Source organism: Archocentrus centrarchus, unplaced genomic scaffold (genome assembly GCF_007364275.1).
Source record: "Archocentrus centrarchus isolate MPI-CPG fArcCen1 unplaced genomic scaffold, fArcCen1 scaffold_44_ctg1, whole genome shotgun sequence".
Lineage (NCBI taxonomy): Eukaryota > Metazoa > Chordata > Actinopteri > Cichliformes > Cichlidae > Archocentrus > Archocentrus centrarchus.
This window is the reverse complement of record NW_022060270.1, coordinates 279014-351102: the sequence shown is the minus strand read 5'-3', so window position 1 is coordinate 351102 and position 72089 is coordinate 279014. Positions and strand designations below refer to the sequence as shown.

Here is a 72089-nt window from a genome sequence, read left to right as displayed (position 1 = left end):
AGCGTGCTGTTCCTGCCTGATCAGGAGCAGCTTTCTGCTGGAGGCTGCTGAAGGAAATACTACATCATCACCGGAGGTGGAAACATGGCTCTGGCTCTAAGACATGCCTAGGCTCGTCTCACTGCACACTAGGAAAAGTAAATGTTGCCATAGCAACAATATGCCACTTTTATATAGTATGCATTTTTTTACTGGTATTATCACAGACAACATGATATGGCACAGCCTTAACATAACAAAAGATTCATCCTGTCTTCATGAAGAATAAAGTTAAGTTAAAGTTAATTTAGCTCAGGTATGAGACTGGTGCTCAGTATGAGCAGATCTCAGATCAGAACAGCTCCTTTATGTTTAAGTGATGATAAACTCAATAAATATGCATTAATCTTTTCTCTAATGATGGGCACACTGAAACTCACATACTGTCTGACAACAGCACATCAATAATAAACTCAGAGTTAGTACTCACACCACACTCTCCCTCGACTGAGCCGTTGACCATCATCCTGCCACAGTACAGGCCTGGACACGTTGAACTCATGGCCACCGCTGCAAGGACACACAACCACTGTGACGTGTGTAACATCTATTCTACAATACAACATTCTCAAACAGTCAAGATGACTGAAGCTGAAAGAGTCAACCAGGGCTTTCAAATTGTTTTGGAGTAGCAGGGGGGCATGCCAAAGTAGCAGGCACCTTATGACCGAGACCGAAGCCATGACGGCAGCAGACGATATGAATAGTCACATGGCAGTCGTGAACCAATCAAATGGCTCAGATTGAAAGAACGTAAATACTGTTACGTGCGTCCACATGGCGCTTGGAAATAGAGACGGCGGATGGCGCAAGGAAATTTTTTTTAGGAAAATTAAAAAGTAGACGGCGCAGAGTGGTGGAAAATGCGCCTGCCGCCGGCATAAGTTGAAAGCCCTGGTCAACTCTCAGCTTTAGTTCAAGGGTTTTTTACATTAAATATAAATTTTACTATGGCGGTGTACAAAAGCATATATATTCTATATATACACACTCCTCAAAACCCCCAAAGGAACACTTTTAATTGGAGTATAGCATGAAGTCAGTCAAACTTCTGGGATCTGATCTGGTCAGTTAAGTAGTGGGTCTGTTAAGTCCCTGAGTAACTAAATAATAAAAATCCTTGATGCAAACTTTTTGCTTCAGTCCATTTAATCCTGAGATCTGTAGCACTCAGGTGTCAGCGCGAGCATTTCATCCACAGCTGGAACTAAAAACAGACCTGCAATAGAAACGGATCTAACAGAGTTCTCTTTGCTCCCATTAACCCTCCCTGAAAGTCTTCTTCTTATTATCATTCAGCAGGGCCTTCAGGCTGCTGGTAACCCTGCTCTCGTCTTCAAGAAAACTGCAAATTTCTCTGGAGGACATGATGTCATCATAACAGAAATTAATGCAATGGGTATTCTGTGAATTCATCAATATCATCCACATGCTCCTCACAGAAAACATCCCAGAGGTGTGCCATGTTGAGATCTGAGCAATGATTTCTTGTTCCAGGGTGGAATGATTACTTTCATGAACACCGAGGCAGCTGAAACTGATGAACGTCTGATACTCACCTGATCATATCCCAGAAGACTTGTTTCACTTGATGCCATACTGATTAAAAAGTGTTCCCTTCGTTCTTTTAACACTGTAAAGTACTAGTCAAACGTTTGTTGATTGTAAATTGTTACAAGTAACTGTTACTTTACTTTATATTTATTCTTCTTTAATATACTTGGAAAACAGTCCTAAGTATTCTATGGGCATCAGTGGGACTGAATTTCAAATGTAATGCAGAGGTCAGTAAAGAGTCCTTGCTTCGCCTGCTGCATTTAAAATTGGTTTTAAATGTTCAGAAATCTGTGATCTTCTTAAAAGCTTGACCACAGGGTACATGTGTACAAGTATCTGGGTATGTGACAGATGATAATCTTCTCTTTAATGTACACACTGCAAATCTTATTAAGAAGCTCAAAGTGAAGATTGGTTTTTACTTAAGACTAGGGGTGGGACTCGATTAAAAAAATTAATCTAATTAATTAGGAGCTTTGTAATTAATTAATTGCATTTTAATCTCATTTAAATATTTAACATGATAAATATTAATTTAGGTTTGGGTGATGAATGAATCAATATACATAAGCTTAAACTTCTAAATCTTGTTTATTTTCCCACCAGTCTGCTACACAGACCAACGAAGGGTGGAAGTGCTCCTGTGATAAGCAAACTCCTGAAATTAAAGTTAAGCATCATAACTGGATAGTTTTATTTAACATTAATGTCTCACTTAATATAGTTAGAAATTAATCATTCTCTCAGCTGTATTCCTTGATGTTGTTATGCTTGTTTTAACAGCTTATTTTGAATAAAATAATTAAAATTAAACCACAAAAAGGAGAAAAAGTTTGTTCTCCGTTTAACCAGAGCTGTGCTTCGCACTCGCGGTTGCTAGGCGACATGAGCTAGGCAGAGGTGAGGGCAGGTGAGGCTGATATGAAGGCGAGCCGCTCACTTCCGGTCTTTGCGGTCTACGTGGGCTGCGAAGGACGTGGACCGGGTCCTTCGAACGATGCGGCCCCTGAATTTTTGACATCGTGCGTTGATATAATCTGTATGCCGGGAACTCGTGCACTGAGAAACGTTCCAAGGTGCAAACTGCGATTAAAATGCGTTAAAATGTTTAATTAGTTAATTTCCCCCTAATTAATTAATCAAAATTAACGCGTTAAAGTCCCAGCCCTACTTTAGACATAAATCTTGCTTTTTTGCTAATGCTAAGGAAAAAAAACTGTGGAAGCAACATTTTTGTCTGTAGTTGATTATGGGATGCACTCTCCAGTCGTCCTTCACTATATCATAGTTCACTTATTGCAGCTTCTCTGTTTCATGGAGTTTTCACGATATTGCAGGATTTTGCAGTATTTCTGTAACATAACTATGTTCATCACTCCGACATACGCCTTTCATGGAAATGAAAGTTACGGCCGAGGGCAAAGATGCTGCAGCACCTTCATCACCATCGGTACTGCACAGCTACATTATTCATCATTCAAGTTGTAGTAAGAGCGTGGGAAAAGTTTACAGGAGTGTGGGAACAGTTTATAAAGCCTTACAATATATATAAATAATAAAATAAATATATAATAAATATGATGCCCCTACTTTGCGGGGTCTCTGGAACGCAACCCCTGCAATATGCGAGGGATGGCTGATATACAAGCTACCTCTTCAGTGCTAGAATCTTGATGCAGTATACCATGCTAGTGATCTCAAGCTTCAATACGAACCCTGGGCTTACAACTCCAGAGAACCACTGCTTCCAAGCTTGCTTCAGGATGAAAAACATCACGTGACATATGACATCCGAAGCAGCAACCACTTCATTCTCGAAATGAATCACCTGACTGGATCAGGTGAGTCGCTGACACCGCTTCAACTCGTTATGAGCAAAAACAAAATTCAATCCAAAAAACGACAGACCCGCAAAACTTTTCCGATACTACACACGCAGGAGCGCAGCTATATACTTTCTGAGGTGTATGAGACATTTTTTAGCGCCCCCCCCCCCCCCCCCCCCGACAACACACACACACACACACACACACACACACACACACACACACACACACACACACACACCCTCTCAAGGTTTACTGTCTTCATGTGTGCAGATCTCACTTATTCGTGGACTTATAAGATACAAGATGTCTATTCCAGGCTTTTATTTTCCACTGCTGTGTTTTCCCATTTTAAAGCCATGTTATTTAAACTTCCAGTTTACCTCTGTACCCTTCCGTGTCCTCGTACCCAAAGGTTTGAAAACAGCATTTTCTCTGAACCTTGGAAATGGAATAATTTACAGAAAATCTTAATTTAAATATGTCTCTGTTAGTGAATTTAAATGCATAATAATGAATGCAGTTAAGGAGACTTATGGATGTCTCCTTTAAGAAGTGTTATGTGTAGTACTGAAATGTTTGTGTTTATATGGCTGCCATCTCTCTTGTAAAACAGATTGTGATCTCAGTGGGACTCCCTGGTAAAAAACAAATAAACAAACAAACAAACAAACAAACAAAAAAGGTAATCATCATCATCATCATCATCATCATCATTATCATCATCATCATGAAGGATAAGTGGAAGAGAATAGATGGATGGAAGACAAGGTAGCGTTAGCCTGAGAGAAACAACAATCCACTCCAGTTCTGAGGAAACCTGCACGCACTGCAATGCCTGCAACTGACACACAATATTACTCTCCCTGATTTAAACGTAAAGTGCCACTACTCAAAAATTTTACTTGTTACCGTATCAACGTGAAGTTGTCAGCTAATCTGCCTAGCTCACAGCTAGCGCTGACTAGCATAATGTATAAAATACATAATGTGAGCACCGCGGCAAAGTCTCTTAAAAAGCGAAGTGTCATAAGATGAAAAGTGAGAGTAAAACGCAATTTCTACTTACACATTTAAAGCACCGAAATTGCTCAGGATTTGGTTTTATAACGCCAGTTCAACCGGTATTTGCTTGGTACTGATAATACCGGACGCAAACAAAACAATGTAGCCGAAGAAGACTTCTTCTTTTGTTGAGTTGAGCACTACTACGCTACAGTGGTGTGTGGCTGCCCTCTGCTGGTGTGGTTTGTATTGTTTGTTTGCTCCTCGCCATCTGCAGGTTTTAGATCGCACAGGAGCAATAAAAAAAAAAAAAAACACCTAAATCTTTTTCGTGTCACCTTTTTCTATTTTTTGATAAACACTTACCAAAATCAAATGGAATATGTACGTTCACTAGCAACTTTGTTAGGCACACATTGCTGGTACAGCGTTGGACCTCTTAATTTCAAAACTGCCTTAAAATACAAAGGTGCCAAAAGTACAGACATTCTTCACTCAAGCAGAAATACAGATTCTTGCATTAAAAATATTCTTGCAAATGCTAAAGTACTGCTTTAACTTCTTTAATCAAGTAAAAGTACAAGGTCTGAAAGGTAGGCAAAAAGTAACTATTTTTAGTAGTTGGTATTTCTGCTAAGGAAATTGGACCTCATGTCATATTAATATAATAATAAAATAATATTAATAAATGGGAATACAAAATTTTATTTAATCTTCTGCTATGTAGAACATAAACAGAAAAAAAATTGTTCTGTTGTTTTGTTTTGCATGGACATGGAGAAAAAAAACATGGGAAGAAAAAAAGATGTACTTTTGTGAGATCTCACAAAAGTACATCTTTTTTTTTTGTTTTGTTTTAATGATTTTTGTATAATGTCTCCAGCATGTCCTTGGTCTGCCTCAGGGTCTCCTCTCAACAGGACATACCCAGAACACCTCACCTTAGAGGTACCCAGGAGGCACGCTGAAAGGAGCCTAACTGGCTCCTTTCAATGTGGAGGAGCAGCAGTCTGAGTCCCACCCGAATGGCTGCACTCCTTATTCTATCTCTATAGGAGAGGCCAGCCATCTTTTGGAGGAAGCGCATTGCTGCCGCTTGTATTCGCGATCTTGTTCTATTGGTCATTACCCAAAGCTCATGACCATAGTTGAGGGGAAGGACATAGATTGATAGGTAAATTACCATACCATACCATTTTATTTAAAAAGCACTTTTAAAAACAACGGGGCTGACCAAAGTGCTGTACAATAACATCACACATAAAGACCAAAACAGGCCAAATGGAAACGCGCCATTAGAGGTGTTAATTCTCATGCCAGCTGCTTCACACTCAGCTATGAACCGTTCCACTGTGAGCTGGAGGCCACCACCTGATGAAGCCAACAGGACCGGATCATCCACAAAAAGCAGAGATGAGATCCTGAGGCCACCAAGAAGGAAGCCTTCCTCCCTCTCACCGAGGAGTTGTTAAACCACTTTAGTGACCTCACCCCCAGTGATGCGTGAGTCATCCCCCTCGTCCCCAGACTCTGCTTCTACAACAGAAGGCATGACAGTGGGATTAAGGAAGTTCTCAAAGTATTTCTTCCACTGTCCAACTATAGCCTTAGTTGAAGTCAGCAGCGCCCCACCTGTCCTATAAACCATGTGGGTAGAGCACCGCTTTCCCTTCCTGAGTTGCCTGATGGTTTGCCACAATCGCTTCGAGGCTATCTGAAAGTCTTTTTCCATGGCCTCACCAAACTCCTCCCACACCCGAGTTTTTGCGTCAGCCACCATCTGAGCTGCGTTCCGCTTGGCCTGCTGGTACCCGTCAGCTGCTGCCAGAGTCCCAGGTGAGATAGGTCTCCTTCAGCTACAAATACAAAACCAATCATCAACCTGCAACCTAGGGTGTCATGGTACCACGTGCACTCATGGACATCCTTGTGTTCGAACATGGTGTTCATTACGGACACACTGATTTGCACAGAAGTCCAATAACAAAACACCATTCGGGCTCAGATTAGGCAGGCTGTTCCTCCTAATCACTCCCCTCCAGGCCTCACTGTCATTGCCCCCATGAGGGTTAAAGTCTCCCAGTAGGACAAAGGAGTCATCAGATGGAGCACCCTGGAGCACCCCACCCAGCGACGCCAAGAAGGGTCATTTGGTGCATAAGTGCAAACAACAGTCAGGACCCGTTGCCCGGCTCAAAGGCACAGGGAAGTAACCCTTGCTTCTAATTGATTTCTGCTATGTTTGATTTAACATCAAGCATGAATACTACAGTCTCTCTGCACTGGTCCAGGGGCAACCCAGGGTTCAGTATTTTGCTGAAAGATATTTTGACATGCAAACTAGAGTAGTGGCATCAGAATGTTAGAGACTACAAGTGACTCCCTCGTACCTCTGCAGTGTTGCCAGCAGGCTCTGGATTGACCCAAATCACAGGGGGAGGTTGACAGGAGGTTGGTGTCCCACCAACTGGAACAAGTCTCCAGGTGGCATACAGGGGTTGGACAATGAAATTGAAACACCTGTCATTTTAGTGTGGGAGGTTTCATGGCTAAATTGGACCAGCCTGGTGGCCAATCTTCATTAATTGCACATTGCACCAGTAAGAGCAGAATGTGAAGGTTCAATTAGCAGGGTAAGAGCACAGTTTTGCTCAAAATATTGCAATGCACACAACATTATGTGTGACATACCAGAGTTCAAAAAAGGACAAATTGTTGGTGCACATCTTGCTGGTGCATCTGTGACCAAGATAGCAAGTCTTTGTGATGTATCAAGAGCCACGGTATCCAGGGTAATGTCAGCATACCACCAAGAAGGACGAACCACATCCAACAGGATTAACTGTGGACGCAAGAGGAAGCTGTCTGAAAGGGATGTTCGGGTGCTAACCCGGATTGTATCCAAAAAACATAAAACCACGGCTGCCCAAATCACAGCAGAATTAAATGTGCACCTCAACTCTCCTGTTTCCACCAAAACTGTCAATCGGGAGCTCCACAGGGTCAATATATACAGCCGGGCTGCCATAGCCAAAACTTTGGTCACTCGTGCCAATGCCAAACGTCGGTTTCAATGGTGCAAGGAGCGCAAATGTTAGGACGTGGACAATGTGAAACATGTATTGTTCTATGATGAGTCCACCTTTACTGTTTTCCCCACATCCGGGAGAGTTACGGTGTGAGAAGCTCCAAAGAAGCGTACCACCCAGACTGTTGCATGCCCAGAGTGAAGCATGGGGGTGGATCAGTGATGTTTGGGCAGCCATATCATGGGATTCCCTTGGCCCAATACTTGTGCTAGATGGGAGCATCACTGCCAAGGACTACCGAACCATTCTGGAGGACCATGTGCATCCAATTCAATACAATTCAATTTTATTTATATAGCGCCAAATCACAACAGTCGCCTCAAGGTGCTTTGTATTGCGGGTAAAGACCCTACAATCATACAGAGAAAACCCAACAGTAAAAACGACCCCCTATGAGCAGCACTTGGCGACAGTGGGAAGGAAAAACTCCCTTTTAACAGGAAGAAACCTCCAGCAGAACCAGGCTCAGGGAGGGGCAGTCATCTGCCGCGACCGGTTGGGCTGAGGGGAGAGAAAAGACATGCTGTGGAAGAGAGCTAGAGATTAATAACAATTAATGATTAAATGCAGAGTGGAGTATAAACAAAGTAAATAAGGTGAATGAAAAGTAACAGTCTATTGTGGGAACCCCCCCAGCAACATAACTAAAGGAGGGTTCAGGGTCACCTGAGCCAGCCCTAACTATAAGCTTGATCAAAAAGGAAAGTTTTAAGCCTAATCTTAAAAATAGAGAGGGTGTCTGTCTCCCGAATCCAAGCTGGGAGCTGGTTCCACAGAAGAGGGGCCTGAAAGCTGAAGGCTCTGCCTCCCATTCTACTCTTAAGTATCCTAGGAACCACAAGTAAGCCAGCAGTCTGAGAGCGAAGTGCTCTGTTGGGGTGATATGGGACTATGAGGTCTTTGAGATAAGATGGGGCTTGATTATTCAAGACCTTGTAGGTGAGGAGAAGGATTTTAAATTCTATTCTAGATTTAACAGGAAGCCAATGAAGAGAAGCCAATATGGGAGAAATCTGCTCTCTCTTTCTAGTCCCTGTCAGTACTCTAGCTGCAGCATTTTGGGATCAGCTGAAGGGTTTTCAGGGAGCTTTTAGGACAGCCTGATAATAACGAATTACAATAGTCCACCCTAGAAGTAATAAATGCATGAATGAGCTTTTCAGCATCACTCTGAGAAAGGATGTTTCTAATTTTAGAAATATTGCGCAAATGCAAAAAAGCGGTTCTACATATTTGTTTAATATGTGCATTGAAGGACATATCCTGGTCAAAAATGACTCCAAGATTTCTCACAGTGTCACTGGAGGCCAAAGTAATGCCATCCAGAGTAAGTATCTGGTTAGACACCATGTTTCTAAGATTTGTGGGGCCAAGTACAAGAATTTCAGTTTTATCTGAATTTAGAAGAAGGAAATTAGAGGTCATCCAGGCCTTTATGTCTTTAAGACATTCTTGCAGTTTAATTAATTGATGTGTGTCATCTGGCTTCATTGATAGGTAAAGCTGATTATCATCTGCATAACAATGAAAATTGATGCAGTGCTTTCTAATAATACTGCCTAAGGGAAGCATGTATAATGTAAATAAAATTGGTCCTAGCACAGAACCCTGTGGAACTCCATAATTAACCTTAGTGTGTGAAGAAGACTCCCCATTTACATGAACAAATTGGAGTCTATTAGATAAATATGATTCAAACCACTGCAGTGCAGTACCTTTAATACCTATAGTATGCTCTAATCTCTGTAATTAAATGTTGTGGTCAACAATATCAAAAGCTGCACTGAGGTCCAACAGGACAAGAACAGAGATGAGTCCACTGTCAGAGGCTCTAAGAAGATCATTGGTAACCTTCACTAATGCTGTTTCTGTACTGTGATGAATTCTGAAACCTGACTGAAACTCTTCAAATAAACCGTTCCTCTGCAGATGATCAGTTAGCTGTTTTACAACTACTCTTTCAAGAATCTTTGAGAGAAAAGGAAGGTTGGAGATTGGCCTATAATTAGCTAAGACAGCTGGGTCAGTGATGGCTTTTTAAGTAGAGGTTTAATTACAGCCACCTTGAAGGTCTGTGGTACATAGCCAACTAATAAAGACTGATTGATCATTTTTAAGATAGATGCATCAATAATTGGAAAGACTTCTTTGAACAGTCTAGTAGGAATGGGATCTAATAAACATGTTGCTGGTTTGGAGGAAGTAACTATTGAAGTTAACTCTGAAAGATCAACTGGAGCCAAAGAGTCTAAACAAATACCAGCAGTGCTGAAAGCAGCCGAACATGAAGATAAATCTTTGAGATGGTTATGAATAATTTTTTCTCTAATGTCTAAAATTTTATTTGTAAAGAAATCCATGAAGTCACTACTAGTTAACGTGAAAGGAACACTTGGCTCTACAGAGCTCTGACTCTTTGTCAGCCTGGCTACAGTGCTGAAAGCAAACCTGGGGTTGTTCTTATTTTCTTCAATTAATGATGAGTAGTAAGATGTCCTAGATTTACGGAGGGCTTTTTTATAGAGCAACAAACTCTTTTTCCAGGCTAAATGAGCATCTTCTAATTTAGTGAGACGCCATTCCCTCTCCAGCTTTCGGGTTATCTGCTTTAAGCTCTGCGTTTGTGAATTATACCACGGAGTCAGGCACTTCTGATTTCAAGCTTTCCTTTTCAGAGGAGCCACAGTATCCAAAGTCGTACGCAGTGAGGATGTAAAACTATTGACGAGATAATCGACCTCACTGGGAGCAGAGTTTAGGTAGCTGCTCTGCACTGTGTTGGCACTGAAGAGCATAACAATGAAGGAATTAGATCCTTAAACTTAGTACCAGCACTTTCAGAAAGACTTCTACTGTAATAAAACTTATTCCCCACTGCTGTGTAATCCATTAAAGTAAATGTAAATGTTACTAAGAAATGATCAGACAGGAGGGGGCTTTCAGGGAATACTGTTAAGTCTTCAGTTTCTATGCCATATGTTAGTACAAGATCCAGAGTATGATTAAAGTGGTGGGTGGGCTCCTTTACATTTTGAGAGAAGCCAATTGAATCTAACAATAGATTAAATGCAGTGTTGAGGCTGTCATTCTCAGCATCTACATGGATGTTAAAATCACCCACTATAATTATTTTATCTGAACTGAGCACTAAATCAGATAAAAAGTCTGAGAAATCAGACAGAAACTCTGAGTAAGGACCAGGTGGACGATAGATAATAACAAATAAAACAGGTTTTTGATTTTCCCAATTAGGATGGACAAGACTAAGAATCAGGCTTTCAAAAGAATGAAAACTTTGTCTGGGTCTGTGATTAATTAATAAGCTGGAATTGAAGATTGCAGCTAATCCTCCTCCTCGACCTGTGCTTCGAGCATTCTGACAGTTACTGTGACTCGGGGGTGTTGATTCATTTAAACTAATTAGAGACCTAATGTTTAACAATCCACATTTAATTGTTTTATTCTTTGGTGCAGTTGATGAAGCTGTATTATTTATTGTTTTTGAATTTTTATGCTTAAATGGCTTTTTGCTGATTTTAGCTTTGTTTTTTGGTGGTCTGGGAGCAGGCACCGACTCTATGGGGATGGGGTTTTGGGGGGATGGCAGGAGGAGAGAAGCTGCAGAGAGGCGTGTAAGACTGCAACTCTGCTTCCTGGTCTCAACCCTGGGTAGTCAGTTTTTAGGAGGGTTAATACATTTGGCCAGATTTCTAGAAATGAGAGCTGCTCCATCCAAAGTGGGATGGATGCCGTCTCTCCTAACAAGACCAGGTTTTCCCCAGAAACTTTGCCAATTATCTATGAAGCCCACGTCGTTTTTTGGACACCACTCAGACAGACAGCGATTCAAGGAGAACATGCGGCTAAACATGTGGCTCCTGGTCTGATTGGGGAGGGGCCCAGAGAAAACTACAGAGTCCGACATCGTTTTTGCAAAGTTACACACCGAGTCAATATTAATTTTAGTGACCTCCGATTGGCGTAACCGGGTGTCATTACTGCCGACGTGAATAACGATCTTACCAAATCTACGATTAGCCTTAGCCAGCAGTTTCAAATTTCCATGAATGTCGCCTGCTCTGGCCCCTGGAAGACATTTGACTATGGTCGCCGGTGTCTCTAGCTTCACGTTTCTCAAAACAGAGTCACCAATAACCAGAGTTTGTTCCTCGGCGGGTGTGTCGCCGAGAGGAGAAAAACGGTTAGAGACGTGAACAGGTTGGTGGTGTACCCGGGGCTTCTGCTTAGGACTACGCTTCCTCCTCACCGTCACCCAGCCGGCCTGTTTTCCCTGCTGCTCGGGATCTGCTGGGGGGGAGCTAACGGCGGCTAAGCTACCATGGTCCGCACCCGCTACAGGGGCCTGGCTAGATGCAGGATTTTCCAGGGTGCGGAGCCGAGTCTCCAATTCAGAAAGCCTGGCCTCCAGAGCTACAAACAGACTACATTTATTACAAGTACCGTTACTGCTAAAGGAGGCCGAGGAGTAACTAAACATGTGACACCCAGAGCAGGAAAGTGCAGGAGAGACAGGAGAAGAAGCCATGCTGGTAGTGAGTCGGCTAAGGGCTAAGCTACTAGCTGAGCTAAGCTAGCGAATTTCTAAAAACAAATAAAGTCAATAGTGTGAATACAGGGGATTCAGTAAAGAGTGTGCTCTAGATAAAGTAGGTGAAGATTACACTTAAATATGTTGTTATCCAGATAAATCGAGTTATACAGATATAACAGCTAACAGACAGCAAAACACGACTGCGCTCGGAAACAGGAACAGGAAGTGATACAATACCGCAGTGAGAGCCAACACCAAGTGACCAATGGTTCAAACATTGTATCCTGAAGGCGGTGCCGTGTATCAGGATGACAATGCACCAATACACACAGCAAGACTGGTGAAAGATTGGTTTGATGAACATGAAAGTGAAGTTGAACATCTCCCATGGCCTGCACAGTCACCAGATCTAAATATTATTGAGCCACTTTGGGGTGTTTTGGAGGAGCGAGTCAGGAAACGTTTTCCTCCACCAGCATCACGTCGTGACCTGGCCACTATCCTACAAGAGGAATGGCTTAAAATCCCTCTGACCACTGTGCAGGACTTGTATGTGTCATTCCCAAAACGAATTGACGCTGTATTGGCCGCAAAAGGAGGCCCTACACCATACTAATAAATTATTGTGGTCTAAAACCAGGTGTTTCAATTTCATTGTCCAACCCCTGTAGCTCCCTGTACAGCCCCTCCTCTTCCTCCTATTCTGGCCCCTCTGAGTCTAGTTGCTGGTGTGTCTCCCATAATTGTTTCACCTCTGGCCAAATGCTGCTCCACCCCCCAGCTGTCTGAACGACATGCTCCTTCCCTCTATCCCCCACTCCACCCGGTCCTCCATCAGACTCTCAGTCCCATTGGGAAGTGACTCTGCCCCGTAGCTGAAATAACTAAAAGGATCCCCAAGTTCCTCTCTCACCCAGCCACGCAAAGTTGCAACACTCCACCCTCAGCCCACAGCTGTCCATGGACAGTGAATTCAAAGTGTAAGAGGAGGAGGATGACTCCATCATTCTGGGATACAAGCTGCAGGACTCACTGATGTCCAGGTTATGGCTTGGCTACAACTGGAGAATCCAGGGCAGTACCTCACCAGCATGTTGTCCATCCTGGCCAACTGCTGCAACTAGAGCTTCACTTTCCAGCTCAGCCAGCTCAGCGCTGGTCCCAAACTGGTGAAGGGAGACAAGGAGGGCAACAAAGACTGTGATCTCTTGTTGCCAATGCAGCCGCGCCTCACCTCACCTCACCTCACCTCTCAGGCCTTTTCAAGCATCCAAGACTGGCAAAGAAGCAGCTGTTCACTGTGCACCCTTCCTTCCCCTCCATCTATACCCTCTATACTAGGGGTGGGCAATTCCAGGCCTAAAGGGCCGGTGTCCTGCAGGTTTTACATGTGTCCCTGATCCAACACACCTGAATCAAATGGCTGAATTACCTCATCAGTATGCAGTCAAGTTCTACAGAGTCCTGCTAATGACTTCTATATTTGACTCAGGTGTGTTGAAACAGAGACACGTCTAAAACCTGCAGGACACCAGCCCTTGAGGCCTGGAGTTGCCCACCCCTGCTCTATACCCTTCTGTTGGGTTTGTCTTTCAGCCAACACTTGACACACTGACTGGAGTGGCACCTGTGCAGCTGAGCAGCAGGGCTTCAGCCCCCAATGCATCCATGAGTCCATGAGTGCTGCATGAGTATAAAAGAATCTGCCTGGAGAATTTCAGAGTTCTCTTCCCAGCTCTCTGAGGAAAAAGAAGACATCTGAAGAAGGAGTCCACAGAGGGAAGGTAGTCAGAACTAAGGGATTTGCACTACCAGAAGGCACCATTGCAGACAATGAGGATAGCAACAAGTACACTGGAATTCCACAGGTAAATGGGAACCATGAAGAGGCAACTAGGAAAGCTGCAACCGCCAAATACCTGCAGAGTGTAAGGCAAGTCTTGAAGAGTCAGCTGAATGGGAATAACAAGATCCAGACAGTCAGCACCTACCTAACTGGTATGTTGCATTAGTGAATGACTCAGGCAGCAGAAACCCGAGAAAGAAGAGGAAAAAGAACAGGAACCATCATGGAATACAGGCCTCTGCACAGCATGTACCACCAGCACATAGAAGAAGTGGCAGTTATCGAAAAATCCTACCAATGGCTGGACAAAGCTGGGCTGAAAGAGGCACTAATCACAGCAGCACAGGAACAAGCTCTGAGCACAAGATCAATGGAGGCGGGGGTCTATCACTGTTACATCCCACAGCACGCAGCTGTAACACCACAGCAGGCAAGACCCCAGGTGCAGGCTGTGGAGAAATGCCCCTGAGACAATCCAGCACATAATAGCAGAGTGCAAGACGCTAGCAGACAAGGTATACATCAGTGGTCCCCAACCTTTTTTGAGCCACGGACCGGTTTAGTGTTAGAAAATATTTCCACGGACCGGCCTTTAAGGTGTGGCGGATAAATACGCCACAACGATCTCTGGTCGCCATGGCAACGTTTAAACACGCCTTCAAAATAAGATACACCTTAATAACATGCATACAGTAGAAATCTCCTCAGCCCCATGGAATTTCATCCAACGTAAAAATAAATAAATAAATAAAAATAAATCCGTCATAAGTGTAAGTCAGTTTCTTCAAAATATCCGACAGTTTGGGGTCTAGTATCGAATTTCGCTGCAGCTGCTCCTGCTTCATCTCTGGATTTGCTTCTGCAAATTTTATAATCACCTATTTTTGCTTGTAAGTGCGAGTTTGTAGCTTACGCTTGCCATGATTGTCTCCGGTGAAATGCACTGATAGAGCCACTAAAGCGATCTCCAGGCATTGTGCAAGAACGAGCCGATACATGGAAGTGGGGGGACGGGAGCTGAGGAGGACGTTAGCGCTAAACTCATCCGACTTATGGATCACATTTAATTGGAAATGCATTACAATGGGAGCAGATTTTTTTAATCTGAGGTAGGTAAATATCTGACTGATTCAGGTGATGATTTTATTGTAATTAATGTCAGGAAAAATAAGGACCTGCAGAAGCCACCCGACTAGAGCGAAAATCCGATTTCTGTGACTTCAACTGAGGCAATTTTTACTGTATAATTCGCATAAAAAATACAACTCACCATAACGCTGGATCATTGTGAGCCCTGAGCTTCTCTGCTTTTCATTTTTGCTAGCCTGTGGGTTGGCTGGGTTTGGCCGGCACACACCAATACAAGCTTTGATTTCACAGGAGAGGCTGCAGAGCCGCTGTTCTGTGCGCCGGACAGTCAGCTTGATGGCTGAGTCCGCCTCACTGCTGTCCCCGTGCTGCTAAATAAAAATGTAAATGGACTAGTTCTTGTATGGTTTTTTCTACTCTTGTTGAGCACTCAAATATTAAAATGAGCGTAACGTAGGTCAACTGACCTATTTCATTACGCAGGTAAGGGAACCAGCGAAGCTTGTGGGTTTAATTTTAGCGGTGACAATCACGTGACCGAGACAAGCCTCTCGACACACGTCAAGAGAGTCATAGATGGATGTAGCGGAGAGGATCCGCCAATTTTTCAAAATAAAACATCGTTCAGCCTCAGATAAGTAAAATGGAAATAATGTAAGTTATTTAGTCTTGCGCGGCCCAGTACCAAATGACCCACGGCCCGGTAACGGTCCGGGGCCCGGGGGTTGGGGACCTCTGGTATACATGGAACACCACAACCAACCGGCTGAGTATGACCTGGAAGTCCTGGAAGTCAAAATGGGATACGCCCCAAGGGTGATTGAGAATAACAGATGCCACAGCACACGTTCTACCTTCATCTCACATACCTACATTTCTGGCATCTTCTTCTGTCACCACCAACTCTTCTGTCCTCCTTCGCTGCATCCATGAATCTGGACTTCCTCTTTTCCTCCTGCCTGGCAGCTACACATTCAACATCCTTTGTCCAGTATATCCACTATCAATCCAAATCTGTTCAATTTTATTTATATAGCACCAAATCATCACAAACAGGTGCCTCAGGGCACATTATATTGTATGGTAAAGACCCTACAATCATTACACAATCCCTCCTCTGCATCTCTGTGCCAAGTATGCAGTAGTGGTAAAGAGGTAATAGCGTTCCATTTTGTGTTTTTCAATCCAGGCATGCTTTTACTGCACTGGCAGTGCAATCTGATTGTACTTTTCTGCATTCACTGAAGCAACAGTTGTTATGATTAGTGCTGTATAAATAAAATTGAACTGAATAATTCCCAACACCACTGAAATGCAGCATCAAGCCATATCACAGTCTCCACTGTGTTTTACAGAATTCTACAGACCTCTCTCCTGACCTTCTCTGTATCATGATTGGAACCAAAAAATAAAATATTGGATTAATCACTGATTTTTAGTCCAGTTGTCTTTTAACCTGGGATACTTCAGCCTCTTCTCCCTGTTTCCCTTGTAGTGAAACCATGATGAGGCTTCAGCTTCTGATAAGGGCATGAACTTCAGATGCCCTTCATCTGCTACAGTACAGCTAGTTTTTTTTAGGCCTGCCACTTTTTCTTTGGTTCTCTACTTGTCCAGTGTCCTCAGATTTTTTTTAAGGACACACTATACACCATGCTGATTTATGGAAAAGTTTTCACTCAGAGGTCTTAGGGAATCACTTTGTGCAAAAATGCTATTTTATGTCTGTCACACTGTGTTCTGTTTAGCATTTCAACTAAAAAATGGGAACCAATTGTAAGTTTGTGTGCCAGGCTGTGACGGGTGCCTACAGATACCACGTAAAACTGTTTCTTCGGTTTAACAAACAGGAACTAATTTCTCTGAAAATGAGTCCTGCAGAACCTCTGCCCAGAACAAGATGAACACACACCAGCTGGTCTGGCTGTGAAAATGATAGAAACGAAGCCTCAGCAGGAGCATCTGATGATGTCATTATTTAGGGACGTCCAGATGATGCAAAATTATTCACAGGTTACCATGGCAACTGTATGAAACGTCGCACCAGGTTGTAAGCGCGTTCATGCAGAAGGCGTGGCTTAACAAAGCGAGAGGTTCTAGTGGAGAGACGCGATGGATGAGCTGGGGCAGTCTCACCTTGGCTTTGTGGAGCAGCTGTGTGAGCTTACAGAGCGGTTCTTCATGGAGAGAAGGTGAGACTCTCTGCTCAGTCCACACCTGAAGCAACCAGCGAGGTGCTCCCTGTTCCTGCAGGGGCTCTGAACACGGACATGGACTGAATTTGTTCTCCATACAAAAGACTGGAAAGGCCCACATCCGAACATGTCTGCCTTCTAGCAGGTCCACTGGGACCGCCGTGAATACAGCGTGTTTCCTGGAAGCACGGCGGGGAGCAGGCTGCGAGGGCAACAAGCAGCAAAATGACGAGCACAAAGCCTGTTTGACAGAGGTAAAGACTGCACACAGAAGGGGGTCATGCCTTAGCAAACAGACGGTTAGCTGCAGAGCAAAGCCGCCTGATAATAACACACATGAGAACTACAAGCGTCCAGCTAAGATTCAGTTTCATGAAGTTTCAGTCTCGGACTCAGGCTTTGGGTTTCTCACAGCTTAGTGTTTGTCTACTTTTCACTCTTTGTATTATAGTTCTGTATTCCTGGTATTTGGCTCTCTGTTATTCGTGTGTGCGGTGTTATCGCAGTGCTGCGGACTTGTAGCCTTCTCCGTTCATGCTGCTGCTTTAGCTCAGCGCTCTGGTAATAATATCGCTGTGTTCTCCGTCAGGCTCACGTGTCTCAGTGTAAGTTATTTCCTGTTTTATTTTGGTGACCCCTTGTTCAGGTCTACTTCCTCTGTCTCATCGCCTGTAATAAGCTGCAGCTGTTCTCCCAGCTGTTCCCACCTCAGCTGTGTAGCTGTTTTTCTAGAAGAGTCGCAGTCATGATTAAAAATCAACGACTCAGCGATAAAGCTGCCTTTAAGCGTCCCCGTGGTTCCTGAGTGCAGCACAGATGACCTGCACGTTTACTTTCTGTTAACACAAGCCTGCGGGCAGAAAACACTGCTGCACTATTATTTTCAGGCTGAGCCTTACAAGTTTTGTCTTTTTCTGATCACTGTAGCTCCATTATTCTAAAGAATACCGAAATCCAAAAATTAAGTGGGTCTACAGTGTATCGTGATATATTAACATATTTGTAAGTTAGAATTTAAACCAAAAAATGAAGAAACCAGACGTTTCTGAGATGCCTTTCAGTTTGGAACCTCTGTGTTACATTTACTGCAACCTTGATATTTGTGCTCTGGACTTTATTCACCCTTAATTCTGTTTTACCGGTTTCTTTAGTATTTCATCCCCTTTTTTTCACTGTAGTATCAGCCCACTTGCTCCCCCATACACACACAGATGCCTCCTCCTTCACACTTTTAGTTGCAACTCTTACTAACAATTTCATGCCAATTTATTAGTCTCTATTATTCACACAACACTTTTGTTACAATTTTGATCTGCCAGCGTATACCATGAAAGATCGAAATATTGGTTATATTCAATTTGATCTAAAACAGCCATGAGTCTATTCTACAAGCAAGTTATTATTTAAGTCTTTTGCCGACTACAGTGCCACCAGCCAGGCTCGACTTGTTATTGGCAGTTAAGATAACATAAGATAAAACTTTAATGATTCCACAACGGGGAAACTTGCGCATTACAGCAGCTCAGTACAGAGAAAAATGTAAAGGATGAGTAAAAACAATTGAACTAAAAATAGAATAGAATAAAAAAAAAAATAGAAAAAAACTATACACATATACATAGCACTATATACATAAAATATATATCAATGTCAATACACACATGTACATATACACACATATACACACACATCAAAACACTATATACAGATATCAAAACATTATATACATTTGTAGCCGGTAAGGTACACAGCATACACGGTATGCATTATATGGGTGAGTGTAATAAATAAAATGTATCTGGACTGTATGGATAAAGTGATGGCAGAGGAGGTAAAGTGTCCAAGTGACTGAAGACATCATGATGTGTTAAGATTAGATTAAGATTAAGATAGTGTTTATTTGTCACATGCACAGTTATACACAGTACAATGCACAGTGAAATGTATTTTGTACCTGCAACCATATATACACACACATATATAAATAAGAAGAATAAAAATTAAAAAAAAAAGTAATTCACACTATACACTATACTCTATATACTATACACTATACACACTTTTATAAATTATAATATTTACATTGTGCAATAATGGTCCAGTTAGGGCTCAGAGTTGAGCAGACGGATGGCTTGTGGGTAAAAACTCTTCTTCAACCTTTCAGTCTTAGTCCTCAGGCAGCGGTAACTAGTTGTAAAAAAAGCCCTCCGTAAAGCTAGGACATCTTACTATTCATCATTAATTGAAGAAAATAAGAACAACCCCAGGTTTGTTTTCAGCACTGTAGCCAGGCTGACAAAGAGTCAGAGCTCTGTAGAGCCGAGTATTCCTTTCACGTTAACTAGTAGTGACTTCATGGATTTCTTTACAAATAAAATTTTAGACATTAGAGAAAAAATTATTCATAACCATCTCAAAGATTATTCTTCATGTTCGGCTGCTTTCAGCACTGCTGGTATTTGTTTAGACTCTTTTGCTCCAGTTGATCTTTCAGAGTTAACTTCAATAGTTACTTCCTCCAAACCAGCAACATGTTTGTTAGATCCCATTCCTACTAGACTGTTCAAAGAAGTCTTTCCAATTATTGATGCTTCAATCTTAAAAATGATCAATCAGTCTTTATTAGTTGGCTATGTACCACAGACCTTCAAGGTGGCTGTAATTAAACCTCTACTTAAAATGCCATCACTGACCCAGCTGTCTTAGCTAATTATAGGCCAATCTCCAACCTTCCTTTTCTCTCAAAGACTCTTGAAAGAGTAGTTGTAAAACAGCTAACTGATCATCTGCAGAGGAACGGTTTATTTGAAGAGTTTCAGTCAGGTTTCAGAATTCATCACAGTACAGAAACAGCATTAGTGAAGGTTACAAATGATCTTCTTACAGCCTCTGACAGTGGACTCATCTCTGTTCTTGTCCTGTTGGACCTCAGTGCAGCTTTGATACTGTTGACCATAACATTTTATTACAGAGATTAGAGCATACTATAGGTATTAAAGGTACTGCACTGCAGTGGTTTGAATCATATTTATCTCATAGACTCCAATTTGTTCATGTAAATGGGGAGTCTTCTTCAGACAGTAAGGTTAATTATGGAGTTCCACAGGGTTCTGTGCTAGGACCAATTTTATTTACATTATACATGCTTCCCTTAGGCAGTATTATTAGAAAGCACTGCATCAATTTTCATTGTTATGCAGATGATACTCAGCTTTACCTATCAATGAAGCCAGATGACACACATCAATTAATTAAACTGCAGGAATGTCTTAAAGATATTAAGGCCTGGATGACCTCTAATTTCCTGCTTCTAAATTCAGATAAAACTGAAATTCTTGTTCTCGGCCCCACAAATCTTAGAAACATGGTGTCTAACCAGATACTTACTCTGGATGGCATTACTTTGGCCTCCAGTGACACTGTGAGAAATCTTGGAGTCATTTTTGACCAGGATATGTCCTTCAATGCACATATTAAACAAATATGTAGGACCGCTTTTTTGCATTTGCGCAATATTTCTAAAATTAGAAACATCCTTTCTCATAGTGATGCTGAAAAGCTCATTCATGCATTTATTACTTCTAGGCTGGACTATTGTAATTCATTATTATCAGGCTGTCCTAAAAGCTCCCTGAAAAGCCTTCAGCTGATCCAAAATGCTGCAACTAGAGTACTGACAGGGACTAGAAAGAGAGAGCAGATTTCTCCCATATTGGCTTCTCTTCATTGGCTCCCTGTTAAATCTAGAATAGAATTTAAAATTCTTCTCCTCACATACAAGGTCTTGAATAATCAGGCACCATCTTATCTCAAAGACCTCATAGTACCATATCACCCCAGCAGAGCACTTCGCTCTCAGACTGCTGGCTTACTTGTGGTTCCTAGGATACTTAAGAGTAGAATGGGAGGCAGAGCCTTCAGCTTTCAGGCCCCTCTTCTGTGGAACCAGCTTCCAGCTTGGATTCGGGAGACAGACACCCTCTCTATTTTTAAGATTAGGCTTAAAACTTTCCTTTATGATAAAGCTTATAGTTAGGGCTGGATCAGGTGACCCTGAACCATCCCTTAGTTATGCTGCTATAGGCCTAGTCTGCTGGGGGGTTCACATAATGCACTGTTTCTCATTCACCTTATTTACTTTGTTTATACTCCACTCTGCATTTAATCATTAATTGATATTAATCTCTGGCTCTCTTCCACAGCATGTCTTTCTCTCCTCTCAGCCCAACCGGTCGCGGCAGATGACCCCCCCTCCCTGAGCCTGGTTCTGCTGGAGGTTTCTTCCTGTTAAAAGGGAGTTTTTCCTTTCCACTGTCGCCAAGTGCTGCTCATAGGGGGTCGTTTTGACTGTTGGGTTTTCTCTGTATTATTGTAGGGTCTTTACCCACAATACAAAGCGCCTTGAGGCGACAGTTTGTTGTGATTTGGCGCTATATAAATAAAATTGAATTGAAAATTGAATTGAATAGTGATTAACACTGTTGCCTCACAGCAAGAAGGCTCTGCATTTGAACCCAATGGCCAGCTTCTCTGTGGAGTCTGCATTGTGCCCGTGGGGGTTCTTTCTGGCTTCCTCCAGTGTTGTAGGTGTTAATGCATGTCTCTCTGTCAGCCCTGCAGTAGACTGGCAACTTATCCAGGATCTACCCTGCCTGGGGTGGCTGTAGCTCAGTAGGTAGAGCGGGTCACCTACTGATCGGAAGGTCAGCGGTTCAATTCCTGGCTACTCCAGGCTACATGCCAATGTATCCTTGGGCAAGATACTTAACCCCAAGTTGCTCTCCGACCGTCCTGTCGGAGTGTGAATGTGTGTGAATGTTAGCTAATTAAAAAGCACTTAGCTTAGTAAACATGGAAGTGCTTGTATGAATGGGAGTGCATGGGTGAATGTAAAACATGTAGCATAAGCGCTTTGAGTGCTCTGACTCTGAGTAGAAAAGCGCTATATAAGAACTAGTCCATTTACCATTTACCATTTCACCCATTAAAAGTTGGGGCAGGCCCCGGCTTGGATAAGCAGTTAATGAAATGGATGAGTTACTGTCAGACTGTACCTACACAACACTCAGATCCACAGTGCTGGTCTCAGGTTAAATTAAGCATTAAGATTTGCCTACTAACTAATGACATTTAGCTCAGTTACTTTATTGTACTTTAACAGAATTCATCATTATTGAAGTGAAAGGATGAGTACAGACATTAAGAACTGCTTTTCATGTTATATTTCTATTCAGGTATTGTATCACACTGGTATCAGTCAATATCACACCCTGCAGCTGCAGCAGTGTGAGCAGGGATATTAGAAACAATGATGGTGTGTTGTACCCACATTTTTTTTATACAGTAATTTTCCTATCTTGTTCTGCAGGGTTATTTCCATGGTGACCAGCCCAATGACTACCACCACAGAGGTCATAGTGCAAACCACAGGAAATCTGTCAGCCTCCAGAGACCAGAGAGGAATTGAATTTGGTCATGTCCATCAGGAATCAACCCCATCTGTGCTGAACGCTGCTGAGAGGAACTCTGTTCTCCAGGGAATCATGGTGGCCGCTCAGGCACTGGTACTGCTCTCCATCTTCCTTCTCTCCAGCCTCGGTAACTCGGCAGTTGTCGTTGTTATCATCAAGCACAGGCAACTCCGAACGGTGACCAATGCTTTCATCATGTCACTGTCGCTGTCGGACTTCCTCACCGCTGTCTTGTGTCTGCCTTTCTCTTTCGTTATGCTTTTCAGTAAGGATGGAGTCTGGATGTTTGGAGATCAGTTCTGTGTGGCCAATGGCTTTTTCAACACCTGCTTTGGTATCATCTCCACTCTAACTATGACCTTGATCTCCTTTGATAGGTACTATTCCATAGTCAGACAGCCACAGGCCAAAATAGGGCGACAGAAAGCGACTCAGTTGTTGATTGCAGTGTGGTTAACGGCAGTAATCTTCTCTCTGCCTTGGTATCTGGTGTTTCGAACACCTACAGAAATCCATAAGCAGGGTTTTTACCACTGCATGTATGTATTCCACTCTGGTACCTCACACATGGGGACAGCTTATAGCATCTGTCTAATCATCGTATGCTATTTGCTGCCTTTTTGCCTGATGTGTTTCTGCCATTACAACATCTGTAAGACTGTTCGGCTCTCTGAGATACGAGTCAGGCCTGTGACCACATACGCATACTTGCTTCGATTTTACAGTGAAATGAGAACAGCCACCACAGTTCTGATAATGATTGTTTTCATTATTTTCTGCTGGGGGCCATATTGTCTGATGGGGCTGGTTACTGCAATAGGGAACTACACATTTAATCCTGCAATGGACACCGTGGCCATTTGGCTAGCCTGGGCAAATGGAGCCATTAATCCTCTGATCTACGCTCTGCGGAACCCCAATATATCCATGTTACTGGGACGCAGCAGGGAGGAGGGCTATCGGACCAGAAACGTTGCCGCGTACCTTTCCAGCCAAACTCTGAACCACGAGGCCCTTAACCAAGCAGAGAGGATAAGAGACCGCTACCTGAGTCGAGCAGGGCTGAGCCATAACAGCCGGCTGTCAAGTTTGAGTCCTGGAAAAGCTGGAGAAAGAGGAGAGGTGGCAATGTGGGCTTGTAAAAACCCCGCTGTATACTTCTGTAAGGACACTCAGCATAACACTGCAACACTACCAAACTCAGTCAGCGCTCAGAAGACAAAGACATCTGACACCAGCCTGTGAAGTTCTAGAGTCTCCATTTTCTGAGGATTGTTTTCATAATAACTCGTTACTGATATTTTCCTCACACCAGAACTCTGAGTCGTTATGATACTGTATGATATTGTGTTCCAGGTATTAAATCATTTGAGTTGTTAATGCTGATATGAAATATTTACACTGCAAGTATGACAGACTGCAAAGACAAGCATTGTGAGGGAAAACTCAGCTTTGGTCCAATGGCTGAAATTCCTTCCTGATCTTGGAGCACACGTTAAGTCCTCAGACATCCTGCTTTGAGCTGCTGGAAGGATCTCTAGAATCTCCTCAGTGACAAAGCATGCAAGGGGGTGGGAAATAGAGTTGTTTGTGCTTCAAAGGTCCTCATATGAGATATCAATTCATATGTAAATGTGGCATGTGAATATGAAGCACTGATAAAGAGGCCGGCATGTCCTACACGCTGAATGTGCCACAGAGTCTATTTTGTTCGTGTCATTTTCCCAGCCAACAGACGTTTTCTGTTTAACAGATTAAAGACACATAATTACACGACTGACCAAAAGTCACTGTGCTCATTATTCTCATGAACACATGAGAATAATGATAGATATAACCCCTGATCGATCAGTCAGACCAGGAAGTATCAACATGTGATATTCAGAGGGCTGGATATCCAAGTATTACTGTGGGAAAGTCAATCACGAACACTTGAGTCAGCAATAGACTTCCAGAGTTGTTGGGAAACTGTCCATAGTGGCCGGGCTGTTTATTAATGCGGTAAAGCTGGAAATGTTAACATGGGAGTGTATGGGAACTGAGTTTCTTTGGAAGCCAGTATTTGCCCCTTGTTTAGCTTCATTTTTCAGCTCCAGAGGTTCCTGATAATGTCCTGTTGTTACTGGGCTTCTGCGTGGGCTCTCAAACCCTGACTTTTATTTTCTGGAGGACAGACAGGTACTCAAATCCCTACACTCAGCTGATTGTGGAGACTGAGGAAATCTGTGATCTCACAGACATCCTCAGTTTGTTGGCGACACAAGAAGAAAGAGGGGAGAAGAGGTAGAGGTTATATTTAAAGGTAAGGACTGCTCAGTGATATCTGACGCGCACACCAAATACAACTACCCGTAAGGCTTCATTTAATTACTTTATTATTGTTAGCAATAACGGTAGTCCAATAAAAACATTCATACAAATATTAAAACTCCTACAAAATACAGTAGCTATATTAAAAAAAACTGAAGATTTTGCTCCCATAGCTCACCCCACGCCATTACTCCAGCCAGCCACCGTAAACAGCTGAGCACAATTACAAATAACCGCAAACACGCCCACAACCCCAAGAACCAATACAATCCACATACACCCATATTTGACTCCTACATGCACGTGGCACAATCATTCCACTCAGTTCAAAGATGTCCCCGAAAGACTAAAATTTCCATCACATTCCTGCCCAGCATGAGAGAGAGAGAGAGTGTGTGTGTGTGTGTGTAAACTTGTGACTGCAATTGTAAGTTAGTGTTAATCACTGTCATTTAAAACTATCAACATAGAATAGAATAGAATGCCTTTATTGTCATTATACAGAATGTACAATGAGATTGGAGGGCCACTCCTGTTCAGTGCCATGTAACAGAAAAAGGATATATCCAGTGGGAGAAGAAGCACTCTGAATGCCACTTTGCTACAAGTTTGACCAAAAACAAAGATTTGAAGTGCATTTTAAAATATTAGCTATATGTGATATATTACAACTTTGTAACTCTGTCATTGCGTTAAAGACTGTGAAATTAAGAAAATGGAGTGAGGACAGAAAGGCATTTGTTTCCACTTAGGTGCAAATGTATCAAAATCAAACCTCAAATTGTCATCAAAGAAACTCTTTCAGTTAAATGAGTGAAAACTCGCTCCCTAACATGCTTTACCATTTAACTTGTAACAAGCGTGATAACGTTTACTAATGAAGATTATGTTGTTTAAACAAAGCACAAAGAAAAAATGCACTTCACAAGCCTGATCACAGCAAAAGCTCGCCATACCTGTTGGTACCTGTTATTTGAAATGTAACGAAATAAAAAGACGATTAAAGTGAAAAGCTAGTGCTTGACCTCTCCCTCCGAAGGCGGACATCGATGTGAGAGCAGAACTCCGTCCTGTAGTTACACTCGTGTTTCCTTTGACATATCACAGCTACTGGATCAAAGAGAGAATTCCAAAGTTCCATTGGTGAAGTCACCTTTTGATGTTCAAATAGTCACTCACTGATGCAGCAATTTAACAGCCTCACCCTCACTGCGGTTCATTCTGCACTGCAGCAGTGGTCATATCACAGTGACCCATGTAAGGAGTTTAAGTATCTATCTTTTTTCTTTTTTTTGGTGCCATATGGGTAAGCTGGTCTTTAATAGGACCCAGCCATCATGGGATGAAGGCGGGGTAAAACTTAGACAAGTCACCTGTCTATCGCTTGCTTTACAAACAGTAAACCCAGATCAGAACCACGGTCAGCACCATGGACAGCAGTTGCATAGTTTCATAGAAACTGATGGCAGCATTTTGCTACAAATAGCCAAGCATTTAAGTATAAGACATATTAAATCGCTGCAGTGATTAAACCAGAATAATTACATGTGGTTGAGCGACTAGCATAGGTGTAATTTAAGGCAAACTTAAAAGCAATTAACCACAAATGGGAAAAATCAGAACAGTCGTGAACCTTCCCAGGAGTGGCCAGCCATACCAAAATTAGTCCAAGAATATATGGATAACCTGGCCAGGATGTCAGAAAACCCACAAGGTCTACCCCAGCATTAATAAGTTAGGGCTGGATCAGGTGATCTGGAAAGATCCCTTACTTATTGCTGCAACAGGCCTCGGCTGCTGGGGGCTGCCCATGATGCGCTGAATATTTTTTTCAATCACTTATTTTCACTCTGTTTGTACACCACTCTGCATCTAATCATTAGTTATTATTAATCTCTGGCTCTCTTCCACAGCATGTCTGTTGCTCTGTCTCCTTCCCCTCACCCCTTCCCGTTAAAAGGAATCCATCCACCGTCACCATGTGCTTGCACACAGGGGCCATTTTGACTGTTGGGTTTTCTCTGTAATCATTGTGTGATTTTTCTCTTACAGTATAAAACACCTTGAGATGACTGTTGTGATTTGGTGCTATATAAATAAAACTGAGTTGAATAAAACAACTGCAGGCCTCACGTGGAAGGTCAGTGGTCACGATTCAACAATAACAAAAAAATTAATAAAAAAAATAAGAGTCTAGACCAAAATTCAGGTCGATTCAACTCAGTTATTTTTTATGTCACCAGTTCACATCGAGAAGGCACTTTTTATTGTAAAGTGAAGATCGTATTAGATAGAAATACAAACAATCTGTTGACACCCCCCTTCCCCTCCCCCCATGAGCAAGTACTTGGCAAAAGTAGAAAGGAACAATTTTTACCAGGAAGAAACCTCAAGCCAGGCTGAGGGAGGGACTGCCATCCACGGAGAAGAGTTGGGCTGATGGCAAAGAGAGACAGAGGGAGACGGGACAAAAGACACACTATGGGTGAAAAAGGCAGAGTTAAACTATTCCAAGTTATTAAATAGAGTCTAAGTAAATAAACACGCTGGGAGTGAAAAGAAAGGAGTGAAAGAGAAATGTTGAGTGCTTGACGGCAAGCCCCCTCCCCCAGCAGCCTATGCCTATTGCAGCGTAACTACACTGTACACCCAAACAAGTTCAGAGTACTCAAAACTTATTTGGAAACCCAATACCTCACAATATTTGAGTCAACTTACTTATTTTTCTTAAGTAAGTTACAATGCAAAAATTATTAGGTATTCATACTTAAAATTTGAAAGGTGTTGTGAAATTTTTAAGTACACTCTACCTAAAACTATTTTTAAAATTAATATTATTTGATAGTTTAACATACATAATGACATTGATGCAGAGGTACTTATTTTAAACGAGCTCTAGCAACTCAAAAAATATAAACATGCTTATAACTTATTTAAGTACAGAACACTCAAAAAACACAAAAGTCCAACAGTAAAATGTAAAAACCTTTATTGTCATGAAATTCTTTAATCAAAAACATTTTTGGTCATTTTTCATATTTCTAAGTGCTCTAGCTATCTGTCTTAGATGACATGAAGAAACAAATGTATTCAGATTTTCTTTTCCAAAAACTTACAGATCAGCCCTGCCTCAGAAATCAGGGGGAAATCATTGACACAAAGGAAAACCTGCACATACACAGCACAAGAAAGCACCTCTGCACTCACAAGCAGGACTCCAGACAAAGTAAAACAACTCTTGATGGCTATGGGTAAATGTGGATGATAGTGAACTGTAGGAGTGTATAAGTGACTGTGTGTGTGTGTGACAGAGAACATGAGGTCTGGTTGTGTCAAATACATTGAGACTGAAAAACATAAGACTTGATTAAAAAAAAAAAAAAACTTACCAAAATAAGAAATAAATTAAACAATTATCTCACAAATTGATCTCCCTTCTTTATCTGTTTCTTTTGGAAACTGTGCAAATTTGAGCCAACTACATATTTGGAGAGCAGGAAATATTAATAAACTTATGTATCAAATGTAAACTGTTTGTGTAAGGATGCAGGGGTTTTCTTGTGGTGGTTCTCTCTCTCTCTCTCTCTCTTCCTTTTCCAGGGGGCAGGTCGTGCTGTGTGTTGCTACTTCAAGGCGGAGCCTGACGTCTAAGCTGGGTAATCCTGCGCACCTGGTTTCTGTGGTGCAGCGATTAGCCCTGCATTTAAGGTCCAGGTGTTACCCTTGGTCTCCACCAGAGTGTCATTCAACCACAGTGGTAACGACCTCCAGCCAACTCACGATGTGCATAGTGTTTACTGCCCATCAGGTGTTTATGCCTCTGTGTGTCTCTAGGAAGCTTTAACTTGCCTCAGCCTGCCTGCCCTCGTGGATCCGCTCGTCAGGCACTACGTGCTGGTTACCTTTCACACTCACTGCTTTCTGCCTGCCCCCCCATGGACCATCCAAACCCCTACTGCCCTTACGTGCCTCCCCTGCCGGACTCCTCGATTCCCGGACTCAAGTAAGATTGACTCTTTTTGTTTGGAACTTTCAATTCACTGCCAATCTCCAGAAAACTCACTACCAGCCATCTCCTCCTCTCCCTAGTGAGAATTCCCATTCCCCCTGGAATCGGAGTCCCGAGAAAGCCATCAACAACCAGTCACCACGCCGGATTCCTCTGCAAACCCCCAGTGCTAACCATATCTCCCACTGTCTTTCTAATAAATCGTTTGTGAATCACTCACGTTTTCGCATCCGCCTCTGCTCTTGGGTCCACTTAGCTTTCCTGACCGCTAGTTGTGACAGTTTGATTAAAGTCCAATGATGCATTCAGCATACTGTCAAGTCATGGAACTTGAAACCACAAACATATTTGCAGGTGTACATGCATGCAAACAAGAAACAGATGTTGTATTATTGTATGATGTTTGTATTATTTTCTGCTCTTTATCTCGTTGGATGTTTTTTGATCTTACCTGCCTTAGGACAAGGGATGAAAATTAGCTTTTGTGCTAACTCTGGCATATTTACATTGATGCTTATTGCAGACATGTTGATTAATGTGCATTGTCCTAATTTAAATAAATGTTTAAATAAAAAAATAAATAAAAAACAGTTGCACGAAACATTACTTACTCTGTTAGAAACAGTTCATTATTTAGACTGAGAAGTCACGGTTTCAGTTCTTTGCCATCCAGACCCATCAGGATCTTCTGAATGAAGGTCAAAGTGTGAACAGGTTCCCTCGGGCAGTCCAAATGCAACGTGTCAATCCAAACAACAATGTAAATGCATCGGTCCACATGGGGATTTCACTTTTTACATGATCATCTTCCACCACCGTTGCAGTGCTTGCAGGAGTGATGTTAACTGGACTTGAACAACAACATCTACACCGCTGTTACAAGCACAACAGGAGTGTTGATGATCATCTGTCTTCTCCAGCTGAAAAAGGCACAAAGGAGAGGGAAAATTAACTCAACATTTCCTAAAATACATCAATGACAGTAAATTGTTGTTCTGTGTTTATAACTGACTTAAAGCAAGTCAGCATGTTTTGGGAGATTATATTGTACACAATATTTATTTTGATGATGACGCTGACACATTTAGACACAACTGTCCTTAGGAGCTTAATTAGAATAAAGTCATCTGATATCTCACTTGGATCTCATCACGCAGTGTACCTGATATCTTTCCTGTGCGTGCTGCCTTTTTTCTGTACCGCTACAAAGCCGACAGTCTAGGTGTGCGTTTGTCAAGATCAGCATAGAACTGGTTACATAGGCTGACATTTGTGATACCGTGGACTTCAGCACAAACCTAAACAAAAAAAGAGACACACAAGCCAAAAGGACAACAGTGGAACAATCATCTGATTAAGAGGCATTATTGTTCATTAAAAAAAAACGCTGATCACAGCCTGCACACAACATCATTTACTGGAGCTCACAATAGAAAGTTGTGATTCTTCTCCCCATGCAGAGCCACTACAGCTGATCTTAGGGTTCCTCCACCTTCTGAATCCCACTGTAACCCCTGAGTATCCTCATGTTGGTGTTTAGGTGGAGGCACAGTCACCCTCTACTATGGAGGACACAGAGAACAGAGCTGTGTTTAAATTGCCTTTCACAGTTTGTGTCCTATGTAATGATTCAAGCTGAGTGCATTCATTAGAATTAAAATTTAGATTGGAATAACATTTCTATTCTCATGCATTATTTTACATTTTTAATATAATATATAACGAGGTTCAGTTAGCTTTACACAAAAATAGCAGGTAGAAACGTCCTCCAAAAAAGTTACTTTTACTTTTTTACTTTGAGTAAATTTCAGAGTTTGTACTTTTTTACTTTTACTTAAGTAAAGAAGTTGAACCAGTACTTTGACTTTTACCAAAGTATTTTTTAACACAAGTACTTGTACTTCTACTTAAGTACAGACTTTCGGTCACATGCAGAGGTGCCAAAAGTACTAAGAATTACTCACACCTTTTTAAAGCCAATTTCACTCCTTTACTTGACAGTTGACTCAGGACTTACAGTGTTGGTCTATGCTGCCACTGTCTCTAGCAGGCAAGATTAGCTGTATCAAGATGAATGTGTTACCAAAATTCTTGTACCTTTTTTAGTGCATACCAGTATTTATCCCAAAACAGTTTTTCCAGTCACTGGATGCTTCAGTTTTTCAGTTTATATGGAACAAAAAAGCTCCTAGGATATGAAAGAATATCCTAGAGAAAAGTAAAGAAATGGGTGGGCTTACCGCACCAAATTTCCTATTTTATTATTGGTCTGCTAATATCCGTACAACGTTATTTTAGTGTAGTGCTAACCTTGATATTCCCAAATAGCTACTAGTGGAGGAGGCCTCATGCGGCTCTGCTTCTTTGCATTCTCTCTTATGTCTTCCTCCAGCAATATCTCCTCTATCTCATACTAACACCATAATTGTCAAGAATTGCCGTAGAATATGGGCTCAAATTATAAAACTGTCATGGCCGGGGAGGAAACGGACGAGGAAGGACAAACATGCAGGACTCCGGAGATGGGCATAACTTAAAGGCATTTATTAATGTAGGGAAAAACAATACAAAAACCGTTCAGAAGGGAGACGAAGGGGAACCACAGGGAGCACAGGAACACACGGGCACACAACATCAACGACGCGACAGAGAACAAATGAAAACTGAGGGCTTAAATACACAATGGGTAATCAGGGCAAGAGGAAACAGCAGGGAACAACAGGTGAGGCAAATGAAACTAATCACACGGGGGGAAGCAAAACTAGACACGAAGCACAGGGAAATCATACTGACAAAATAAAACAGGAAGTGATAAACCAAGGAACACGCAGACGAGTCACAACACGGGGAACAAGACAAACATACTGGGAGGAGAAGCTCAGGAAATAAACTAAACACAAAACGCTGGGCAAACGGCCCAGGACGTGACAAAAACATGTTGGGAGTCAGAGAATACCTCTCTTATCACCTCTTGATTCTAACCCCTTATTTCCACCTTCACTCATTGATCAGACCTTTGCACTGTGGGAAAGCCATGGGGTACTGTCTGTGAAAGACCTATACTTAGATGGAACTTTTGCCTCATTCGCTCAATTGTCTTTGAAATTTAACCTGCCGAGTGCCCATTTTTTTTAGATTTCTGCAAGTTAGAGACTTTATTCATCACCGTCTCTCTGGTTTCCCAATAATCCCCACCTCCACTATGGTTGACAGACTGTTAGAAATTAGTCCAACTCCAAAGGGTACAATATCAAAATATAAAATATTTTGATTTCCAACTTGACCCCTGGGTTTAACCATCTTCATGCTGCCTGATCTGAACATAGAAATAGAAGACGAAGTGTGGCAAACCATTCTAAAACACATTCAGTCTTCATCAATATGTGCACGACATAGAATTATACAGTGTAAAGTAGTCCATAGAGTACACTGCTCCAAAAGTAAGTTAGCTCGAATCTTTCCTGACGTGGATTCAAGCTGTGTGAAGTGTGGTTGGTGTTGGCTCTCACTGCGGTATTGTATCACTTCCTGTTCCTGTTTCGGAGCACAGTGTTTTGCTGTCTATTAGCTGTTATATCTGTATAACTCGATTTATCTGGATAATAACATATTTTACTGTAATCTTCACCTCCTTTATCTAGAGCACACTCTTTGCTGAATCACCTGTATTCACATTACTCACTTTATTTGTTTTTAGAAATTCGCTAGCTTAGCTCAGCTAGTAGCTTAGCCCTTAGCCGACTCACTACCAGCATGGCTTCTTCTCCTGTCTCTCCTGCACTTTCCTGCTCTGGGTGTCACATGTTTAGTTACTCCTCGGCCTCCTTTAGCAGTAACGGTACTTGTAATAAATGTAGTCTGTTTGTAGCTCTGGAGGCCAGGCTTTCTGAACTGGAGACTCGGCTCTGCACCCTGGAAAATCCTGCATCTAGCCAGGCCCCTGTAGCGGGTGCGGACCATGGTAGCTTAGCCGCCGTTAGCTCCCCCCCAGCAGATCCCGAGCAGCAGGGAAAACAGGCCGGCTGGGTGACGGTGAGGAGGAAGCGTAGTCCTAAGCAGAAGCCCCGGGGACACCACCAACCTGTTCACGTCTCTAACCGTTTTTCTCCACTCGGCGACACACCCGCCGAGGAACAAACTCTGGTTATTGGTGACTCTGTTTTGAGAAACGTGAAGCTACACTGTAAAAAAAAAAACGTAGATTCTATGGTAAAACGCTGGCAGCTGAGGTTGCCAAAACACCACGTAAAATTACGGGTAAAACATTTTTTTCTTTCACGGTTCTTAGGCATTGTCACCGTTGTTTTTACAGCTAAAATTGGTGATGGAGTCATTGTTTTATTGTAAAAGCAAATGTTTTAACCTAAGGAAAAAACAATGTTTTTCCCTAAAATGAACATGAAAACAACCTATAAAATTAAGTTTGTGCCACAAACAACAACATCTTTTCCCTGTAAAATTAACTAGTAAAAATAATAAAATACAATTTTATTTTGTAAAAATTCCCAGAATTTATGTGAAAAATGATTTGCAGTTCCCCTTTTTATTAATAATTATGATTAATAATAATTTAAGATGACATGAAAAACTATCATGAGCTTTTATCAAAGGGTTTACCTGATGAAATATGATCACCTTTTGCTGGTTATTTCACAATGAATTATCAACTACTACCTCATTTCATGCATACAAATAATTTTTAAGTAAAATTTTCAGCCTGCTTCGTAGTTCAGTTGCCGTTATCAGATACACAACTTTTTCAGACTGGAGTTCTTTTAATCAGTCTATTCTGTAAGCTTATTTTCTGTAAGCTTGCTATTTTATTTTATTCTATTGAATTTTAGTTTTAGTTTTTAGTTTAGTTATTTGTTCTTACTCATCCTTTTTCATTTTTTCTCTGTATTGAGCTGCTGTAATGCACAAATTTCCCCGTCGTGGGATCATTAAAGTTTCATCTTATCTTAATACACAAAGTATTAATTTATTGAAATTTCTAAATGCAACACAAATGTCCACCTTATATTATCAATAAAGTATTTTATTTACCATCTTTGAAGTTGTGAACATCAATTATTAACATTTTCACTCAAACTACAAAGGATTGTCTCAATGACAGCCAGAGTAAGTAATCACGGAAGAAATGCTTACAAGTTCTCTTTAAATTGTGCAACACCAGTATTATAAGCTGAGCATACATTATATTTTACATTAACTGGCAGAAAATTTACAAACACTGTTACCATAGTGTTATTGGTGCTGTTCTAACTACAAACATGTTAAAATATGTAAAATGTTCCTTTTCTTTTTTTTTACATTTGCAAATGCAGTTATAGGAAAAGAAACAATTTTTCTATTTCAATAAAATCTGAATTCAAGAAATTCCAGGAACAAGTCTCTATCAACTTATTTTACACACAGAACTGTGCGGTAAAGCTGAAACTACATCTTCGAACTGCATCATGTAATAAAAAAAAAATAAAAAAATTTACACTTCTTTTGAAAACTTTTTGATTGACAAAATGCTAACTAGCGATGTATATGCAGTGTACCTTTTTACATCATTAGAATGCACAAATCTTAAAAAAGTAGGCAAATTAAAATCAAAGAAACTCCTGGAAGTAACAGTGAAACGAAAAAAAATTGAACCGGTACTTTAACAAATCTGGTTTAGTAAAACTTCAAATTGTTAAAAACTTTTCGCTGACATTCAGAAATGTAACAATTGTTTCAACAACAAAAACATCTGTAGAATATGTAACACACCTTTATCATCCAAAACAAGAGGGGTAGGACTAGATCCACTCAGTCAGCAATGTCTGAGATGAGAGTGAGGACTCTGGGATTGACTGAGAACACTTTTTTCTTCTTGGATTCAACCTTGGTGCCTCTCTCAGGATTTATGGAAAAGAAACACCTTTATGGAAAAAAAAAAAAAGAGTGAGAGATTGAGAAAATTAACCTTATATGGGAAATCAAATTGATAAATACAAAAAAGAATCCATAAAAATATTAATTTTACCGTTGGAGGAACTCCAGTGTTGATCGTAGTTCCACAGGGTAGTGTATGTTAAAGCAGTAATAGCTGCCAAACATCAGGCAGATGGCGGAGGTGAAGGTTGTGATGCGGTCGTTAACGATCTTCTTGTCGATGCTCAACATGAATGTCTCAGCAGCGAAGCAGGAGGAACCTGAGAATAATAATAAAAAGAATAATAATTCAAACGTTTTATTAACAAGGGCATCAATGTCAGTTATATATACAAATACAGAGATAGTTGAAACAAATTGGAGGCTGGATCCTGCCAACATTGGTAGTAAATACAGAAATTTGAAAAATGGCTTGATAAAGTAATTTATGTGCCAAATAAGAAAAATATGACATAAGAAGGAAAGTAATTAATAAACAATAGGATTGGAAAAACAATGGGAAATTAAATAATAGTGATCATTTTAAATTAAAACTGAAAATGATAAAAAAATATTAATTTCTATCAATGTATAATGAAATACGTTGGAAAAAAAATATTTGGATGCTATATTTGCCACAATCATTTATCAAGACATTTATTTCTATTTTTATTACCAATTTAGGCAGGATCAGTCTTCAACAGTTGCATTATAAGATGAATTATCTTACTGAGCTTCTCAGGTTGTGTTAGCCAGTGTTTCAGTACCATCAGCTTGTGAATGTGTGCATGAAAGGATGAATGACTGAATGTAGTTGTTCTGCCCCTCACACTTGTATCAAGATTTAAGTTAATTTAATCCCAGTTGTAGAACATTTAAATTCTCTTTTGTGACACAAGAGGTCAGCCTTGCTACATTTGTTGTTTGTCGACATTTGATTATGAATAACAGTGCCATCTAATGGTGAACAGCTGTAAGCAGCAAAGATGTTAGTGAAGTGGCCATGCCATACTCAAGCAGTCGAGGAGTAAACTAAGCATAATATCATCCGTGAGCCTTGGCAATTCATTATCTGTAAGTGTAGAACTGTACAATAGTTTGTCTTATGTTAGGTAGTGTCTTGTCCATTTGATTATACATTCTTTTACCATTATTACAACTTATAGACCAGTTTCCTAGTTTAAGTGAGAATAAGCTAATGCTACTATCTTTTAGTTCTGTCTATGCTAGTCTTTGCTAAAAGGCACGTGAATGTGTTTGCTTATTAATTACTTGTGTAATGACTCATGAAAGTATGTTGTTGGATGTGAATTTATGTTATGACAAACCACTCATGTATATCTTTGATTCTCTTTTCGTTACAGTTTTACAGTAAAAATGGGTCTCAGTAAAGACCAAAAGACCTGCGTCTCATCATTGCTGAACCCATTAATGTTTAGCTTGCTGTTCTTAGGGATTATTTTTTACTCAATGAATAACTGACAAATGTTTAAAAATAAATTCCAGTAAATTAATTAATAAACAGTGGATCAACCAAATAATAAACAATTAAATAATACATTAGACAGAGAGCAACAGATCAGAAAGTGCTGACTGACTTCTCTGTCTCAGTGCATCTTATCTTGGGGTTCGGCCACAGAACGTACAATTAAAACATCACCACCGTCACCATGTTGTGTCATTAATCTGGACAAGACTGCTCTATGACAAATTAAAACATCAGGAAGAAGATGTGCTTTATGACTCCACTGCTGATGAGAGAAATCGGGGTCTTGAAAAACCAGCTTGAGTAAGACTGAGTGACGAAGGCCAACTCATAGCACCCAGAATATGTTTATGTTTAGATAAGAGGCTGTATAAAGATGTTATGGTTAGTCAGGAACACGGGCTCAGAGAGAGAGAGAGCGTGCACACTCTCCCTCTGAGTCCCACACGTGCATGTGTGTAATTTTCTGATTCTTTAATATATTAAATGTCTTACTTTTTTAATTAAAGTGTTTCAGGTGTCTTCCTTAAACAAACAAACCTGTTTACCTGTCACTGTCTAGGTTAATTACACAACAGTTAACTGAGGGTAGAAGAGTAGTGTAAAGGGCTTTGGAGTCCTCTGGACTAGATAAAATGTAAATGCAGACCATTACCAGTGTGGGAAACACAACATAAAACTAAACAATCCAAGAGTGCAAGAACATTGCAGTTACACCACAAAAAAACAGTTGAATTTTGCTCTATGTACTTACCACAAACAATAATAAAGGGTGTTGGTGGCACTTTCTCCATCTGAACATCCTGTGCAAGGCTTGTTGTCTCAACACAGTGAAACAGAAGCTCTTCCTTCTCATCAAAATGAGCCAGTAAAAGAAGCAGCATCTCAATGACTTCTTGCGAGCAACCACTGGACTGACCTCTTTCAGTCTGAAGCTTGAGAAGAGCATTCAGGACTTGTTTGCGTTTTTGTGCATCAACATTTCTCAGGAACTTTAACAGACGTGCCCCCTTTTTGTCTACATTGGCAAGGAAGGTCTCCATCAGATTCACACCAGTCAGCTCTTGGAAATGTGCTGGCATACCAAGTTCATTGAAGAGAAAGGGCCATTCCTGGCATAGTTTCTGGATGCTTGCCCCTTTGTTGATGTCTTTACGCTGGGTGTAATAGGTGCACTTGACTAGTTTTTTCACAACATCTGTACTGTAGTTCTTTTTAAACAATGTCTTCATTTCTTCTTTTTTTTTCAAGCTGACTCTCCACAGTCTCAGAGAGTGGCAAATGCTTTGGCTCCCAGCTAATACAGCCATAGGTGTCTTGAACACTTGCTTTTTTTTCTGCAGGTATTTCATCTGTGTCATCATCATCTGATGCTGCTTTGCGCTTTATAACCTTTGGTGTGTCAGGTCGCTTGACATTTTCAACTCTTGCCTGAAGTTGCTTCACCAGAGAATGATATCCTGGTCCAATAACATCACCATCAATAACATCTTGCAGAGACTTTGGATACCTGGCCACCATCCTTTTTGCTATCTCTGTAGTGTTGTGTTTGGTTGGATTCTTACAAATCTTCATTATTTCAGAGACCACGATCCTTACCATTTCTTGCCTTTGTCTTGCACTTGGTCTTTTCTGTCTTTCCAAGTTCTGTACCAACTCCTCAGGGAACCTCTGCCATGGTATTTCAAATGTCTCTAACCAGTTTGGTATTAATGGTGTACAAATTCCTGAAGGTGATGAAGTACTGGTGGATGATGCTGGTGAAGAAGAAATTGAGAATGGAGAGGGAGAGACATCCACTGGAGATGAATGCACAGATTTTGGTGTTAAAGTCCCTGAGACTGTAAAAATACAAAAGAGAAGATATGAAAGCATTAAACATTGTGTAATGCTTTTTTTACACACTGTATAGATGCATTTGGAGACATTAAGGTGGTCAAAACTTAATACAATTTGTCTAACAGTTTGTGTAAGGGTTATACTGGTTAGGTGGTGTATACAGTCAGGCCTAAGTCTTCGGTAAGAAAGACTGCAGCAACCCAGGAGTGCAATGGAACAGTCTTTAATAACGTCTCACAAGTGAATCACAGGGAAGGCACCGCATTGGTAACAGGTAGGTGACTGGTTAAATAAAGATGTGTGGTTTCTGAAAAAGCATGAACAACAATTCACTAATTAACAGTATAAACAAGCAGGATAATAACAATCACCTCAATTTCCGCTGAGTGTAACACACGCACTATTATATAACATCCACAAGAGGTCGCCATAGACCACAAATAGACATACACAAACTCAAACTTATCAGGATGTTAATAACAACAAAGTGAGACAAATAAAATACGGTTCTGATATAAACAGTCTCGCGGTACAGTTTAACATAACTGGGTGCCGTCAGTATCGAACAGTCCGGCTGCAGTAGCAACATACAGGCTAACCGGATGTAGCTTAACCTGCTACCGAGCTACGACGGACATTCGGGTAATGAAATATATGTGCAAGATACACACCCAGTTGTCCAGCTGTCATATTGCGTAACCCAACAAACAATGACACTTACGGCTTCATGAACGCACACCCAGTCCTCCGAAACTGTCCTTTTACTGTGATGCTCGTTCGCCGCTTTATTAGGTACGCCGATCTGCCGTGCAGGGTGTAAAAAGTGAGCACCGTGATCTCGCAGTTGCGATGTTCACTCTCGCGCTAACCTCCGAAGCAGGGAGATTTGGCACAGTTTGCATTTTAAAAAAAATCAAAATTTTTGAAACAGCCTGCTATTGCATCATAGCATTTATTTACACAGGAAATAATGATGATTATGTCATCATCAGACTCAGAAAAACTCATATTCCAATCTCAACATCAATGTTAATAAGTGTGCCACTGGGTGGTGTGGTGACATTGTCTTACACTCACTATTTTGGGTCCAGGCAGCAACCAGTCTTCGGGCTTGTATGGGCTTTAACACTGGCAGCAAGTCATTTTCTGTAATGTACTTTAAATCATCTGTGGTTGCGGCACCAAGTGTTTTCAAAGTATCTTCAACTGACTTGACAAGTTGATCAGGAAGGTCCGGAAGCACTCCTGCTATCGCATCCCCTATGTTCTTTAGCACCTGTGATTCAGCCATATCTGTTAAGACACAAACAAACAGTTTGGTCTCTGGTCAAATGAAATCAAGGTATTCAATCTGACAAGATGCTGTGCTTCACTGGAACAATCTGGTATCCATTTTTCACATAAGATGACAATGGCCACAAGTCATTCAGTTCACTGATGAGTCTGCACTCTAATCTTCCAGTGTCATTTTTTAATGAGTACATGTGGTAGTAAGAAATAAATTCTGCATCATAAACTCTCATGAGAAAATGGAGAGCTGAATCATCCTTAACAAAAATCAGCAGAAGTTCACCAAACTCCACTGACTCATCATACTTTGTGACAACAAACTGGCCCTTCCTGTAAGTAAGGCCATTGTACTGAACATTAACTGGAATCGTTGTATTCCTTTCAGTAAAGCCAAAATGCAAGACTGCATCTTTTACTTGCTCACTGTAAAACTCTGAGTAAAATGGTGAGCCATCTTTTATTTGCAATGCTGGAGGACTCACTGACCCAGCAGAAAGGAAGGCCTGAAACATCTGATGTCTCTCTGAAAGAGTCAAGCACAGGTTTTTGAAATTTTTAAGATGCTTTGTACATCTTTTGAAGTAACTATGTTTGCTCTCAAAGCGCATTGTCCAAAGCCTGATGAGAGGGCCAAATTTTAGGATTAGCCCTGGATAATGTCGTAAGTAATGGTGTTTAGGTCTTAAGTTGATACTAGGAAACAGCGCCTTTCTGGTTTCCAAATATTCTTGGATGAGAGCATCCAGATAAGTAACCTGAGCCTTGGAAATTTGTTGAGCACAAATTAGGTCAACAATGTCCTTGAGCTGCAAAGTTAACTGCCAGACATTATCTTGAGGCTTCTGCACTTTGTCTCCTATTATGAGAGGTAAAAGTCTCAAGAAGTTCCAATTTTGAACAGCTTGTCCACTAAGTTTCAATGTTTTTGGACTGACCTCACAAGGCTTGGATGAAGCATCTGTTCCTTTGTATTTAAACTGCTTGATGCGCCTGTTCAGAACTGTGTAAGTGAACCATTTATTTGTGCTGATGAAATACTTGAGGTAAAGAGCAAGGTCGTATGAGAGGACACCCTCAAAAATGTCATGACCGAGACATGGGGGCATGCCAGGTGTGCAAACATCAAAGTTTTGTAAAGAATTAAATACAGACCTGAATTTTATCCCCTGTACTTCTGACACGTCTTCTCTTTCCAGCTGTTCAGTGGCAGATCTATAGGTTTCTGGGGTCCTCGGAGGTCCACAGACTGCTGGATCAGCACCCTGAAATTCAGTTCGACTTAACAGACAATATCTGCATAAGTACACTGATGAACTGAAATTTTCCATAAAACCCCCAATACAGTGAGAGCCCAGGTTGTCTCCAGTAATGCAGTAGAGAGCTCCCTTCACAACAGTTTTGTCTGCCATAGTTATTCCATTCTCCTCTAGTGCTTTCAAATCGGTCAGGAGTTCTGAAAAAATTTTGTCATGACCAAATTCCTTGAAATCCTTCTCTCTACACAGTAAAACTAGCTACATATGATCAGCATTTGACCGAGCATGCGGGGGAATGTTGAGTAGAGAGAAGTACACAGCCAAAACCTTGTGCTTCTTTTTTGCAGAACCAAGTGGGTTCACTACTTCAAATGCATCCTGGTATAGAACCAACTTGAGAGAATTTGGATTTTCCTTAAAGAATGTGTTTGACACAAACACATTACCATCACAACAGTCACTGAGAACATCTGATCTTGAAACATCTGAATCCCCTGATATGAGACCTTGCCAAAAACTAGATTCCAGCATACTTTTCAAAGTATTTAGCACAGGAACATAATAGGCAAATCTCTCCATTCTGTTCTCATCTGTGCCCAAGAATACTTTTTTTGGTTCAACATACTTGAACACATCTTTAAAGCACTGAACTCTTGAGTAAGCAGTTCTCATGGGCCCTGTGTGACAAGCTGAGAACAAGTCAGATTGTTTTACTGTGTCACAGATTTTAATAACATCCTCATCTGAAACTGACATATCTTTTAGAAATGAGCTTAGTCTATTCAGTGTATACATCTGTCCCAATTCATGTATATTTTGTATTTCTTCAATAATTGTTTGAATGGTAGATGCTGGCAGAAGATGCTGTCCCTGTAGTTTAATGTAAAACATACATACATTTCTGAGATACAGGTCACTGAAATTAGGCCCAGGGTTTTCTGCATCTGAGACACTGGCAGCTTCCTGTATGGTGGCACTTGTAGTTGGACTTTCTGACTGAGTATCTTTGAACTGCAAATGACATTTTCTAAACGTTTGTGTTTTCTAGACATATGGGAGGTAAATGTAGATTTTACAGAGAACACACTTTGACATCCTCTCACTGGACAACTCACACGGCGTCCCTCATCTAGGTGTTCCTTTAAGTGAGCAATCAAAGCTGTAGTTCCCTCACACTGATGTGCACAAAGTGAGACGGTGCAATTTAATACCATAACGGTACTATCATGAGAGACGGCTGCCGTACCAGTGTGGCGGCGGTAGAAGTGAGACTTTAAAGCGGCATATCCAGAAAACACCTGCTTACAACTTGTTTCAACACATTTAAAAATACACCAGGGTTCATTATGATGCAGTCTGCAATGAAAAACATAAGCTTTCACAGAGTGAACCGATTCTCCACAAATGCTGCAAGAATACATCTTCAAAACGAAGCAGCTCTGAAGATAGCTAACTTAAAGCTCCAGCCTGGTATCAAAAAAGGCAGGAAAATCCAGGCCGCCTTTACTGAAAGGATGAAAATGGAGCTACACTTACAAGGTGATTTATATGAACGCACACGTCTCTGAAACATGCAGTACAGGCGTTAGCATGCTGTTTTTCAGTCTAAAGTGGCTAACGTTAATGCTAGGCGGGAGCTAAAGCTAACGCAACTTTATCATTTGCACCTTCACTGTCTGCAACACAACACTGTTAATAAAAAAGCAACTTAGATTATTTTCTTACCGAAGTAACTGAAGATGGGCTGTGGTTGAAGTTAAATCCATGAAAATAGAAACAACTTAGATAGCTTGATGCCGTATAGTCCGAAATGAAACTTGTGTGGAGCTGCTGTACAGACACCGTCTGCTTTGGAGCCTCATGCAGTGCGCTGATTGGCCCATTCGAATTCAGGCGCCTTGCTGTATGATGCTCCAGACTTCAGGGGGGGAGCAGGTTTTAGATGAGATACTATTAAAATCATTCAATTTTATTTTCCATGAAAAACAGATATAATGCTATTTAAGTACAAATAAATAAAAAAGATTATTATTTTAATGTTTTTGTGATCATGATTTCACTCAATAATGTAGTCTGTCTATAATTAGCTGTAGGTCTGTCAAGTTGTTGTTGGTTTTGAAATTTAAAGCTAATGGATTTATGAGGTAAATAGAATGTATATTTAAAAGCTACACATCGTGTTCTTTACAAAAAATACATCCAAAACATTGTTTCAAGTATAAAGAAGAAGAATATGCTGTATTAAAAAAAAATCACAAAACAAAAGGAAACTGATAAAGACATGAAAAAATTAAATTTTACTCAAAAATGATACTTGAAAAAAAAAAAAACTGAAAACATTGTACACTGCTTATTCACAGGTCAACATGAAAATGTGTGAAGGTGGAGTGAATAAAGAATGGTTTCAGTGTAAAGTGCTTTTGGTTTCTTGAATAGTGCTATTTAATCCATTATTATGTGAACATATTTCAAAAATCACAATGTCATATTACAGCATACATTCATTACCAGCACAACCATACTTGCATTCAGCAATTAAAATCTGTATTTTTTTCAACAAATAAATGTAAAAATCATAGTGTTTGACTGTTATAAACTTAATGAAAAATTTCCGTAAAAAAAACACTCCAAGAGCGCTTTACGGTAGTGTTAAGTATTTTTGTCTGAGAAAAAATGTACAAATTACAGTTTTCACAGATTAATTTATTTACGGTGCATTCACATCAAATCAACAGTTTTAAATTATTTTATAGTTTACGGATTTTTCCTGTCACAGTTTTACTGTTTATCACTGTTAAATATACGGATATTTTTTACAGTGTAGAGACACCGGCGACCATAGTCAAATGTCTTCCAGGGGCCAGAGCAGGCGACATTCATGGAAATTTGAACCTGCTGGCTAAGGCTAATCGTAGATTTGGTAAGATCGTTATTCACGTCGGCAGTAATGACACCCGGTTACGCCAATCGGAGGTCACTAAAATTAATATTGACTCGGTGTGTAACTTTGCAAAAACAATGTGGGACTCTGTAGTTTTCTCTGGGCCCCTCCCCAATCAGACCAGGAGCGACATGTTTAGCCGTATGTTCTCCTTGAATCACTGTCTGTCTGAGTGGTGTCCAAAAAACGATGTGGGCTTCATAGATAATTGGCAAAGTTTCTGGGGAAAACCTGGTCTTGTTAGGAGAGACAGCATCCATCCCACTTTGGATGGAGCAGCTCTCATTGCTAGAAATCTGGCCAAATTTATTAACCCTCCTAAAACCTGACTACCCAGGGTTGAGACCAGGAAGCAGAGTTGCAGTCTTACACGCCTCTCTGCAGCTTCTCTCCTCCTGCCATCCCCCCAAAACCCCATCCCCATAGAGTCGGTGACTGCTCCCAGACCACCAAAAAACAAAGCTAAAATCAGCAAAAAGCTATATAAGCATAAAAATTCAAAAACAATAAATAATACAGCTTCATCAACTGCACCAAAGAATAAAACAATTAAATGTGGATTGTTAAACATTAGGTCTCTCTCTTCCAAGTCCCTATTAGTAAATGATTTAATAATTGATCAACATATTGATGTATTCTGCCTTACAGAAACCTGGTTACAGCAGGATGAATATGTTAGTTTAAATGAATCAACACCCCCGAGTCACAGTAACTGTCAGAATGCTCGAAGCACAGGTCGAGGAGGAGGAGTAGCTGCAATCTTCAATTCCAGCTTATTAATTAATCAAAGACCCAGACAAAGTTTTCATTCTTTTGAAAGCCTGACTCTTAGTCTTGTCCATCCTAATTGGGAAAATCAAAAACCTGTTTTATTTGTTATTATCTATCGTCCACCTGGTCTTTACTCAGAGTTTCTGTCTGATTTCTCAGACTTTTTATCTGATTTAGTGCTCAGTTCAGATAAAATAATTATAGTGGGTGATTTTAACATCCATGTAGATGCTGAGAATGACAGCCTCAACACTGCATTTAATCTATTGTTAGATTCAATTGGCTTCTCTCAAAATGTAAAGGAGCCCACCCACCACTTTAATCATACTCTGGATCTTGTCCTGACATTTGGCATAGAAACTGAAGACTTAACAGTATTCCCTGAAAGCCCCCTCCTGTCTGATCATTTCTTAGTAACATTTACATTTACTTTAATGGATTACACAGCAGTGGGGAATAAGTTTTATTACAGTAGAAGTCTTTCTGAAAGTGCTGTAACTAAGTTTAAGGATCTAATTCCTTCATTGTTATGCTCTTCAGTGCCAACACAGTGCAGAGCAGCTACCTAAACTCTGCTCCCAGTGAGGTTGATTATCTCGTCAATAGTTTTACATCCTCACTGCGTATAACTTTGGATACTGTGGCTCCTCTGAAAAGGAAAGCTTCAAATCAGAAGTGCCTGACTCCGTGGTATAATTCACAAACGCACAGCTTAAAGCAGATAACCCGAAAGCTGGAGAGGGAATGGCGTCTCACTAAATTAGAAGATGCTCATTTAGCCTGGAAAAAGAGTTTGTTGCTCTATAAAAAAGCCCTCCGTAAAGCTAGGACATCTTACTACTCATCATTAATTGAAGAAAATAAGAACAACCCCAGGTTTGTTTTCAGCACTGTAGCCAGGCTGACAAAGAGTCAGAGCTCTGTAGAGCCGAGTATTCCTTTCACTTTAACTAGTAGTGACTTCATGGATTTCCTTACAAATAAAATTTTAGACATTAGAGAAAAAATTATTCATAACCATCTCAAAGATTATTCTTCATGTTCGGCTGCTTTCAGCACTGCTGGTATTTGTTTAGACTCTTTGGCTCCAGTTGATCTTTCAGAGTTAACTTCAATAGTTACTTCCTCCAAACCAGCAACATGTTTATTAGATCCCATTCCTACTAGACTGTTCAAAGAAGTGATGCTTCAATCTTAAAAATGATCAATCAGTCTTTATTAGTTGGCTATGTACCACAGGCCTTCAAGGTGGCTGTAATTAAACCTCTACTTAAAAAGCCATCACTGACCCAGCTGTCTTAGCTAATTATAGGCCAATCTCCAACCTTCCTTTTCTCTCAAAGATTCTTGAAAGAGTAGTTGTAAAACAGCTAACTGATCATCTGCAGAGGAACGGTTTATTTGAAGAGTTTCAGTCAGGTTTCAGAATTCATCACAGTACAGAAACAGCATTAGTGAAGGTTACAAATGATCTTCTTAGAGCCTCTGACAGTGGACTCATCTCTGTTCTTGTCCTGTTGGACCTCAGTGCAGCTTTGATACTGTTGACCATAACATTTTATTACAGAGATTAGAGCATACTATAGGTATTAAAGGTACTGCACTGCAGTGGTTTGAATCATATTTATCTCATAGAGTCCAATTTGTTCATGTAAATGGGGAGTCTTCTTCACACACTGAGGTTAATTATGGAGTTCCACAGGGTTCTGTGCTAGGACCAATTTTATTTACATTATACATGCTTCCCTTAGGCAGTATTATTAGAAAGCACTGCATCAATTTTCATTGTTATGCAGGTGATACTCAGCTTTACCTATCAATGAAGCCAAATGACGCACATCAATTAGTTATCGGGGTGGCTGTAGCTCAGTAGGTAGAGCAGGTCACCTACTGATCGGAAGGTCAGCGGTTTGAATCCTGGCTACTCTAGGCTACATGCCAATGTATCCTTGGGCAAGATACTTAACCCCAAGTTGCTCTCCGACCGTTCTGTCGGAGTATGTATGCGTGTGAATGTTAGTTAATTAAAAGCACTTAGCTTCGTAAAAATGGAAGTGCTTGTATGAATGGGAGTGCATGGGTGAATGCAAACAGGTTGTATAAACGCTTTGAGTGCTCATACTGAGTAGAAAAGCGCTATATAAGAACTAGTCCATTTACCATTTAAACTGCAGGAATGTCTTATCTCATTGTACATCCTGTATAATGACAATAAAAGGCATTCTATTCTTCTATTCTAAAGATATTAAGGCCTGGATGACCTCTAATTTCCTGCTTCTAAATTCAGATGAAACTGAAATTCTTGTTCTCGGCCCCACAAATCTTAGAAACATGGTGTCTAACCAGATACTTACTCTGGATGGCATTACTTTGGCCTCCAGTAACACTGTGAGAAATCTTGGAGTCATTTTTGACCAGGATATGTCCTTCAATGCACATATTAAACAAATATGTAGGACCGCTTTTTTGCATTTGCGCAATATTTCTAAAATTAGAAACATCCTTTCTCAGAGTGATGCTGAAAAGCTCATTCATGCATTTATTACTTCTAGGCTGGATTATTGTAATTCATTATTATCAGGCTGTCCTAAAAGCTCCCTGAAAAGCCTTCAGCTGATCCAAAATGCTGCAGCTAGAGTACTGACAGGGACTAGAAAGAGAGAGCATATTTCTTCCATATTGGCTTCTCTTCATTGGCTCCCTGTTAAATCTAGAATAGAATTTAAAATCCTTCTCCTCACCTACAAGGTCTTGAATAATCAGGCACCATCTTATCTCAAAGACCTCATAGTACCATATCACCCCAACAGAGCACTTCGCTCTCAGACTGCTGGCTTACTTGTGGTTCCTCGGATACTTAAGAGTAGAATGGGAGGCAGAGCCTTCAGCTTTCAGGCGCCTCTTCTGAGGGAGACAGACACCCTCTCTATTTTTAAGATTAGGCTTAAAACTTTCCTTTATGATAAAGCTTATAGTTAGGGCTGGATCAGGTGACCCTGAACCATCCCTTAGTTATGCTGCTATAGGCCTAGTCTGCTGGGGGGTTCACATAATGCACTGTTTCTCATTCACCTTATTTACTTTGTTTATACTCCACTCTGCATTTAATCCTTAATTGATATTAATCTCTGGCTCTCTTCCACAGCATGTCTTTTCTCTCCCCTCTCAGCCCAACCGGTCGCGGCCGATGACTGCCCCTCCCTGAGCCTGGTTCTGCTGGAGGTTTCTTCCTGTTAAAAGGGAGTTTTTCCTTTCCACTGTCGCCAAGTGCTTGCTCATAGGGGGTCGTTTTGACTGTTGGGTTTTCTCTGTATTATTGTAGGGTCTTTACCCACAATACAAAGCGCCTTGAGGCGACAGTTTGTTGTGATTTGGCGCTATATAAATAAAATTGAATCGAATTGAATTGAATTGGTTTGAGTCCAGCCACTCTTGGTCATATGTTTTGGACCTGTCCTTCTCTATCCCCATTTTGTGAATCTGTCTTTAATTTACTTTCTGGAATCACCTCAACCACAATACAGCCCTCTCCACTCACTGCTTTATATGCATCACAAGACCCCCCCTATGGGGCCCACAAAGTTTGGTGGTCCTAGGACCCTTCTTTCCTATAGTTGCCATAGACTGTTATTCATTGGTTTGGACTGGTCCCATTCTGCCTAGTAGTGTTGTATCCGGGATCTGGTTCAATGTGCTCAGCGGTTAATCCCGAGTCAATAGACATCCATCATGAGCTATTTCTAAGACTTGACCAAAATGGCCAAAATTTTCTCTTAGTGGGTGGAGCTAAGTTTTTTAAAATAATTTATTCATTATTGCCATCCATGAATGTATTATTTTACCACCGCACCTTGAGTGACATAGGAAGTTTAAACCAGGACCAGGCCACAGACACTAACCTTAACCATTTGTCTGAGAGTCATAACGCTAACTCTAGGTTGACGCAGATTAGCTTTAGAGCCAGATAACAGTGGATTAGGAAACAAAGGGTTAGGATATAGGATGAGGGTTGGGGGTCGTTACTGGTTAGGAATTGGGATATAGAATGAAAACCATTTTTCACTCAAAATAACTCAAAAACTATGATGGGCATATGGACCAAACTTTGTTTGTATGCATCACAATACCCCCCTATGGGGCCCACAAAGTTTGGTGGTTCTAGGCCCCTTCTTTCCTATAAGATAAGATAAGATAAGATAGTGTTTATTCGTCACATGCACAGTTATACACAGTGCAATGCACAGTGAAATGTATTTTGTACCTGCAACCATATATACACACACATATAAATAAGAAGAATAAAAATAAAAATAAGTAATTCACACTATAGTTGCCATAGACTCTTATTCATTTTATTGGACTGGTCCCATTCTGCCTAGTACTGTTGTATCAATCTGGGAGTTGGTTCAATGTGCTCAGGGGTTAATCTCGAGTCAATAGACATTGTTAGGGATTATTTTTTACTCAATGAATAAAGGACAAATGTTTAAAGGTAAACAGATCAGAAAGTAGTAGACTAACTTCTCTGTTTCAGTGCATTTTTTCTTGAGGACCTGCCACTGAACGTACAATTAAAACATCACCAACGTCACCATGTTCTGTCATTAATCTGGACAAGATTTCACTGTACTGATTAAATTTCCCTCCTGCTCTTTGACGGAGAAGGTCACATTCTCTCTCTCTCCCTGCCCTCCCCTATTTCTCCTGCTTGCTGCTTGCTGTGAAAGCATCTCTGACACACTGTCCGAATAAGAATAAGATTGAGAGCAACATGGATCTGGCAAACTGGGCCCTAAACACCACTGATCGAATTTTCTCCACTATGAGATCGGGGAAAGGGCAGCCTGAGTGTCCGAGTGGAACAGACCCAGTTGGATATGTCATCGATTCTTGGAGTTTGTGGAGACCTGTGTGCTTCTCAGCTTTGGAGATCGAGGACGTTGAAGACGTCTACATATTCGGCTATTTGGTAGCGGTATCTCTTCTGTTTGGGCTCGGAGGATACCTAATTTACCGGGAAATTAAGAAAATCTGGGCAGCAGTTCGACATTAGCCGAGGCTGCAGACCCAGATGGGCTGTGCAGGGCCGTACAAACTCAGACTCAAAGCCTGTTGGACCTGAACCGTAAAGCGGACGGGTAGTCCAGCTGAGAACGTGCTCGCAGGCGAGAGGGGTTCGATCTGGAGATAAGGTTCGGTTCTGCACGGTGAGGACGGTAACAAATGAATTTGGAATATTGGATTTACTGAATGGGTTCCCCAGTGAGACTGAAGGCTGTTGGAAAAAACATGGTAAATGGACTAGTTCTTATATAGCGCTTTTCTACTCAATCAGAGCACTCAAAGCGCTTATACAACCTGTTTGCATTCACCCATGCACTCCCATTCATACAAGCACTTCCATCATTAATTAAGCTAAGTGCTTTTTTTAATTAACTAGCATTCACACGCATTCATACTCCGACAGAACGGTCGGAGAGCAACTTAGGGTTAAGTATCTTGCCCAAGGATACATTGGCATGTAGCCTGGAGTAGCCAGGACTCGAACCGCTGACCTTCCGATCAGTAGGTGACCTGCTCTACCTACTGAGCTACAGCCACCCATTGTTTTGGAACAGCCACCCAACATCTGCATTATCAGGAATTCAGCTCCCTGGCCGGCCTTGGACTGGCAATCATATCTCTCCAGAACAATGTGTGACGGTCGCTCTTCCCCTCAGCCCTCTCTGTGATTTGTAAAGCTGGATCTGGTGTACCACGGCCGCTGATGAACTTCAATCACTATCAGCACACTGTTTTTGCTAGGAACTGGCATTTGGCTCCACAATGACCTGACCCTCTCGTCTCCATCTGCATCCCCTCCTACCCCCCTCCTCCCCCACCATATTGCTATCCTGGCTTTAAATGTACAAATATGGTTTGCTAAGGTGTTTTTTTGGGACCCTGGTATGGTGCTCATCTTTATAAAAGTCAGTGACATTTGGATGATTGAAGACGGCATCACTGATGATCTCCGAGTTCAGCGTTCCAACCTCCGCAAGGTCATTCGTGTCTTCCATGACGGGAGATGTGTACCCGTCGATACACACGACTCAAATGAATAGTTTCCTTTGCACTCTCCCTTATATACGTCCATTACTAGTTGTAACTGCAGCGAAAATTAGAATGCACACTCATACATCATGGGAGTTGTGCACCTGTCGAGACCCAAGAGCCAAATGAGCCAAGTTTCCTTTGTGCACTCCCTTATACACATCTGTAACTATGTACAACTGCTGCAAACATTACCGTGCAATCATATATACACAGTTGTGGATCCCAACTCACATTAAAATATAACACATATAAATGCCCACTCCATGTATAACAGCCAATTTAACAACACATTCCAATTTCAGCACATTTGGCACCATATGTCCACGCCCATTTCACACCACCAACTCCCATTTGTACACTCCCACTCCACTATTAGTCACGGCCTGAACACACCCACCATTATTTTGCCACAATTTTGGACATGCCTATCACCATGTCGCCACGCCCATTGAGTATTTGAACATGCCCACCAATCATTCTTTGACAACCGTTGCACTTTTGGACACGCCCACGCCCGTTGTGCCATGCCCGTTGGATTTCTGGACACACCCACCGACCTTTGGACATCAAAGCATTTTTGGTCATGTTCTGGAGCCATGTCACGTTGGGTGTCTAACAGCTCGGCATGACGCCCAGAGCACGCAAAACCACCTCCCGTCTCGATTGGACACTCCTACCCGGAAGGGGACCAAGTGTGAGAAATGAATGGAAGTCTATGGCAGCTATAGGAAAGGAGGCGCCTAGGATCACCAAACTGGGTGGGCCTGTAGAGCCTCTCCCACACACCCTCTGTGCAAAGTTTGGTCACCCTGGCACTTATACTTTTTGAGTTATTTTGAGTGCCCAATTGCCCAAAAAGGTTTTCATCCTATATCCCTAACCCCTAACACTAGTTGGGCAGAGTCTGAGATTATTTTTCCAAAATCCTAACCCCTAACCCTAACCCTACCCTGGGTCCCCTAGCTCTAATCCCTCACCCTCTGCCTAACCCCTAACCCTAATCTGTTTTTGCAGCGTGGGTCTGCATTTGCCTTTTTTATCTGCCAATTTCAGGAATTCTGAAACTCAAACACCATTTTGTTGAACATCTCACATGGATATATGTTGTACATGTCCTTCCTATAGAGCCTGGTGTCTGGGTACTTGAGGGACAAGGGCAAGCACATGAATGTGAGGTAGAACCCCCCATCTACATGGCCTATTGTGTACCCCGTGCTGTTCTTCAAGGCCTTCAAGCCATCCGGGCTATACTTGGTAAGGTCCACATGCTTCTTCAGAAAGTAATAACAATCTTTCAGCATGTGTGGCAGCACATTAGGCAGGAGAAAGTAGTGCACTTGTCCCAAGAGGGCAGTAGCACTCTTCAACTCCACCACCACACCATCAATGTCATAATTAAATGACATATCTCGCTCTGGCTCGCTGACACAAGTTGCGTGAAATTACATCTTTATGTCACCATGCAAAAAGTCAGTGACATTTGGATGATTGAAGACGGCATCACTGATGATCTCCGAGTTCAGCGTTCCAACCTCCGCAAGGTCATTCGTGTCTTCCATGACGGGAGATGTGTACCCGTCGAGACACACAACTCAAATGAGTAGCGTTTCCTTTGCACTCTCCCTTATATACGTCCATTACTAGTTGTAACTGCAGTGAAAATTAGAATGCACACTCATACATCATGGGAGTTGTGCACCCGTCGAGACCCAAGAGCCAAATGAGCCAAGTTTCCTTTCGTGTCTTCCATGACGGGAGATGTGTACCCGTCGAGACACACAACTCAAATGAGTAGCGTTTCCTTTGCACTCTCCCTTATATACGTCCATTACTAGTTGTAATTGCAGTGAAAATTGGAATGCACACTCATACATCATGGGAGTTGTGCACCTGTCGAGACCCAAGAGCCAAATGAGCCAAGTTTCCTTTGTGCACTCCCTTATACACATCTGTAACTATGTACAACTGCTGCAAACATTACTGTGCAGTCATATATACACAGTTGTGGATCCCAACTCACATTAAATATAACACATATAAATACCCACTCCATGTATAACAGCCAATTTAACAACACATATTCCAATTTCAGCACATTTGGCACCATATGTCCACGCCCATTTCACACCGCCAACTCCCATTTGTGCACTCCCACTCCACTATTAGTCACGGCCATGTCGCAACGCTCAAAAAAATTTCTGAACACACCCACCATTATTTGGCTACACCCCTCCAATTTTGGACACGCCTATCACCATTTCGCCACGCCCATTGAGTATTTGAACATGCCCACCAATCATTCTTTGACAACCGTTGCACTTTTAGACACGGCCACGCCCGTTTTGCCACGCCCACTGCATTTCGGGACACGCCCATGCCCGTTTGCCACGCCCGTTGGATTTCTGGACACACCCACCGACCTTTGGACATCAAAGCATTTTTGGTCATGTTCTGGAACCATGTCATGTTGGGTGTCTAACAGCTCGGCACGACGCCCAGAGCAGGCAAAACCAACTCCCGTGTCGATTGGACACTCCTACCCGGAAGGGGGCGAAGTGTAAGAAATGAATGGGAGTCTATGGCAGCTATAGGAAGGGAGGTGCCTAGGACCACCAAACTGGGTGGGCCTGTAGAGCCTCTCCCACACACCTTCTGTGCAAAGTTTGGTGACCCTGGCATTTTATTTATTTTTTTTATTTATTTTTTTTTTTGCCTGTCATGTCTGGCAGATCTTGCAAACAGAACTGTGATCTGAATGCATTGTTGTGCCAAACATATTTGCTATTTCAAGATGAGCTCTATAGGTTCTCTTGTTACTGTGTAATCCTTTATTTTATTTGAATTATTTTTAACATGCTATTTATCAAATTGTGCCAGAAATGACAGGCTTAAGAAATAGAAAAGAGAAGAGAAAGAAAAGAGAAAGGGAAAGAGGAAGAAGAAGAAAGGGAAAAAAAGGAGAGAAAATAGAAAAAAGAAACAGGAAAGAGTGCAAGTAAGTAAACCAAATAGTTAGCCACTTGTTAAACTTAAGATATTGACAATATCTGCAAAATTAAAGATTGTGTGGGGAAAAAACAAATAAATAAATAAATAAAAATAAAAGAAGAATAGTTATACAAACCAACGATTTTGTGTCATTATGTGGGTGTATGTGTTTGTGTCATGAAATGTACTTACCAATGAAGGCAGAAAGCCGCAGCCCCGCCCATCAGAACCCAGAGGCAGGCAAAGAGAATCCCAGGAAGCCCAGGCCACCAGCAGCCCATCAAGACCTACGAAGACCCGCGGCCACTCATTCCAAAGACAACCGTACACCCCTCCCAGCAGACGGAGGACGGAGGTCTCAGATGGAGTCCCAGCAGCCAAGGAGCAAGGGCACCAGAGCATTCGAGGCAACGAGAAGCCAGCCCCCCCCCAGCGGCCAGCCCCCCGCACGGCCAGCAGCAGGGCCCCAGGGCCCCCGGCACCCAAGGGCCGCCCGAGCCCCCACAGGGCCCCCCCCCACGCCGAAGAAGCCAACGCAGCCCCGCGCCGCAGCCCCCAGGGGAGCAGGTCACCACCCACATCAGAACATCCAGCCCCACCCAGGAACCAGGAGGTACCCACACCCCAGGGAGGCAGGGGGGGAGAGGCAACCAGCAAGGAGCGGTCAGAAGGCAAGCCACCGGCCCAGACCCAGGTCCAGCCAAACATACAACCACACGCACACCGGCAAGCACACCCATGTACACATTTATGCACAAACACACTCTCCCACACACGTATAAACATAGATACACCATATTCACTCGCCCACCCATACTCACGAAGACTGTGACAAATACAAAGACACACATTCATCCATAGCTACCCACTCTCTGAAGATGGGAGCGGAAACCACCCCAGGGCCAACAGTGACCCCAAGATGCCGCCAGCCCGGTCCCCAAGGAACCACCCGACCCCGACCCCGGGCGAGGCATAAGAAATCGGGGTGTGAGATGGCCCTCCCCCCGCCCAACTTATAAGTGTATGTGTTTATGTTGTGAATGAATGAGTTGTATAGGGTGCAGTTAAAATTGAGGGGGCAGTTGTGCCACAAGCACCAACTGCTGAACGTCAGTGCTCCCCCACACTGCCCCCCCAAAAACCCTCCATGTCTAAAATGCAAATAAAATTTGGGGACAGACAGAAATGAGGATCCGAATGGGGCCACCTCAGCGGCCGCCCCTCATCAACCTCTGTGTAACATGCCTGCCCCAAAGGTCCTATATGTATCGTGTAGTATGTGTGCATGTGTTGTGAATTATAATGTCTATAGTGCAATTAAAAAGGAGATGCAAGTGGCCGCGTGACTCTGCACGCAGCCTCTCAACCCTACACCCTACGTGTGTGTGTGTGGGTGGGGGGGGGGGGGGGGGGGGGGGGGGGGGGTAAGACCAGGAAGGTGGAAAAAAAAAAAAAAACCCACCCAACCTGGAAGAAGAGAGCCAGCAGTCCACTGGCTCAGTAGGCACCCCGACCTCCCACACCCCAGCACAGGGCAGGGAGGGGTGAGCCCGGGGCATTTTAAGTTTTTGACTTATTTTGAGTGCCCAATCGCCCAAAAAGGTTTTCATCCTATATCCCTAACCCCTAACACTAGCTGGGCAGAGTCTGAGATTATTTTTCCAAAATCCTAACCCCTAACCATAACCCTACCCTGGGTCCCCTAGCTATAATCCCTCACCCTAACCCTAAGCCCTAACCCTAATCTGTTTTTGCAGCGTGGGTCTGCATTTGCCTTTTTTATCTGCCAATTTCAGGAATTCTGAAACTCAAACACCATTTTGTTGAACATCTCACATGGATATATGTTGTACATGTCCTTCCTATAGAGCCTGGTGTCTGGGTACTTGAGGGACAAGGGCAAGCACATGAATGTGAGGTAGAACCCCCCATCTACATGGCCTATTGTGTACCCCGTGCTGTTCTTCAAGGCCTTCAAGCCATCCGGGCTATACTTGGTAAGGTCCACATGCTTCTTCAGAAAGTAATAACAATCTTTCAGCATGTGTGGCAGCACATTAGGCAGGAGAAAGTAGTGCACTTGTGCCAAGAGAGCAGTAGCACTCTTCAACTCCACCACCACACCATCAATGTCATAATTAAATGACATATCTCGCTCTGGCTCGCTGACACAAGTTGCGTGAAATTACATCTTTATGTCAGCATGCAAAAATGTCAGCATGCAAATTACATCTTTATATCAGCGTTCCAAGAAAACAGTAGGTTTTTGTGCTATCTTGATAAAATAAATAAAAAAGACTTCATTCTTCAGCTTCATTATACTTTCCAGTCAATACCTTCTACACTCAGTGTGTAGTTACATGAAAACAAACAGGAAAAATCTAGGCGAGGCAAAAATTGTCTAATTTTTCTGTGTTCCAAACTTAATAGCTACATACTCATTACAGTTACAGCATTTTTGACTGCAAAAATGAAAAATGTAACTTGTCTTCTTCACAAAGAGACCAAGCTTTTGCATATACTCCAAAGAGTTCAGGAACCGCAGCTTTTTAAATTTGGGTATGCTTTTTCAGGCGTTTTGGGTGATTTTGGAGCGGCCAGTTAAGGGGATAACTGATTTCAGATTTTTTCCTTTGGATCATTAATTATTTAAAACCCATGATAGAATTGAGCAAAGTTTATATCTAAGTAGAAAATACTTTATCAAAATACAAGTTATTGTGCTGTAACAATAGAACATCAACAAAACAATTTTCCCCATATATTGATGTCTGGATTTTTTTTTTTTGGTAACTTAAGTGTACCAAATCATCACTGAAGAACAAATGCAAACTGTTTTTCATGTAGATTGTTCAGAAAGTATAATAAATAAATTTAATAAAAATGTCCCTTTATTCACTAATTTTCTAGATTTTTTTCTTAAATAAACAAGCTGTACAAATTTAAATTTAATTTTGCTTTAAATGTTTCACAGCAAATTCCTTTTTTTCCCCAATTAAAATATGTTATGTGTCACATGACAGTATAACAAAACACTGTGGGGAGGGGAGGAGCAAAGTGTGCCTGCTCTGTGCTGTGACAGGAGCGACACTTAGACAGTCAGCCTGCATCTTTGAGGAAACCGCAGCACTGCATACAGGAGAGAAACTGAAGCCAACGTATCGATCTCATTACACTGATATTGATCACTACCAATATCAACATTGGTATTGATATTATCGATATTAGAATCGATCTGCCCACCACTAGCTCAATGTACTAATGGTGGAGAAACAACTTACTTACCTGCCATTATTGGTGGCCATGGTAACTACAGGGTTCAAGCAAGAAATATTTTTCAGCCCAGCCCTAACGCTTGCTAACTGAGTGACGGGGCCTACGATGTAACCGGAAACCACCTCTGAAGCCTAGGCAGTAATCAGTTTTTTTGGACATGTAGTTACATTTCTCGAGGTGCATGTCAGGATACGTTCAGAGAGGATTTTCAGTTATGTACAAAGGACCAATACAGAACTCTAAATCAGGACTTATTAGATCGATAGAGTGATAAATTTTGCATATAATCCAGAAAAGTTACATTTATGTCATGTATTTAATGTGTCCCAGAGTGCCGCCTCCTTCCGCTAATGTGTTTGCAGAAATCACATAAAAAGCATACACAACAAAAACATAATCCAGATTTTTTAACAATCAGCTGCTCAAAGCATTTCCTACATTCGAATATCAGCCACCATGTTGTGAGCATAAACTAGCACATTTTTAATGCAACAATAAGAAGCGGCATCATTTTGCTGGGAACTGTAGTTTTTATTCTTGAAGGCCTTTGATTATGGCTTTCTGAATACAAGTAGGACTGCAACTATCAATTATTTTAGTAATCAAATATTCAATTTATTACCCTGTCAATTAATCAAGTAATTGGATAAGAAATAAGTTTTCATTTTAACAGTTCATCTTCATATTTTAACTTCCATTTTCCCTCTTACTTCTCGCGTTCATCCCAGTTGTCATTTAATTGTCATTTTAATTTTTGTAGCCCACGAAATCAAGTGCACATGACCAAACGTGCACATTGTGAATGAACCTGTCCGTGCTCTGTGGTAGATTGCAAACTGCGGTGAAATGATAGAGGCGTAAGCAGCGATAATAGCAGCGACTGGGGCGGAGTCTGCGAGGTGCACTCCTGGGAGAGGCAGAGGAGCACAATCTTTGTTGGATTTGAATCAGTACGTTTTGCATCCAATAAAAGCAAAGATGTTAACAAATTAACTGGACAACATTCTGGCAATTTAGTGATATTTCGAGAGCTGTTGTCTTGACTGGTCTTGAAATAAAATCCCGAGTCCGCAAGGTCCAAGTCTGTGACAAGACCGAGACCAAATGCGGTCGAGTCCATGACAAGACCGAGACCATCAAAAAGTGGTCTCAAGATCAAGACCGATCTCAAGTGCTATAACACTAGTGGCTGATGCCCTGAGCCATGTCCCTTTTGTCAGAGACCCTGTGGGTCAGAGATTGGTTGCTGAGCCCTATCAAAATCTCCTCCGTGAGGTCCAGGGTATGTCAGCTGCCTCTGCTCATCAGGCTTTTCATGCTTCCAATAATCGGGACCAGGCCCCTTGTGATTCTCACCAGTCTCTGAATGGTTCTCTCCATATGAACTCACAAGTTCTAGATTCAGCAGTGGTATCCGCTGTCTTACAGTTTCACATCTTTTGGGATGCTGGTCCCGCTGCCTGTGCTATGGTTGCTTTGCAGTATCTTCCACAGCTGGCCACTCCGGGCTCAGATGCCTTCCCTGCTTACACTGTAAAAGAGCTCCGTGACAGCCAGCTTGGGGACAGTACCCTTTCATGTGTCCTGTTCTATGCTGAGAGGGATCGACAGCCTGCAAGGAGAGAAAGCATGAGAGAACTGATGTCAGTACTGAAGCATCTAAAGCACTGGGGCAAACTCTCTGTGATTAACGGTGTCCTGTACAGAGTTTCAAAAGATCAGAGAACTGGACCCAGACGTCACCAGTTTGTGGTACCTGACTCACTTATAACCAAGGTCCTGCATGGTAAGCATGACGAGGCAGGTCATCAGACTCAATCCACAGCTTGAGCTTGATCAGACAGAGGTTTTTCTGGCTGGCCCTCGAAAGAAATGTGAGGGAGTATATTTGACAGTGCCAGCCAAGACAGCTAAACCTGAGGGTAGAGCCCCGCTTGACAACATTGTCACATCTCGACCACTTGAGTTGGTTTGCATTGACTTTTGGTCTGCAGAGGACTCCCGTAATAAGTCTATTCATGTCCTTGTCATCACAGACCATTTTACGAGGATGGCACAGGCCTTCCCATGTAAAGACCAGACCGCGAAGCGAGTTACCGAGGTCCTGTGGAACAGGTACTTCTGTGTCTTTGGATTTCCAGAAAGAATCCACAGTGACCAAGGACCTAACTTTTAGAGTCAGCTGATCGTGAGTTTCTAAAGGTTTCTGGTGTCAGGGAATCTCATACCACTCCTTACCATCCCATGGGTAATGGTTCTGCGGAGCGATTCAACTGAACCCTGGGTGGCATGATTTGTGCCTTGTCTCCTGAAGCAAAAGCCAATTGGCCTCAAAAGTTACAGACTCTGACCGTTGTGTACAATTGTACTGCCCACGAGACAACGGGCTTTCCTCCCTTCTATCTCATGTTTGGACGTGTCCCACGCCTGCCTGTGGATGTCCTGTTTTGTTCCGTCCTGCATGATTCGACTGTGAAGGGCTATGACAAGTATGTGGAATCCCTCACCAGTGATCTTAAGGAGGCAATAGTGGTTGCTCAAGAACATGCTAACAAGGAACAACACAGACACACGGACCATCAGAACCACCCTCCCCAACCTGCAGGACATTTACACCAAGCAGTGCAGGCTGAGGGCCATGAAGATCCTTAAACAGCCCAGCCACCCCGGACACTCTCTCTTCTCCCTGCTCCCATCAGGCCGGCGTTACCGCTGCCTGAGGGCTAAGACTGAAAGGTTGAAGAAGAGTTTTTACCCACAAGCCATCCGTCTGCTCTACTCTGAGCCCTAACTGGACCATTATTGCACAATGTAAATATTATAATTTATAAAAGTGTGTATAGTGTATAGTATATAGAGTATAGTGTATAGTGTGAATTACTTTTTTTAATTTTTATTCTTCTTATTTATATGTGTGTGTGTATATATGGTTGCAGGTACAAAATACATTTCACTGTGCATTGTACTGTGTATAACTGTGCATGTGACAAATAAACACTATCTAATCTAATCTAATCACTTTGCTATACAATAGGAGAGTGAAAGGTTCCAACATTGAGATTGGAGATCGGGTGTTTTTGGCCAACAAGAAGGAAAAAGGCAAAAAGAAACTTGCTGATAAGTGGGAATCGACCATCTACACTGTTCTTGATGTCAATCCTGAAACTCACACCTATAAAATCTGTGACAACATCTCTGGAAGAGTGAGGATTGTCCACAGAAATCTGCTGATGCCGGTGAACTTTCTCCCAGTCGAGCTCTGTGAAACACTTGATACTGCTTCAGCGTTTGTCAGTAGTCACTCTATCCATAGTGTCAGCGATGCAGGTGAGACCAGATCTGATTATGAGAGTGATTAGGAGATGATTGATGGCCCTGTGTTGTCTGTTTGAGGGCAAGACCTCTTGGACGCTACAGTGTCTGCTGTCTCTGAGAGAACTGTTGCGTGGATCACACAGTTAACCGAACCAGACTCAACACAGGTCAATGTCTCTGGCTTGATCAGTGTTACTTGGGTTCCCCAAGATACTGACAACTCATCCCCAGACAGAATCCCTGGCCAATGTGCTTCCTGTGACTCTGGTTCAGTGACTGGTCCTGCCTCTAACTCTGACGCCGGGCTGCGTGATGCTGGCCTTGGCATGACTCAGACTACTGTTGCTTCACCGACTCTTGGGCAGTCTCCCACTGCACGACCTGTTCAACCTGTTGATCAATCTCAAGTGCATTCTAGATTTGGTCGTTTGGTTAAGCCTGTGAACAGATTAATACAGTCTATGTCTCGACAGGATGTTATTCCTGACACTTTCAATGTTAAGAATGTTTGTAAATCTGTGCTCCAGGCTCTTGCTGATTAGATTTTGGCCTATCTGTGCCCTTCCTGTACCCATGTTGTACCTTTTGAGTTCAAATGTTTTCTAAAACTTGTGGCCGCTTGAACCTGTGTTGCGAGTCTGTATTTTGGTGTGGGGATTTTGTGGGGCGTAGATGGCACCCTATTGCCAGTAGTTGGGTTGAGGGTTAGGCGCCACTCTCATTCTGCTTGTCCTTCCAGGACACATTAATTGTTTGGTTGCCTCCGGGGCCCCCCCTTCAGTTTGTGTAATGTTTTGGGTCTTTGGGGACTCCTGTATACCTGTGGCTCAAGTTCTATAAAATTCATTGGGGGTGGGTGTAACGGAGTTAAGAATGCACAAAAATATTATTTAATTTCTTCTTTAATGCTGTATTTTATTTTTCAATATATATATGAATTTTATCAATGTTGTAGTTTATTTTGAAAAACTGGAGGTGTGCTACGCTCCCGCGAACTTTGGGTCGCTTCACTTCTTCCCTCACAACACTGTGTTGACTGCTGAGGGTAAGTTTTGTTGAAGCTCTTTCATATGTTTTGTTTACTTATTCAATGTATTAGCTTCATCCTCACGTTGATTCATGTTGTTAAGAAAAGTTTTAAGATGTATTTGTATCATTTTGATTACTTTGGTGTGTTGATGTGAGTTTTAAGGATGTTTTATCTAGCTTTTATTTCAGTTAGCTAACGCTGCAACTAGCAGAGCATGGCTACCGTGGTATTCCTAATAGAGCAGCCATTTTATTTTTATAGGGAGCCAATGCCCAGTGTGTGTGTGTGTGTGTGTGAAGACACTAAAGTGGTGTTTTTTGCGTCTATCACAGGTATGTTTATCCTGTTTATTTGTATAAAATAATTCATTTGTGCATTATACTCCATGGTAAAACACCTATCTGTCATGGCTCAACCTGATAGACCCAAAACAAATAACCAGGATCAGATGCTCAAGGTTTTATTTATACAAATCTGGGAGGGGATGAATTTGCTAAGGGCGGAGGAAACCCAGTCTGAACAAACACTGGAAACAGGAGCGATGTCTGTGAAAAGAAAAAATGCCTGTAACTGCGGAGCCAGGTGAGATAACTGAGAGATAATGATGAAAACGTAGATCTTTACATTACGTGCAGATGAGCAACGTAATGAGACAAGTCCAAATGCAGGGAACAGATCCAGAATGAGCTGCTGGGTATAGGTGGAGAGTGGGCAGGCAGGAGATCGCAGCAGCAAAACAAACAGGTTGGGCCAATAGATAAAAGATGGTATCTCCCCAGACGGTGTGCCGGGCTCCTCTAACGAACTCCTAGAATGGACAAAAAACTCATGTCAGAAACACAGGAAGAAGACGTGAGCACAGAATAAAATGAGCCCGCGCTTCACCGTGGAGGACGAACGAACTGGTGAAGAATGACTGCCCCAGCTGGTCCTTAAATACCTCGCTGTTAATAAGCCGATCACCCCCAGGTGTGAACTCCAGCAGCCTAGAAGGTGAACAGACGGATGAAAAAAACCCCTCATACCAGCCCGGCACCATGACAGCACCCCCCCCCCCCCCCCCCCCCCCAATGGACGCCCCCTGGCGGCCACCCAGGCTCAGCAGGATGACTCCGGTAAAAGTCCAGCAGAAGAGAGGATCCAGAATACGCGAACGGGGGGAAACCCAGGAGCGCTCTTCAGGGCCATAACACTCCCAGGAAATAGTAGTGGCTGATAACCCAGAGAAGCCTCAAAGGGGAGAGACCTGTAGCGGAAGAGGTGTGAGAATTGTGAGCATATTCAATCCAGGCCAGATGGGAGCTCCACGAGGATGGATGAGAGGAGATAACACAACAAAATGCTGCTTCCAATTCCTGATTGACACTTGGCCATTTGACTGAGGGAGATAGCCAGAAGACAGGTTGGCCTTAGCACCCAAGGCCCCACAGAAGGCCTTCCAGACTTGGGCCTCTGTCTGACACTATGTCCACAGGAATACCATGAAGCCGAAAAACTTGAGTGGTAAGAATCTGGCCTGTTTCTGTAGATGAAGAGAGTTTAGGTAAGGGAACAAAATGAACAGCTTTTGAAAACTGATCTACAGTGGTGAGGATAACAGTGTTGCCATTAGAGGGGGCAAACCATAACAAAATCCAAAGCTATATGGGACCAGGGGCGACTTGGACAAGTCAAGGGGTGGCTGTAGCTCAGTAGGTAGAGCAGGTCACCTACTGATCGGAAGGTCAGCGGTTCGATTCCTGGCTACTCCAGGCTACATGCCAATGTATCCTTGGGCAAGATACTTAACCCCAAGTTGCTCTCCGACCATCCTGTCGGAGTATGAATGTGTGTGAATGCTAGTTAATTAAAAGCACTTAGCTTAGTTTAAACATGGAAGTGCTTGTATGAATGTGAGTGCATGGGTAAATGTAAACATGTTGTGTAAGCGCTTTGAGTGCTCTGACTGAGTAGAAAAGCGCTATATAAGAGCTAGTCCATTTACCAAGGGCTGTAATAGGCCTGCTGGAGGTTGAGAACTGGTCTTGCTTTGGGCACATATGGGACAAGCTAAAACATACTCCTGAGCATCCCTTCCTAAGGTAGGCCACCAAAAATGTCTCTTCAGTAGTGTAATAGTGCGGCTTACCCCAGGGTGGCATGCGAACCTGGCTGTATCAGAATCAGAATCTTTATTGTCATTGTACACAGAAGTTGCACAACGAAATTTAAAATGCATTCCTTTCTAGGTGCCTCAGACAATAAATAATAAAATAATAAAAAAAAAAAAAAAAAAAAAAAAAATATGAGTGATAAAAATGATTACTAAAATACAGTGCACAATAGTAAATTAAGACGAATCTAGCCCCAATACACACACCAACGCACGCACACAGTCAGCACTACCACCCCACATCACTGTCCAAACCACACAGAGTTCAGTTCAATGATAGCCCTGGCATAAAAGCTGTTCCTCAGTCTGTTTGTTCTGGCCTTCATTGTCCTGAAACGTCTGCCTGATGGCAGTAGCTGAAACAAGGAGTGTCCAGGGTGTGAGGGGTCCTGGAGGATGTTCTGTGCCCTCCTCTGGCAGCGGGCATTGAACAGTTCCTGGAGGGAGGGCAGGGGACAGCCTATGATCTTTTGAGCCGTGTTGATGATTCGCTGGAGTGTTTTCCTGTCTGCTGCTGTGCAGCTGTTGAACCACACGCACAGACAGTAGGTCAGGATGCTCTCTACACAGCAACGGTAGAAGGACACCAGCAGATTCTGGGTCAGATAGTTGCTCCTAAGAACCCTCAGGAAATGCAGTCTCTGTTGGGCCTTCCTGACAATGCTGGTCGTATTGATACTCCAGGTCAAATCATCCTGCAGATGTACTCCCAGGAACCTAAAATCTGAAACCAGCTCCACTTCATCCCCCTCGATGAACAGAGGTTGAATGACATGTGTTGTCCTCCTAAAGTCTACTACCATCTCCTTTGTCTTAGTGGTGTTCAGGATCAAGTTATTCTCACTGCACCACCTTGACAGCCGCTGCACCTCGTCCCGGTGTGCTGACTCATCCCCGCCTGATATGAGCCCCACCACAGTGGTGTCATCCGCAAACTTAATGATGCAGTTACTGGCATGTATGGAGGTGCAGTCATGTGTGTAGAGGGTGAAGAGTAGGGGACTCAGCACACAGCCCTGTGGAGAGCCGGTGCTGAGGCTGATGGCTGAAGAGAGGTGGGGACCTACTCTTACCCTCTGGGAACGGTCTGTCAGGAAGTCCTTGATCCAAAGACAGGTGGAGCGTGGTATCCCCAGATCTGACAGTTTAGTCACCAGTCTGCCAGGAAGGATGGTGTTAAACGCCGAGCTGAAGTCCACAAAGAGCAGCCGAGCGTAGTTCCCCCCCTGCTCCAGGTGAGAGAAGGCAGAGTGGAGGGCCGTGGCAATGGCGTCCTCTGTGGACCGGTTGGCTCTGTAGGCAAACTGGTGGGGGTCTAGTCTGGGAGAGAGACTGGAGATGATGTGAGCCCGGACAAGCTTTTCAAAGCACTTCATAACAATTGGTGTTAGTGCTACTGGCCTGTAGTCATTCAAACCTCTGATAGTGTTCTTCTTGGGGATGGGGACGATAATGGAGGACTTCAGGCAGGAAGGGACAGCAGCCTGGCTCAGGGACTGGTTAAAAATGCTGGTAAAAATACCAGCCAGCTGAGCCGCACAGACCTTCAGTATCCGTCCAGAGACACCATCGGGCCCCACAGCTTTCCTGGGGTTCACAGTTTCCAGCATACGCCTCACCTCTTGCTCTTGCAGCCTGAGGATGCTGCTGCTGCCTGCTGAGGGATGTTGGATGGCTGTCTCTGATTGCTGTACCTCAAAGCGTGCAAAGAAGCTGTTCAGCTCCTCTGCCAGATTGATGTTACGCTGATCAACTAACAGGCTGGGTTTGTAGTTCAAAATATGCCGAACCCCTTGCCACACCTGCCTGAAGTCGTGGCTCTGGAAACAGTCCTCAATCCTCCTCTTATACACAGCCTTGGCCTCCCTGATGCCCCTCTTCAGGTTGGCTCTGGCAGCGCTGTAAAGCGCCCCATCACCAGCTCTGAAGGCGATGTTCCTTTCTCTGAGTAAGCTCTGCACCTTTCCATTCATCCATGGCTTTCTATTTGGAAAAACCCGGATATTCTTGTCCACAGTTACAGTGTCGGTGCAGAACTTGATGTAGTCCAGAACAGCCGAGGTATACTGCTCCAGGTCCTGGTGCTTGAATACGTCCCAGTCAGTTGTTTCAAAGCAGTCCTGCAGCTGTTGAGAGGCACCTTCAGGCCAGGTCTGAACAGTCTTAGATGTAGAAAGAGCAGTTTTGCTGAGGGGGGTGTATGCTGGAATCATAAGCAGGGACAGATGGTCTGACTGGCCCAGATGTGGCAGTGGCACAGCCCTGAAACCCAGCTTGATGTTAGAGTAGACTTTATCCAGTGTGTTGTTCCCTCTTGTAGGGCATTTAACATGCTGATGGAACTTGGGTAGAACAGTCTTTAAATCGACATGGTTAAAGTCTCCTGCAATGATGTGTACAGCCTCAGGATATCTGCTCTGTTGACTGCAAACCGTGTCATGTAAGAGACTAACAGCCGAGTTAGCATTAGCATCAGGGGGAAGATAAACAACAGTGATCAAAACAGCTGTAAACTCACGGGGCAGATAGATGGGCCTGCATTTAACAGTCATGTACTCCAGGTCCGGAGAGCAGTGGCTGTTCACAGTCATACTGTCTGTACACCAGCTGTTGTTTACATACAAGCACACACCCCCTCCTCTGCTCTTACCGGAGGTCCGCATTCTGTCATGCCGGTGCGTTGTCCTGCCGGCTAGCTCGATGGCTGCATCAGGAATGGATGAATGAAGCCAGGTCTCAGTGAAGAGCAAAACGCAGCAGTCCTTCACGGTCCTGTTTGTAGCCACCAGCAGTCTCAACTCATCCATTTTATTCGGGAGTGATCTTACATTGGCGAGGAAAACACTGGGTAACGGAGGTCTATGAGGCCGTTTACGTAGCCTCTCCAAAACGCCAGCTCTGCCGCCTCTTTTCTGCCACCTTTCTCTGCGCCCTCTCCGTCTGCGACCCCCCCTCACAGGGATGATGAACCACAAAGAGCCAGGTGGTCTGGCGATGTCCACCGGGATGTTGTGAGAGTGGAGGAAGTCAGCCATAACCGCCTGCTCACTTTGTGCTCCTATATGTAGGAGTTCGTGCCGTCTGTATGTTATAATGTCCGCCCGACATAATGGTGATGTGTTGAGCCACAGTTGAAGCACACATAACAACATACACAATTTCACAGAGCACCGAAAAGGAGAGCACTGAGCCGCTGCGACTATGGGCCCAATGGATCACCTGAGAGCGTACAGAGAAAGGGACAAACAAATGACCAGGCAGGCCGGTCCCTGGATCCGGCTCTGTTTGCTGGGCTTGTAGAATCTGGTCCTCAATCTCCCAGGAGACAGCACCAATAACACAGTCCATCCATCCATCCATCCATCCATTTTCTTCCGCTTATCCGGGGCCGGGTCGCGGGGGCAGAAGCCTAAGCAGAGAAGCCCAAGCTTCCCTCTCCCCAGCCACCTCCTCCAGCTCATCCGGAGGGACCCCAAGGCGTTCCCAGGCCAGCCGAGATACATAATCTCTCCAGCGTGTCCTGGGTCTACCACGGGGCCTCTTCCCGGTGGGACATGCCCGGAACACCTCACCCAGGAGGCGGCCAGGAGGCATCCTAATCAGATGCCCGAGCCACCTCAACTGGCTCCTTTCGATGTGGAGGAGCAGCGGCTCTACTCTGAGCCCCTCCCGGATGGCCGCACTCCTCACCTTATCTCTAAGGGAGAGGCCAGCCACCCTTCGAAGGAAACTCATTTCTGCCGCTTGTATTCGCGATCTTATTCTTTCGGTCACTACCCAAAGCTCGTGACCATAGGTGAGGGTAGGAACGTAGATCGACCGGTAAATCGAGAGCTTCGCTTTTACGCTAAGCTCCCTCTTCACCACGACGGACCGGTGCAGCGTCCGCATCACTGCAGAAGCAGCCCCGATCCGCCTGTCGATCTCCCGTTCCCTTCGCCCATCACTCGTGAACAAGACCCCGAGATACTTAAACTCCTCCACTTGAGGCAAGAACTCGTTCCTGAGCCGGAGATGGCACTCCACCCTTTTCCGGCTGAGGACCATGGCCTCAGACTTAGAGGTGCTGATTCTCATGCCAGCCGCTTCACACTCGGCTGCGAACCGTTCCACTGCGAGCTGGAGGCCCCCCCCTGATGAAGCCAACAGAACCGCATCATCTGCAAAAAGCAGAGATGAGACTCTGAGGCCACCAAGGAAGAAGCCTTCCGCCACCTGGCTACGCCTAGAAATTCTGTCCATAAAAATTATGAACAGAATCGGTGACAAAGGGCAGCCCTGACGGAATCCAACACCCACAGGAAACAAATCCGACTTATTACCGGCTATACGGACCAAGCTCTCACTGTGGTTGTACAAGGACTGAATGGCCCGCAACAATGGGCCAGACACCCCATACTCCCGCAGAACCTCCCAAAGAACACCCCGAGGAACACGGTCGAATGCCTTCTCCAAGTCCACAAAGCACATGTAGACTGGTTGGGCAAACTCCCACGCACACTCGAATATCCTTGAGAGGATAAAGAGCTGGTCCAGCGTTCCACGACCAGGACGAAAACCGCATTGTTCCTCCTGAATCCGAGGGTCGACTAACGGACGCACCCTCCTTTCCAGCACCCTGGCATAGACCTTACCGGGGAGGCTGAGGAGTGTGATCCCCCGAAAGTTGGAGCACACCCTCCGGTCTCCCTTCTTAAAGATGGGGACCACCACCCCGGTCTGCCAATCCAATGGCACTGCCCCAGATCTCCACGCGATGTTGCAGAGGCATGTCAACCAAGACAGCCCTACAACATCCAGAGCCTTCAGGAACTCAGGGCGAATCTCGTCCACCCCAGGGGCCCTGCCACCAAGGAGTTGTTTAACTACCTCAGTGACCTCACCCCCAGTGATGGTCAAGTCATCCCCCTCATCCCCAGACTCTGCTTCCACTACAGAAGGCGTGTCAGTGGGATTCAGAAGGTCCTCGAAGTATTCCTTCCACCGTCCAACTATAGCCTCAGTTGAAGTCAGCAGCACCCCCCCGCACTATAAACAGTGTGAGTGAAGCACTGCTTTCCCCTCCTGAGTCGCCTGACGGTTTGCCAGAATCGCTTCGATGCCGTCCGAAAGTCTTTTTCCATAGCCTCACCAAACTCCTCCCACACCCGAGTTTTTGCTTTGGCCACTACCCGAGCTGCATTCCGCTTGGCCTGTCGATACCTGTCAGCTGCCTCCGGAGTCCCACAGGCTAACCAAGACCGATAGGACTCTTTCTTCAGCTTGATGGCTCCCTTCACCTCCGGTGACCACCATCTGGTTCGGGGGTTACCACCACGACAGGCACCAACCACCTTGCAGCCACAGCTCTGAGCAGCAGCCTCAACAATGGAGGTGCGGAACATGGTCCATTCGGACTCAATGTCCTCAGCCTCCCTCGGAATGCTGTCGAAGTTCTGCCGGAGGTGGGAGTTGAAGATCTCCCGGACTGGGGCTTCTGCCAGGCGTTCCCAGCGCACCCTCACAATACGTTTAGGTGCGCCAGGTCTGTCCAGCATCTTCCCCCGCCACCTGATCCAACTCACCACCAGGTGGTGATCAGTTGACAGCTCAGCTCCTCTCTTCACCCGAGTGTCCAGAACATACGGCCGCAGATCTGATGATACGATTACAAAATCGATCATCGACCTGCGACCTAGGGTGTCCTGGTGCCATATGCACTTATGGACATCCTTGTGTTCGAACACGGTGTTTGTTATGGACAAACTGTGGTTTGCACAGAAGTCCAATAACAAAACACCATTCGGGTTCAGATCGGGCAGGCCGTTCCTCCCAATCACGCCCCTCCAGGTCTCACTGTCATTGCCCACGTGAGCGTTGAAGTCTCCCAGCAAGACTATGGAGTCACCAGATGGAGCACTCTCCAGCACCCCACCCAGCAACTCCAAAAAGGGTGGGTACCCTGAACTGTCATTCGGCGCATAAGCGCAAACAACAGTCAGGACCCGTTCCACAGCCCGAAGGCGCAGGGAAACTACCCTCTCGTCCACCGGTGAAAACTCCGACGTACAGGCAGCAAGCCGGGGGGATACAAGAATACCCACCCCAGCTCGCCGCCTCTCACCGAGGGCAACTCCAGACTGGAACAGAGTCCAGCCCTTCTCCAGGAGACTGGTTCCAGAGCCCAGGCCATGCGTTGAGGTGAGCCCAACTATGTCTAGCTGGTATCTCTCAACCTCACGCACTAGCTCAGGCTCCTTCCCCACCAGAGAGGTGACATTCCATGTCCCAACAGCCAGTTTCGATAGCCGGGGATCGGTCCGCCAGGGCCTCCGCCCTCGGCCACCGCCCGACACACATTGCACCCGACCCCTACGACACCTCCTGCGGGTGGTGGGCCTGCAGGAGGCCAATAACACAGTAAGAGGGCAAAATGTTTTCAGGTGCAGTGGAGTCAGAGTCAGGTACAAACTGTCAAGACAAAGCATCCGGTTTCACATTCTTACAACCAGGTCAATAAGTGATGTTAAAGTTAAAACGGCTAAAGAATAGTTGCCACCTTGCTTGTCGTGCATTCAACCTTTTAGCATCCTGTAAGCAAGCCAAATTCTTGTGGTCTGTCCAAACTATAAAAGGATCTTCAGTCCCTTTAAGCCAATGCTGCCACTCAGTTAACGCCAACTTGATGGCTATCATTTTACAGTTACCCACATCATAGTTACATTCGGCCGGAGACAGATGATGGGAAAAAAAAAAGCACATGACTGTAACATACCCCCAGGGTCCCTCTGCTGAGACAGCACTGCCCCTACCCCAGAATCAGAGGCATCAACTTCCACAACAAACTGTTTGCTAGTATCAGGATGGACCAGAACTGGGGCAGAGCTGAACCGGAGCTTGAGTTCTTGAAAAGCTTGTTCGGCCTCAGGGGTCCAATGAAAAGGCCTGGAAATGGAAGTGAGATGGGTTAAAGGCAGTGCTACTTGACTATAGTTTTTAATAAAGCGGCGGTAGAAATTGGCAAACCCAAGGAAGCATTGTAGGTGTTTGCGTGAGGTGGGAGTTGGCCACTCAGTCACAGCTCTCACCTTCTCTGGGTCTGTCTTCACCTGCTCACTCTCAACAACATATCCCAAGAAGGTTACTGAGCTGGTGTGAAACTCACACCTTTCTGCCTTGACACACAGTCTATTCTCCAATAAGCGCTGCAATACCAGACGAACATGGTGTTGATTGATCTCAAGCAATTTAGAAAAAATCAGGATATCGTCCAGATAGACAAATACAAAAATATTCAGGAAGTCTCTTAATACATCATTCACGAGAGCCTGGAACACCGCAGGGGTGTTGGTGAGGCCAAAAGGCATGACCAAATACTCAGAATGTCCCACGTGCGTGTTAAAAGCTGTTTTCCATTGATCTCCCTCTTTGATCCTCACTAGATGATAAGCATTCCTTAGGTCAAGCTTGGTGAAGATTGTTGCACCGTGCAAAGGTTCAAAGGCAGATGAAATCAAAGAAAGGGGGTACTTATTCTTCACAGTTATCTGATTGAGACCTCTGTAGTCAATACACGGTCTGAGTGACTTATCTTTCTTTTCAACAAAGAAAAAACCAGCACCCACCGGAGAAGATGATGGTCGAATGATGCCAGTTTACAATGACTCCTGAATGTACTTCTCCATGGCTTCCCGCTCAGGCCGTGACAGACTGTAGAGCTGCCCATAAGGTAGGGGTGCCCCAGGAGCACTGTCAAAAATTAACAGAGAACTCATAATTAAATAATTAAATCCTGTATCTTTAATCATGGAAAAATGTTTTGGGAAATCAGATGGACAAATTCTAATTTTTTCTCTTTAGTAGATGACTAAATCCTAGGAAAAAGACAAAAAGAAAAAAGGGTCTGAATCTGTAACGACAGGATTGATTATTCAGCAAATAAACACTAATTGATGAAAGTGTGAAAATGAATATTTGTTTTATGTGATGTGCTTTAAACAGATATTCTGAGGTTATTTTTGCAGAACGATCATGATCTTGTGTCTTGTGCTTTAGTCCACTTGCTTGGCATTTTTGTTTGTTTGGTTTCACTTTATAGAAAAGGAGGGTGATTTGGGGAAATGAGAGTGCTTATAATAATTATGTCTTAGAATGCTTTTCATATGCTTTTCCATTCTTTACTGAAAATAAAGAGAGCTGCTGAAACAAATATGTGCGTGTGTGTGTGACCTTGTTTAGTATAAACACAGTTTATAGCACTCAGTGGCTCACAGAGAAATCATTTGAGAGCAACTCTGGTTTGTAATGACTTATTGTCATTTAAAATATATTACAATCATGCTGGGCAGCACGGTGGTGTGGTGTTAGCACTGCTACCTCACAGTTAGAATACCATCTGGAAAGCCTGGGTTTGATTCCACCTCAGACTGGGCGTCTCTCTCTCTCTCTAAACTCTAAATTGCCCATAGGTGTGAATGAGAGCATGAATGTGAGTGTGGATGTTGTCTGTCTTTCTGTGTTGGCCCTGTGACAGGCTGGAGAACTGTACAGGGTGTACCCTGCCTCTCACTCTATGACAGCTGGGATAGGCTCCAGCCCCCCCGTGACCCTGAACAGGCTAAGTGGAAGTGAATGGATGGATGTTAATTGTACTATTATTTGTTTTGTAATATAAAAAAAAAATCAATAAATAAAAAGGTTACAAAAAAACTGGTTCAGCCTTGAGTTAGGAGCCTTATTAGTGCTTGAATGATTCATAGGTCAGTGTTAAGAGCC

At 43.0% G+C, this 72089-nt stretch overlaps 3 protein-coding genes and 1 long non-coding RNA gene across 10 annotated transcripts in view; 1 reads left to right on the top strand and 3 right to left on the bottom strand.

Moving 5' to 3' along the window:
• jkamp (jnk1/mapk8 associated membrane protein) overlaps positions 1 to 4620 on the bottom strand; it is a 23404-nt gene extending 18784 nt beyond the window's left edge. The window contains exons 1-2 of the mRNA XM_030725014.1: positions 4492 to 4620; positions 470 to 549 (exon numbers count right to left, since the gene is read on the bottom strand). Of these exons, the coding sequence (XP_030580874.1) occupies positions 470 to 549; positions 4492 to 4495 (84 nt within the window). The 5' untranslated portion in view covers positions 4496 to 4620. The remainder of the gene's footprint in view (positions 1 to 469; positions 550 to 4491) is intronic.
• A 12418-nt stretch (positions 4621 to 17038) lies between these two features.
• On the top strand, positions 17039 to 29450 carry gpr135 (G protein-coupled receptor 135). The gene is made up of 5 exons (XM_030725017.1): positions 17039 to 17452; positions 22567 to 24971; positions 28580 to 28736; positions 28814 to 28982; positions 29069 to 29450. The coding sequence occupies exon 2, from the start codon at positions 22577 to 22579 to the stop codon at positions 23912 to 23914; it is 1338 nt and encodes a 445-aa protein (XP_030580877.1). The 5' UTR covers positions 17039 to 17452; positions 22567 to 22576; the 3' UTR covers positions 23915 to 24971; positions 28580 to 28736; positions 28814 to 28982; positions 29069 to 29450.
• LOC115777181 (uncharacterized) lies at positions 27223 to 30279 on the bottom strand. The gene is made up of 3 exons (XR_004019596.1): positions 30151 to 30279; positions 29600 to 29908; positions 27223 to 27415 (listed from the first exon to the last, which is right to left on the bottom strand). It is a non-coding gene; the product is annotated as an uncharacterized LOC115777181 (long non-coding RNA).
• A 3760-nt stretch (positions 30280 to 34039) lies between these two features.
• Positions 34040 to 42630, bottom strand: LOC115777171 (uncharacterized). Of its 7 annotated transcripts, none has more exons than XM_030725005.1 (6): positions 42492 to 42630; positions 40663 to 40772; positions 39292 to 39513; positions 37136 to 38222; positions 35008 to 35176; positions 34040 to 34902 (listed from the first exon to the last, which is right to left on the bottom strand). In XM_030725005.1, exons 4-6 carry the CDS (start codon positions 37746 to 37748, stop codon positions 34791 to 34793), a joined length of 894 nt encoding a protein of 297 aa, XP_030580865.1. In that variant the 5' UTR covers positions 37749 to 38222; positions 39292 to 39513; positions 40663 to 40772; positions 42492 to 42630; the 3' UTR covers positions 34040 to 34790. The 7 variants fall into 7 exon arrangements, with proteins under 7 accessions (XP_030580865.1, XP_030580869.1, XP_030580863.1 ...); XM_030725009.1 differs by having other exon boundaries at positions 35008 to 35154; positions 37135 to 38222; positions 39298 to 39513; XM_030725003.1 differs by having other exon boundaries at positions 39298 to 39513.
• Positions 42631 to 72089: the final 29459 nt, after the last annotated feature.

What these genes read in the sequence shown, in the direction of transcription:
- LOC115777171 (XM_030725005.1), bottom strand. Translation starts at nt 37,748, where the DNA reads ATGATGATGACACAGATGAAATACCTGCAGAAAAAAAAGCAAGTGTTC. An exon ending in ACCCTTTATTATTGTTTGTG is followed by an intron (nt 35,177 to 37,135) that starts GTAAGTACATAG and finishes TATTATTCTCAG; the next exon opens with GTTCCTCCTGCTTCGCTGCT. An exon ending in ACACTGGAGTTCCTCCAACG is followed by an intron (nt 34,903 to 35,007) that starts GTAAAATTAATA and finishes TTTTCCATAAAG; the next exon opens with GTGTTTCTTTTCCATAAATC.
- gpr135 (XM_030725017.1), top strand. Translation starts at nt 22,577, where the DNA reads ATGGTGACCAGCCCAATGACTACCACCACAGAGGTCATAGTGCAAACC.